This window comes from Henckelia pumila, unplaced genomic scaffold (genome assembly GCF_033568475.1).
Source record: "Henckelia pumila isolate YLH828 unplaced genomic scaffold, ASM3356847v2 CTG_391:::fragment_3, whole genome shotgun sequence".
Taxonomy (NCBI): domain Eukaryota; kingdom Viridiplantae; phylum Streptophyta; class Magnoliopsida; order Lamiales; family Gesneriaceae; genus Henckelia; species Henckelia pumila.
In genome coordinates this window covers 123884-181822 of record NW_027331820.1, presented here as the reverse complement: position 1 = coordinate 181822, position 57939 = coordinate 123884, and the positions used below count along the sequence as shown (strand labels likewise).

The 57939-nt window shown below is 35.8% G+C and overlaps 5 protein-coding genes and 1 pseudogene across 6 annotated transcripts; 3 read left to right on the top strand and 3 right to left on the bottom strand.

Moving 5' to 3' along the window:
• The first annotated feature begins 9303 nt into the window (after positions 1 to 9303).
• Positions 9304 to 13766, top strand: LOC140871129 (protein argonaute 2-like; annotated as a pseudogene).
• Positions 13767 to 15989: 2223 nt separating this feature from the next.
• LOC140871118 (U-box domain-containing protein 30-like) lies at positions 15990 to 18349 on the top strand. The gene is made up of 2 exons (XM_073273559.1): positions 15990 to 16397; positions 16443 to 18349. Exon 2 carries the CDS (start codon positions 16483 to 16485, stop codon positions 17824 to 17826), a length of 1344 nt encoding a protein of 447 aa, XP_073129660.1. The 5' UTR covers positions 15990 to 16397; positions 16443 to 16482; the 3' UTR covers positions 17827 to 18349.
• Positions 18350 to 18478: 129 nt separating this feature from the next.
• LOC140871128 (CBBY-like protein) lies at positions 18479 to 22275 on the bottom strand. Its single transcript, XM_073273573.1, has 9 exons — positions 22199 to 22275; positions 21537 to 21585; positions 21364 to 21432; positions 20620 to 20681; positions 20208 to 20288; positions 19866 to 20020; positions 19706 to 19790; positions 19191 to 19334; positions 18479 to 18780 (listed from the first exon to the last, which is right to left on the bottom strand). Exons 1-9 carry the CDS (start codon positions 22273 to 22275, stop codon positions 18678 to 18680), a joined length of 825 nt encoding a protein of 274 aa, XP_073129674.1. The 3' UTR covers positions 18479 to 18677.
• A 955-nt stretch (positions 22276 to 23230) lies between these two features.
• On the top strand, positions 23231 to 23647 carry LOC140871127 (U-box domain-containing protein 30-like). The gene has a single exon (XM_073273572.1). The coding sequence runs from the start codon at positions 23231 to 23233 to the stop codon at positions 23645 to 23647; it is 417 nt and encodes a 138-aa protein (XP_073129673.1).
• A 652-nt stretch (positions 23648 to 24299) lies between these two features.
• Positions 24300 to 28772, bottom strand: LOC140871119 (CBBY-like protein). 2 transcript variants are annotated; one of them, XM_073273561.1, is made up of 11 exons: positions 28375 to 28772; positions 28173 to 28222; positions 28020 to 28083; positions 27358 to 27406; positions 27185 to 27253; positions 26441 to 26502; positions 26029 to 26109; positions 25687 to 25841; positions 25527 to 25611; positions 24998 to 25155; positions 24300 to 24601 (listed from the first exon to the last, which is right to left on the bottom strand). In XM_073273561.1, exons 1-11 carry the CDS (start codon positions 28611 to 28613, stop codon positions 24534 to 24536), a joined length of 1080 nt encoding a protein of 359 aa, XP_073129662.1. In that variant the 5' UTR covers positions 28614 to 28772; the 3' UTR covers positions 24300 to 24533. The 2 variants fall into 2 exon arrangements, with proteins under 2 accessions (XP_073129662.1, XP_073129661.1); XM_073273560.1 differs by having other exon boundaries at positions 25012 to 25155; positions 28375 to 28760.
• Positions 28773 to 29587: 815 nt separating this feature from the next.
• Positions 29588 to 40705, bottom strand: LOC140871115 (vacuolar sorting protein 3). Its single transcript, XM_073273554.1, has 14 exons — positions 39645 to 40705; positions 39103 to 39378; positions 38410 to 38606; positions 38147 to 38288; positions 37265 to 37522; positions 37040 to 37112; positions 34319 to 34367; positions 33079 to 33370; positions 32875 to 32930; positions 32597 to 32665; positions 32408 to 32519; positions 31296 to 31385; positions 30734 to 30904; positions 29588 to 30050 (listed from the first exon to the last, which is right to left on the bottom strand). The coding sequence occupies exons 1-14, from the start codon at positions 40587 to 40589 to the stop codon at positions 29958 to 29960; spliced, it is 2823 nt and encodes a 940-aa protein (XP_073129655.1). The 5' UTR covers positions 40590 to 40705; the 3' UTR covers positions 29588 to 29957.
• Positions 40706 to 57939: the final 17234 nt, after the last annotated feature.

Here is a 57939-nt window from a genome sequence, read left to right as displayed (position 1 = left end):
ATTTTCTGACACTCCCCCTCAAGATGGGGAATGAATGTCGTTCATTCCAAGCTTGCTTACTAGTCTCTGGAAACCAGCCCCAACCAATCCTTTGGTAAATATGTCTTCAAGTTGCTCTTTCGTAGAAATGAAGGAGATGCAAATCAATCCACTTTCCAGCTTTTCTTTTATAAAGTTCCTGTCCACTTCAACGTGCTTTGTACGGTCATGTTGTACCGGATTATGAGCAATATTAATAGCTGATTTGTTGTCACAATAAAGCTTCATTGGACCTTTCCATTGAACCTTCAAGTCTTCTAAAACAAATTTCAGCCACAATAATTCACATATACCAAGAGCCATTGCTCTAAACTCGGCTTCTGCGCTGGATCTTGCCACAACGTTCTGTTTTTTACTTTTCCAAGTCACGAGATTGCCTCCTAGAAAAGTACAGTAACCTGAGGTAGATCTCCTATCGATTATAGAGCCTGCATAGTCTGCGTCTGTGTATGCTTCAAGAGTCAACTCACCTTTCTTGAATAAGATACCATTTCCCGGTGTGCCCTTCAAGTATTGAAGGATCCGATGTACAGCTCTAAGATGTGGTTCTTTGGGGTTGTGCATGAATTGACTAACCGCATAAGCGATATCAGGTCTTGTGTGAGATAGATATATGAGTCTTCCCACCAGTCTCTGATAAGATCTCTTGTCCACGGTTGGGTCCTCCACACTATCACCAAGCTTGTGGTTGAACTCTATGGGTATCTCTGCTGGTTTGGCACCCAACTTACCAGTTTCCATCAACAAATCAGTGGTGTATTTCTGTTGAGATATGAAGATTCCTTCTTGAGAATACGCTACCTCAATTCCCATAAAATACTTCAGCTTCCAAGCTCTTTTATTTCAAATTCTTTCATCAAACAGTTCTTCAAACTCTCCATTTCCTCCCAATCATCACCTGTGACTATAATGTCATCAACATAGACTAATAATGCAGTCACTCCCCCTGAACTCGAGTGTTTAACAAATAGGGTATGATCACCATGACTCTGTTTGTACCCAACATTGAGCATTGCCTTGGTAAACCTCCCAAACCAAGCTCTTGGTGATTGTTTCAATCCATACAAAGACTTTCTTAATTTGCATACATGTCCTGTATTTGATTCAAACCCCCGGTGGAACGTCCATGTAAACTTCCTCCTCAAGTTCTTCATGTAAAAAAGTATTTTTGACATCAAATTGCTGTAATTTCCATCCCCGAATAACAGCCAAAGATAACAACACTCTCACAGTGTTCATCTTTGCAACAGGCGCAAATGTTTCAAGGTAATCGATGCCATATGTTTGAGTGTAACCTTTGGCGACAAGCCTTGCCTTGTATCTTTCCAATGAACCATCTGAATTATATTTGACTGTGAATATCCATCTACACCCCACTGTTTGCTTTCCCTTTGACAGTTTCACCAAGTCCCAAGTCTTATTTTTTTCAAGTGCTTCCATTTCAGCCTTCATGGCATTCTTCCAATTCTCATCCTTCAATGCCTCGGATACTGTTTTGGGAATTTGGATTGAGTTTAGGCTGGTGAGAAAGGCTTTGTGATTGGGAGACAGATTCTTGTAAGACATGAATAGGTTTAAGGGGTGCTTAGTGCATGATCGGATTCCTTTTCTAATAGCAATTGGAACATCATCATTATTTTGATCATGGACATTCGAAGTATTATCAGTACAAAGTTCAGGGATTACCTCATTAGGGTCACGAACATGGACTGATTTGGGTGATTGGACCTGCACCAGTTTGATAATTGGTCTCTTCCTTCTTGAATAAACCTACAGTGGTTGAGTAGAGTCTTGAACTTTACCTGTAGGAGGTTCTGGATGAGTGCTGAGATCTGGAGGAGCAGTATAATGAGGTGATTTAGGCACTAAAGGTTCAGTGTGTAGCTGGGTAGGTGTTTGAGCTGTAGGTGTGGCAGGAGGATCATGATTGAGGGGGAAAAAGTCATTTTCAATATCATTTTCCTTATCTTCTGTCAGTGAGATCTCCCCCTGAAGATAAGGACTACAAAAATAGAAATCGTCTTCGTTAAAAGTGACATCGGCAGAAACATAGACTTTCCTTGTGGGAGGGTGGTAACACTTGTACCCTTTTTTAATGGAGGAATAACCAAGAAACACACATTTAAGAGCCCGAGGATCAAGCTTTCCTCTGTTATGAGAGTGAATATGGACAAACACAACACTTCCAAATATTTTTGGAGCAAGATTACAAGAAGCATTAAAATCTGGAAAGAATTTCAGCAAGGTATGCATGGGACTTTGAAAATCAAGAACTTTAGTAGGTAATATATTGATGATATGAGCCGATGTTAAGACTGCCTCCCCCCAAAATTGTTTAGGAACATTTTTTTGAAACAAGAAGGCTCGAGTGACTGCCAGAATGTGACCATTCTTGCGCTCCGCCACCCCATTTTGTTGGGGTGTATTAACACAAGAAGATTCATGTATTATGCCTTTTTCTTGGAAGTATGGTGACAGAACTTGATTAAAATAGTTTCTAGCATTGTCAGATCGCAATCTTTTGATGTCCCTATCAAATTGTGTTTTAATCATGTTACAAAAGATGGGAAAAATGGTGCTGACCTCCGATTTGTGTTTCATAAGGAAAATGCAAGTGACACGGGTACAATCATCAATGAAAGAGATAAACCATCGAGCCTCGGATATGTTAGAAATAGTGGACGACCCCCAAACTTCACTGTGAATGAGATTAAATGGAACTGTGGTTCTTTTATTGCTTACTGGGAATGAGACTCGTTTGTGTTTTGCAAAAGATAAAAAATTCTTTTATTGTGGCAAATGTGTTTGCATAGATTTGCATTGCTTTTAAAAGCACTTAATTGAGCCAAAATAAGTGTTTTTTACAAGCTCATATTTATAGCTTGAAAAGCGCTTTTTTTATGACCTAACTTAAAAATAGTTTTTCAACCTATTTTTCCAAAAACAAAATTATTTCAACTTTTACTAAAAAAAAGTACCAACCTGAAAAAACACTTTTTAAAATAAAATGCTTCTGTATCCAAACGAGCATTTTATCTTGCATGGGATTTTTTTGTTTGGATGGGGTATTGCGACGCGAGCTTTTATCTTTTTTTTGTGCGATTTTTAGAGATGTTTCGGCCATAGATGTCTCCGGATATAGCAGTCCAATTTCTCTTTCTTTAAAATAACTTAATTTCCTTAAAAGAAAAAGCCCAAACCAAACCCTAGCCGCCTTACTTCTCTTTTTTTGTTTAATAATTTAATTTCCTTAAAAGAAAAGACCCAAATCAAACCCTAACAGCCCAAAAAAGAGTGTAGACTCAAGAACGACTAAGAAACCAAAGAAGTCAGCAAACAGAAACCTATGAATTTATTAATTATATTTGAGCTTTGGATTGCGACGAGTAAATGGAAGAAGATGAACATGATTTAGATGATTGAGGAATTTTATTCAGAAATCTTTGAATTTATTAATTATGTTTGAGCCGTGGATTGTGATGAGTCAATGGAAAAAGATGAACCTGATTTAGATGATTGAGGAATTTTAATCATGCTACTATGAATTTATTAATTATATTTTGCTTTGCGTGAATTAATTATTTATATTTAGTAGCGTTTGTCATGTGTTGATATATTTGTTTTAAGATAAATATATATTTCTAAAAAATTAACGCGCCTCGCCTTGCGCCTTGGGCTCCAGGGTCCTTGTGCACCTCGGTGCGCCTTGCACCTGTGACAACTATGGTTTCCACCCGATGTTTCTTTGGATATGTATTATTTACTTCTGGTTTGTTTTCTTAGAATACTTCTTGTTAGTATTATTCCAGAATGAAGTTACAGTGTGCTTTTTATGTGTGCCGCATATGGCAATAAGTGTAGAATAAGCAAGTAGAATCGTAAAAATAAAGCGTGAAATGAGTTTTAAAAGCTAACTAAACATTAACTACTATAACCAACACACAACCTTCAAGGTTGGTGTAGATCTCGCACACCAAGCGTGGAGAGTAAAAACCAATGCTGAGGTCGTCTCAGCCCTTTGGTAAATAAATCAGCAAGTTATTGATTTCTGGGAACATGGGCAACTTGATTGCACCATCTCGAATCTTCTCCCGAATCAAGTGACGGCCGATGTCGATGTTCTTGGTTCGTTCATGATACATGGGGTTAGCAGCAATGTGAATCGCTGCCTAATTATCTCAAAAGAGTGTTGCTGGTTTTATCAAGGTAACTCCCATGTCTGCTTATAAACCAGAAATCCAAATGATCTCGCAAGTTGTAGTAGCCATAGTGCAGAAGATCGAGATATTGTATCTTGCTTCTTGTAATGCCAAAAAATCAAAGAATCACCAAGCCAGTGTTCTAAACGTCGGTCGAGGCGGTTGCCTAGGCGGTAGGCGGCCCTCGACCACCCCGCCTTTGTCTAAGGCGGTCTCTACTGGCGGTCCGAGGCCATCCGAGGCGGGTAAGCAGACGGTAGAGGCGGCGGAGGCGGGCGAACAGGCCGAGGCGATCAATGATTTTAAAATTACGGTCAACTATCAAAGTCAAATGATTTTGAAAACCAGTTAAAGTCAACCAATTTGAACAACCATAAATATAATAAAAACACATCTCTCTCTTTTGTATTTATTTTTGGTTTCAAGTTTCCTCTGCCATCAACCGCCACTTGCCTCAAACTGCCTCCATCTGCCCTCCACCGCTGCCGCCATCAGCCACCACCTTAATTATCTTGTTAGTTTGCATTTATATATTTATTTGCACTTTGTCTAGATTGTATTATATTGAATGAAGCTTTTTTGTACATAAACATTATTTAATTACATATGTTACACAAAGTATGACTATTTCTAATTATATTGCATGATTATATATAATTATTTATAAAAAAATTGCTAAAAAAATTCAACCACTTAGGCACCGCCTAGGCGGTAGGTGGTCACTGACCACCCCACCACCGCCTCCTGCCATTTACAACATTGTACCAAGATTTACACAATAGCCAGTTAAAGATCTCCTGGTCATGGGGCATGCCCCCAATCTGAATCACAATAGGCAGTAAGATGCGTAGAGCTTTGGACTGGCACATGATTATTTTTTAGATAACTCACCACTCACACCGCATCATCCATATGAGATTGCTTCGGGAACGCATAAACTGGTGGGGGATTTCTCTTTCAAGGATCCTTATCCTTCTTTATTCGAGTTATCTTCACTTCGCAGTAAATCTATTCCTATTTTGTCCATTTTAGGTGGGATCTTGACAGATGAGAAAGAGAATGAGTTGAGCTTGTTGTTAAAAGTCCTTAGAGAGGGTCAGGTTGGTTGATGGGGTGTCAGAGATTATGATATGGGTGGGAGATCTTCAGGGTTTTCTCGGTCAAATATTTCTTCGAGTCATTCTTTCTAGACAAGGAATTTTTTTCATCTCTTTCATATCATTTTGAAAATGCCCATCCCATTGAAGGCACATGTTTTTTTTTCGTGGATTGCGGTGCAATACAAGTTTCTACATTTGAGACATTGCAAAAACGCTGGCCTACGTGCTTCTTTTGCCCGAGTTGGTGTGTGGTATGTCGGCAAGAGGTGGAGACCCAATACCATATCTTTAGTTATTGTTCTTTTAAGAGATGTGTGGTATAGAGATTTGGAAGAGCTGGGTTTGGTTTGGGTCGCTCCGAGGTCAACGAAGGACTTATTTGTGGGTGATCTAGGGTGAGACCTTGGTAGGAGGGGGATAATTTTTTGGACGGTGGTGGTTCAGTGTATTTGCTAGTCTGTTTGGCTCAGGGCAAATTGAGCATTAAATGGACCCCAAATGTCCGTGTGAACCAAATAGAATGAAATAGAAGAACTTGATGATTTAGAAGTGGGAAAACTCATTCGAGCCTCTTTATATTGAGGGCAGATTGAGCAATGAGACAAAATGATTATTACCATGCGTGAAACAGACATGTGACCTAGTCTTTTATGCAATGTATTACATCAATAGATGTACATGTAATCAAATCATCACTAAAACAAAATTTTTATAGTAAGAAAACGGAGAAGTCACTTGCGCTACAAAGTGTGGATGTGGAGATTGAAATGAAGTAATGTCCATTACAATGTTCTAAAAAGCGTTGGGCGGTAGGCGGACGATCACCCACCGCCAAGGCGGTTTTTTTCTTTTCATGCTAAATATATGATTATTCTAGTCCGATTCATCTTAATATTTCTTCAATAATTCGTCTTTATCGAATTCATCTGCTTAAGTGGTTTTTTTTAGCCTAAATATCTAATTATTCTTCATCTTAACATTTCTCCAATAATTCATCTTTATCGAATTCAAACTTGAAATACATGACATATTTCTCATCTCCATCCGCTACAAATTGTGGGCAAATATGCCAAATAATCTTTTTTTAAAAAAAGTAAAATAAAAAATTTATATATATGTTAATCTAGGCGGCCGCCTAGGTGGATTTTGAGACGTCTAGGCGGCGATTAGGCGGTCTAGATGGTCAATTAATGTAATAACTCCCAGAAGCTTCAACTGTCTAAAAATCGGGGCGGTGGAAAACCGCCTAGGCGCCACCTTTTAGAACACTGGTCCATTATGATAAAGACCATTACTTGCTTTACCAATCCCTATTGTCTTCCCAGTAACTAGGTCTTGGAACAAACAAAACTTTGGATGAAAAATGATAGAGCAACAGTATGACTTGGTGAATTTAGACGCTGATAGCAAATTGAATTGAAAGTTGGAAATATATAAAAAAAATCAGAGAACTTCACTACATCATTCAAAGCTTCCGATGCAATTTTATTGATAACGATTCTTCCACCATTTGGCAATCTTATTGAGCATTTGGAATCGGTTAAGGACCCAATTCTTGCAATAATTAAGCCATCTCAGTCTCTTAAACGACAAAAGCGTGGAAGGAATATATTTATTCATATATTTACAAATCTGATTGAGAAATATAAATAAAAGAAAAGCTAACAACCTAAATATGAGATTCCTACATTTAAGCATCAAGAGTCTCTCACATTACTTAAACTAGATAATATATCTCTTAGTCCTATAGAATTAATGATAAACTTAAAAACTAAAAATAACAATCCTATCTTCAACGATCCCCCCCTCCCCCCCCCCCCCCCCCCCCCCCCCCCCCCCCCCCCCCCCCCCCCCCCCCCCCCCCCCCCCCCCCCCCTCTTAAGCTAGTGAATAGATATTCATCGTTCCTAGCTTGCATATTAACTGTTCGAACACTGCCTTTGACAAACATTTTGTCAATAAATATGCATTTTATGGCACGGGGATGAAGTTTGGATTTTGTTGGATTGTGGTTGTGGACAAACACGGTGCATCCAAATGTTTTTGGAGGTAAAGAAATGACACGGAGTGAGGATTTGCTTGCAAGAAAGTTGATAATGATGAGTGAAGATTGAGAACTTGTGTGGGCTTTCTATTAATTAGATAAATATTTTGGAGTATGAATTGTAAACAGCAAAGCCCTGCCACCTCCAAGAGATGACGATCTTTCTCTCAACAACACCATTTTGTTGAGAGGTATTTGGACAGAGCTATGGTGGATAATATCCTGACTCTGGTCCCAAGGATAGATTGGAAATACTCACGGCCATTATCAATGCAGAGGGTTTGAATGGTGGTTTGAAATTTTGTCTTGGTCACAGCGTTAAATTTTTGAAAGATGGGCCATTTTTTAATTTTTCTTTCAACAAGTAAAACCAACACACCTAGTATGATCATCAATGAACATAAGAAACCATTGAGTCCTAGTATAATTATTCAACCGCGATGGCCCCCAAATGTCACTATGTGCAAATGCAAATGGCTGACTTGATCTATAAGGTTTGGAAGGAAAATTAGAGGTGTGTGCTTGGCTAATTGGCAAACTTCGCAAGAAAGCAAGTTGGGACTGCTATTTTTAAACAAGGATGGAAACATATGTTAATGTGAGGTCCATTATTCTAATCAAGATTAATTAACATGCAATCATAATTCATAACTAATTAATAAACAACGGAAAATGAGTTAAAAATTTGCGTTTGGGCTTATTAAAATTTCGAAATGACCTCTACGTAAATATGACATATCAGAAATATCAAATACTCAATTTAACTCAAAAGCCCTCTACAAACATAATCAAAATAAACGAGTGCCGACTAGACACGATAACAACATAAACAAACCAACATATCATAGGGTTGGCAAAGCTCGGTACTGACATTTAATACAATCCTCAAAACACTCTAAATACGACATAAAATACTCAGGACATTTCTCGGTAAAAGTACAACTCCAAAACATATGCATAGACTATCTGGGAGATGACAACACGACCAAGTACCTAAAACGAGATCATGATATCATGAGTCAAATGATTGATATCAATAATCATACATAACATGCTCGAGCTGATCCATGCCTCAATGGACCGTGTCTGGAGATATGGCTTTACTCTTGAAGCCAGTAACTACCTAAGCTAGACCGAATCGAGGTGTCCAAAAATCTCGACTACACAATATTATATCATATATATAACGGATCTCAACCGAAATATAACTGGATCTCAATAACAGAAAGACTAAATATGATATATCCCGTGGCATTGATGTGATTAACTAAATAAAAACGTGTGTGGACAGAGAAATATTTTATTTTATTTTATTTTGCACATCAATTCCCATTTTCACAATCTGAATTTTCGAAAATTCCTCAAACAAATTCTGAAAATCCATTCGGTGCCTCGAATCCACGCGGTAGTTGTTCCTACATACAAAGATACAACAAATATTTGAATTAATTAAATTCGAACCAAAATCACATAACTCAACCTCAAATTGTAGCTCACCCAAAAACAGCCTTTGAAGTCGTGTTTTGGGCTTGAATCGAAGCTTACGACATGAGGAGTAGAAGCCCTCAATCAATTTCGAGATTCCGGCAGTGTACGGCGGCGGTACGCTACGGCGAAGGGCGGTGGGTTTTGACGGGGTCGTGATATTTCGGGGCAAAAGTGGTATCATTAGAAAGCTTACGTCGAGAGCTTTCGAACTGTATATTTACTTTCTAAAACCGATCACCGATGGCGGATATACGACGGCGACTAGAGATGGCGATGGTGAGAAGAAAAGAAACGGGGAGAGAGAGTACGCGTAGGAAAGAGAAATGGTGATAATGATAGATGAAGATGATAACCTTTTATTTAATATAGTAGTACAGAAGCATAGAATAGAGCTCTGGCTCAAGGAGTATGTGAACTCATTTGGATAAGAGTGATGGAAAAATTGAAAATAGAATTCAAAGGTCTTATGCAGCTCTATTGTGATAATAAATCAACAATCGATATAGCTCATAATCCTGTGCATCACGACAGAACAAAGCATGTTGAGGTCGATCGACACTTCATTAAAGAAAAACTGGAGCAAGGCATGATCAACATGGAAAACGTACCCACATCACACCAACTTGCTGATTTATTGACGAAAGGACTTTCAGAACAAGCTCATGAGTTACTTGGGGCAAGCTTGGTCTTATCAATATCTACACCCAAGCTTGGTGGGGTGTGTAGATTTAGATAAATCTCATCAAATATTCTGTAAATATTTGATATCAATCTGCAGCATAATTTAGGAGATAATTTATCTTTAATTTTTAGTAGGATAATATTTTATGAGACTTAATTTAGGGAATTAATTATAATTCTTGACTATATATATGTGTTTTGTACTCAACAATTTATGAGAAATCAATTTATTTTCTCCCACGTAAATTTTAGTTCTCAACACCAGTAAGTTGATCATCAATCAGATGGCATACCTAGTGTATCTTAAGGATGTATGGATTGAGGATCACTGAAGTTCATATTCGAAGAATTCGCCATGAATGAACACCGATTTTAACAGCAAACTGCTTATGTAATTTGTGAAGATAAATCGATTGCAAATGCAACATCTCTGCTCTGCAATTCAAAATCCGATGAAGCTTGGAGTGGTTTGAAGAAAGCTCAATCCAGCAAGAAAACCTGGAGCTCTGGATACCATGTAAAGTGTTAACTGCCTTGAGCAAAGAAACTCATTCTCTGTTGTATTATTCAAAAATGAAGTTACAGTGTGCTTTTTATATTCCACAGATGGCAATAAGCGTGAAATAGCCGAGCAAAAATCGTAAAAGTAAAAGCGTGAAATGAACTTTTAACACCTAACTAAACATTAACTACTATAACCAACATTTCTAGTGCTTGCATATGATTTATATCAATCTTGGTTGATGGTTAGATATAAACGAAAGCACACGATGGTATTTAAAGGATGTCCCTTTGATTGCACATACAGTAATTATCGGATAGATATAATTTGTTATTTTATAATTATTTGATGGTTAGATGAACACATGTAATAGTTTCCTTCATAGGCTAAGAACCTCGAAAAGTTCGACTGTCGTTACTTATTTTCTCTTAACAACATTAATTATTGTACTGTGCAGACCCTTCCAATATCGGTGTTGAATCACAAAAAATTTCACAAAAAGAGTCGGAGATTCGTCGATAACAAATATAGACCTGTCAAGCGTCCTGAGGGTGGGACAGTTGCATCAAGATCGGTCAGCCTCCTTGCAAATCATTTTCTGGTCAAGTTTAGTCCAAGTGTCATTGTTTTCCATTACAGTCTAGATATAAGGCAAGCCATCTCTCGTGGAAAAAGACCTATCAAAAAGTTCATAAGGAAGGCCGACCTACGCTTGATCAGGGAGAAGTTATTTCGTGATGAACCTTCTCGATTTCCATTCAATCAAACTGCATATGATGGTGAAAAGAACCTTTATAGTGTCATTTCATTGCCTACTGGACAATTTAAGGTAGAGCTATCTGATAATGAAGATTCAATGGCCCACACATATGTTGTTTCAGTCAAGCTAATCAATGAGCTTAAGCTTTCAAAGCTGGAAGAATATTTATGTGGAAAGGTCTCTTATGTGCCTCGTAATATACTACAAGGGATGGATTTGGTGATGAAAGAGAATCCCTCTAAACATAGGATCCCTGTTGATCGATATTTCTACTCTCGCAATTTCAAAGTAGAAGATGATCTTAATCATGGTATTGCAGCTCATAGAGGCTTCCAGTCAAGCCTCAGGCCTACCCTGCAGGGTCTTTCCTTGTGCTTGGACATCTCAGTTTCCGCATTCCGCAAGCCCCTGGTTGTTATAGACTTCCTAAAGCAGTATTTTCCTGATTTTACTGGAGTCTATATTGATTTGAATTTGAGGCAAAAAGTGATGAATGCTTTGAAAGGATTGTTGGTGAGAGTCACTCATCGTCGCACCAAACAGCTGTACATATGCCGGGTTGACTGCTACGAGTACACGAGATCTTTGGTTTGACTTTGTAGATCCCACGGGTAGGGATCCAGCTGTTAAAGTCAGTCTGGTACAATATTTCCGGGAGAAATATGGCAAGGAAATTGAATACCAGGGTATCCCATGCTTGATTCTTGGTAGAAATAACAGGACAAATCATGTCCCAATGGAATTCTGTATCGTGGCTGAGGGACAGAGGTACAGAAAAGAGCTCTTGGATGAAGTTTCATTGCAGAGATTGGAGAAAAAATCTTTGCCTCGGCCACAAGAAAGAAGAGAAACAATCAGTGAAATTATGCAAGCTCATGATGGACCTAGCGGGTGCGTACCTTTTGTTACTCAAACGGCTATTACAATTTACATTAGTGCTCCTTCTAAACATCTTTTGTACAACAACCTATTAACATGCATGCAACACAATGCTACTTGTGCAGTCATAATGTTAATGCCGTAAGAAAAGGCACCTTGAATGGCTTATTACATTAGTGCTCCTTCTCAACATCTCTTGTACAACTTATAAATATGCATGCAACACCACGCTACTTGTGCAGTCGTAATTTTAGTGCCTCAAGCTAAGAACATGATGGCCTCCAATGCATTCTAATATTGTCACAAGTCACAGAACCTTTATTTTTCTACATTTTTCTTGAGTTTTTGTATTGGAACTGACTTGATGGAGTCTTAGCACCAACAAACTGGCAAGAAAGTGCTTTACTGCACAAAGTTTTTTGGCTCTAGCCTTACTTAGCTGAGGAACTATCCCCCTGATTGTTGATGCACATTCTGGACCTTTTCGGTGTCATTTGTCCCATTTTTTTGTTTGGATACAAACATGCACGCATATACAATTTTGCCATTGCCTTCTGTTTGTGTACAAGAGCTTAGGGTACTTTGTGACCCGAATAACAAATGTTGTTAATCTCAACATTACTTTGACAGATATGTGACTCAAAATTTTGGGCTAACTATTGATGAAAACATGACAACTGTTGAAGGTCATACGTCCACCTGATTTGAAGTTAGGTGGTCCAAATGGTACAGTGGATGCAGTAAGAGTTGAAAATGAAGATGTGAGTGGAACCTTGGTGAAAATTCTGTTGTTGAGGGCAAACGAATTGAAAGATGGGCTTTAATAGAGTTCAGCTCTTCAGATTTTCTGAGGCTTCGATCAAAAGACTTCATTGATAATCTTAGACTTCGATCTTCAAGTTTAGGAATCTTCATGGAGGAGCCTTTAATTTGCCATTGTGCTGGCATGCGTGAGTTCTCTTCAGTCAGCAGATTAGAAGAACTCCTCAGAAGAGTCGTCCACGAAACTAGCAGAAAAAGCTGGAATAAATTACAAATTATCATTTGTGTAATGGCAGAAAAGCATCATGGCTACAAATATCTTAAATGGGTGTCTGAAACTAGGATTGGGGTGGTTACCCAGTGTTGTTTGACCATTCATGCGAATAGAGGAGATGGACAATTTATTGGAAACCTTTGTCTCAAGATTAACGCGAAGCTTGGAGGAAGTAATGTGGAGCTTGTTCATGGACTTCCCAACTTCGAGGAGGAAGATCGTGTCATGTTTATTGGAGCTGATGTTAATCATCCAGTGTCCAAGAAATCAACTTCTCCTTCTATCGCGGCTGTTGTTTCTACAATGAATTGGCCAGCAGCAAATCGCTACACCGCAAGAGTTTGCCCTCAAGACCACAGAACTGAAAAGATACTGAAATTTGGGTCCATGTGTTTGGATCTCATCAATACTTATTTTCTACTCAACAAGTCTAAACCCAACAAAATTGTGGTTTTTCGTGATGGCGTCAGTGAAGGGCAATTTGATATGGTGCTCAACGAAGAGTTATCGGACTTGAGGAATGCCGTCTGCAATGATAATTACCAACCGACGATCACTCTTATAGTGGCTCAGAAGAGACATCCTACTCGGCTGTTTCTTCAAAATGCAATGGATGGAGGGGCTACTGGAAATATTCCTCCTGGAACTGTTGTAGATACAAAGATTGTTCATCCATTTGAGTTTGATTTTTATCTCTGCACTCACTATGGACGCATTGGGACCAGCAAGGCAGTTCGCTATGTTGTTCTATGGGATGAGAATTCTTTCACTTCTGACCAGTTACAGAAGCTCATCTATAACCTGTGCTTCACCTTTTCTCGCAGCACAAGACCTGTTTCGCTTGTCCCACCAGTTTATTATGCAGATTTGGTGGCCTATAGGGGACGTGTTTTTCAAGAAGTGGCAAAAGAGTTCCAATCTCTTTGTAAGTCTTCATCTTCTGCAGCTACAACATCATCATCTGTTTCTAGTTCCTCATTTGATCAAAGTTTCTACAACCTTCATCCTGATCTACAGAACATCATGTTTTTTGTTTGAGGACTGAGCCAAATTGCGGTACCACTGCAGTATCAAATGTTAGTAAATTACCCAGTTGTGGACTTGTGGTAAGGGATATTTTCCTCACCAGTAGAGTTTGCGCGTGAATCTAAAGGTTCAGTTCGGTGTCTTGTGTGATAAAACTGAGTTCACTTGGTTCTTTTTTTGAAAAAAATTATTAAAGGTAAGATGCTGAACTGTGTTATGTAAAAAAACGTACAGTTTGATGGTTTGATGACGTTGGGTCCAGTATGTTAAGTACGTACCTTTTGCTTGTAGTCTCTGGTTTGGAGATATGATTCATTGTCTTTACATTCTCATACTATTAGGTATGATCAAACGACCATCAAAAGCATGGTCCTGTGACTGACCATAATGGCAGTTTCTCAAAGAAGTGTTTTGGCATTTCCTTCTTTTCAATATCAGACTTGCAGATTCATTTGTGCCATATGCTGCTGTCCTTGGTGGCATATTGGCATTCAAATTGGTATGTTTGAGCATGACCATAGTCATCGTCACATGTTTTGAAAGAGTCACTCATGAAATCCATTTGTGGGTTTACAAATTGTCATCGTCACATGTTTTGAAAGAGTCACTCATGAAATCCATTTGTGGGTTTACAAATTGAAGTTGCAGTTATCCTTCTGTGACAATATTAAACTAGTGGTAGTTCATAGAGATAATGAAAAACTTGTATGGTTAAATATATATAGAGATTTGAAATGTTCCACACACTGCACTTAGTTTATAAGATTATCTTATGCTCATCCTCCTCATTTCTAGAATACTCGCCAGATGATAATATAAATACAATCTGATTAAACAGTTCAAAATTCATGTTAAACAATTGATAATTTTAACAGAAAAAGAAGAAAGGAACTTCGGGGTTAGCTCGCTGCCACATAAAATGAATACCACAGCGTTGTGTTGTTGGAGTCAGCCAAATGTGAGATCCAATTCGAATATGATCATTTTTGTTGCATTTATTGATCGTTTATTATGTTGGTTGAAATGAATTAATTAGCAACACTATATATCTATGTTTGAACTTTTGAAAATTTAATTCTGCCATTTACACACACACACTTTTATAAAGGTTGAAATCTTAAGTGGTCCGACTTATAAAGGTTGAGATTTAAAGGTTGAGATCCTCATTGATTCGATTTTGTGATACATATTAATTTTTACAAAAATATCTGTGAATTTAGAAAATTATAATTTTTATTTAATAAAAAATCATCTATCATATCTCATTCACTTTCAAAAGTTCAAATATTCACATATTATCTCAACAAATTACATATTTAATATGATTTTAATTTAATTAATAATTAAAATATGTATGTATGGTACGTCATTTAACTTGTATTATTTTTATTTAATATTGAACACGTCGTTTAACTTGTATTATTTTTATTTAATATTGAACTAGCTTTATATATATATTCACGCATTAAATTAATTATTATTTATTATTGAACTAGCTTTATATATATTTACACACATTACATGTTTATACAATTTAAACATTTGTCTGAAAATTATATAAATAAATAAATAAAATATATGAAATTGCACTTATAACCATATATTCATTTTCATTGTATTCATTTCTATTACGAAAATACATCAGTTTTTTTTTTCTAAAATGTCTCATAATAATGTTATTCGAAACAATCATAATATTTTGATGCTGCGATATCCACAAAATTATGAAAACTCATTTAAAAATTATATAGATATAGATGTAGGTGTATTAAAATAGAATATTGTATAATGTAAGATATATAGATGGATATAATATATATTTATAATAAAATATAATATTTTTAATCATGTCAAATTAGAAATCGATCTTGCAAAATTAGTCCACAAGACAGAATATAAAGAATTTTTGTAAAAAATAATAACATAAAATGAGACTATTTCACGTATCAATTTTAAAAAAAAACGTCTCTTTATGTGGATCATTTATGAAAAAATGTTGTTTTTTTATATTAAAAATATTATTTTTTATTATAAATAAGTTAAAAAAATATTCCAATAATAATGAGGTTGGGCGGCAAGCAAAAGCAGTCAAAGCCACACGGGAAAAGGTCGATAGTCAAACCATAAGTGTCACGACGGTCAAACTAGCCTATCCCGGTCCCGGCGCAACCTAACCTTGGAATTATATTATTTTATTTTATTTTATTGCATTGAAGATGCCCTTTCTCTGTCCTCTCCCCACCCACTTCTCTCTTGAATCCCCATCTCCCACAGGTTTTTATTATTTTCATTTATCTGAGTCTTAGTTGTTTTCCTCATTTGTATTTCATTTCGCTCGGTTTTTCTCTTTCCGGAAGGTCTCTGTGAAGTCCAGATTTTGGTCCTTCTTTGTATGATCCATCTTGAAGGAGAATGCACAAAGAATTGATTTTTGGGAAACTATGTTGATCATGAATGTTTTATGATGTGTGGTGTGGTGTGGTGTGGTGATAGTGATGAGTCTTTTGACTGCGAAAAGAAAAATCAGATAAAGAGAAAAGTGAGCATTGTTGCTTGCCTCATGTCAATGATTCTTTGTCTATCCCCTTCTGCGCGCATTTGTATCTGGGACGTGCTTTCTTGAAAGGCCGTGGGTGTGGTGTGGTGTTTATTGACAGTTTGTTTTATTTTTAATTTTTTTTTAACAAGAAACCTCTGTCGAGTAACATTTTTTAACAAGATAGCCAAGATGCCTGTGTATCGGCCTTCAAAAAAAGATGTCGGGTTTGAGGATGGCGGTGATGGGAGAGTGTTAGATCTAGATACCGCAGTCAAAGATGGAGTCTTGGGTGGACTTCCACTTGTTGGTTGCGGCGGTGGGCTTGCGGAGAAATTGGATCTGAAGAAAATGATTGAGGAGCTAAATTTACCTGAAGTTCCATCAGTGTTTATTTGCCCCATTTCACTTGAACCCATGCAAGACCCTGTTACACTTTGCACTGGGCAAACTTATGAGAAATCCAACATCCTCAAATGGTTCAGCCTGGGGCACTACACTTGTCCCACTACTATGCAAGAACTTTGGGACCGTGCTGTTACGCCAAACAAGACCCTTAGCCATTTGATCTATGCTTGGTTTTCTCAGAAGTATGTGCAAATGAAAAAGAGATCTGAAGATGCACAGGGTCAGGCAACAGAGCTTCTCACCACCCTGAAAAAGGTCAAGGGTCAGGCCAGAATCCAATCGTTGAAGGAACTGAGACAAGTACTTGGAAATCATTCTACTGCTAGAAAGACCATTGTGGATGAGGGTGGTGTGGCTCTCCTGTCATCTTTGCTAGGTCCTTTTACTTCCTATGCCGTAGGCTCTGAAGTTATTGCAATTCTTGTGAACTTGACTTTAAGTTACGAATCAAAATCCAATTTGATGCAACCTGCCAAGGTATCATCCATTGTTGATATCTTGAATGAAGGTTCCATTGAAACAAAAATCAATTGTGTCAGATTGATTGAGACTTTGACGGAGGAGAATGATTTTCGAACAGAAATTATAGCAAGCCATAGCTTGTTGGTTGCTCTGATTAGACTGGTGAGGGATAGGAGACACCCGCATGGACATCTACCCGCGCTTGGTTTCCTAAAACTAATTTGCACGCACAAGCAAGTTGGGAGTTTGATGGTGACCATTGGAGCGGTGCCTCCGTTAGTAGAGTTGATTCTTGGCTTGAATCCAGAGGCTACTGATTTAGCCTTGTTCATATTGGATGCTCTATCATCTGTGCCTGAAGGGAGACAAGCCTTGAAGGATTGTTCTAATACTATTTCCATTATGGTTAAATTATTGATGAGAATTTCAGAAAGTTCTACTGTTTATGCGCTTTCGATCTTGTTGTCTGTATGCCAACTGTCCCCAGAAGAATGTTCCTTGGTAGCTGTGGATGCGGGTCTTGCAGCAAAACTACTTCTTGTTATCCAGAGCGGATGCAGTCCTTTACTTAAGCAGCGGGCCGCTGAACTTTTGAAGTTGTGCAGTTTGAATTGTTCTGATACCATTTTCATTTCTAAGTGCAAATTGACCAGAACGATTCAATGACTGCCGAAGATTGACCGTCTGATAAAGAGACCCAAAGGCTTCCAGATTTGAAGGATTATATCTCAAACTAACTGGAAAATTCTAGATTTTGGTGTTGCCATGCAAATTGCCCAACAGTTCCGGGTGTTGATTCTGACTATGTGGAGGCCCATATTGTACGTAAACATGGTTTGTATTTTCCTTAAAACAGTTGGCTCCAGCTGAAGTTCTCAAGCACCAGAAAGAGGAGATTTATTTGCAAATATTTTATGATTTGTAAAGACATAAAAGATACGGTGCAAGTTCTAACATGTTATTTGGTGGAGCTAACTGCTGCAACTGTTCTTCGCCAATCTCATCAATTCTCCTACACTTGGGGATTGACCCATCCTCCGATTTTCCTTTGTAGAAGTTTTGTTCTGGCCTTAAACTAGTGTATATCGAGTGGCAAGTAAAATTTTACTTCATCCATTCCATGTGTACAATTATCACAGTTTTTAGTTTGTTATTATTATTATTAGTGAAGCTGAGCTGCAAGGCTTTATTTTCCCCATGGTATTTTAATTTTTGTTATGGTCCATGTTCTGACACTTTGGGATAAGATTATACGATATGTCCATTTTGGGGATTGCTTGAGCTATCATATGTCCGCAACAAGGATTTCACTGATCAGTATGGTAAAGAACAGCATAAATTTAAATAAACTACCTATTAAACAATTATGGTGAAAAAATGCAGGTCATTCTACAAAACAGCTCATCTCATTGTAGTATAACCTGTCAACGTACGCAGAAAAGATACAACGAGGTGAGCTAAAACTCACAATACACAAGGCCATCAGAAAGGAGATTTATGGTTATCATGTGCTGAACTTAAGATGTCAGTTTTTTGCGAAGTCTTGATATAGTCAAGTCTGCACCACCAAATCCATCTGTGACAGCCATTGCTGTAGGAAATTCAGCTCTTGCCGTCGAACTTCAAGAACCAGCATAACAACCATAGAGAGTAAGATAATAAAATAATTTAGAATTGAACAGCTTAGATCAACAGCACCAGAATTTTTTGTGTGTGTGTTTGGGAGGGTGGGCTGGGGGTTTTATGCATATGCTTTTCAAACCTCATTATCATGGATGGAAACACCTCCAGGACATAAAAATTATACAATTTAAAACTTAAACGGGAGAATAACTTTATGAGACAGCAACCCCACCTTCAGCTAATAAAGATTCAAGACCTAAAGTTTGGCAAATACATACTATCACGACTCACTTCTAAGGGGTCCCTTCATAGTATGTAAAGGAACGTGAAGTCAGACAAAGGGCCACTAAAATGTGTTAGATTAACATAGAAATTCCATCATATATTGCGTACTTGTTTCATAATACCTGCTCCGGAGAACTACACAGGGCATGCCAATTCGCTCAGCTGCAGAAACTCCAGATAGGCTTCCCGCAATCAAAAGGCATTTTTCAACTGGAACTTCCGCATACTCTGCCCCCGCCCTTAGTGCAACAATAACATTTTGAAAGCTGTATAAACAACACCATAATTTCATCACTCTCAACCAGAAGCATCGAATCACCTTCTAGACCAACCAATACATAATACATCATTCTAACTCATGCCAGGTATTACATTTGAGAAACCAACCAAAATAAATGTTCACCAGAAAGCATCAGACAGATAAAGCCAGTTTGGCTGGCAAATTTATTAACTATGAAGTGATACAAAATCTCGCTAAATGACAACTCTGCATACGTGTTTCAGAGAATACACTTGGTCAGATGGTCTATCTGAATTTCGATGCTATCTGAATACTGATGCAATGACTCATACAGTATGAACCATACAAAGATATCTGCGAGCCAAATTTATAGGAGTACGAGAGAATGAGCAAAACCTTTCACTTGAACTAGTATTAAGTTCAACTTTCAGCTTCAGCATAGAAGCAAACTCTTCCGCAATTCTTTGTCTTTCGGCAGAAGCTATTCCAAAATAATAAACCATCTCAAGTTTTACCCTTAAGAATATGATCAGATGAAGAAATTATTTTATATCACCTGCTTTGTACACTTCTTTAGCTATTTGCTCATCCAAACTTGAGGATACTCCTTTCCCAAACACAAGTTGTCCATAAAGACTTTGTTCGACCTCTTCAACTCCAATGGTCTGTATCTTTGATATTCGATCAGCTCCAAGTTTTTCAACAATTGACCTGTAAATAATGATATATCCTATCAATAGGCCATAGCTACCCTACAGAAAACGTGATGCCGTTTCAAGTGTTGATACAAACATGAGATGATTAATCCCTGACATCATTACTCCCGACCTCCAGCCATATCGCTTAAAAACGGATAAGTTTTGAGTGCTCAATTGCACACATGATAAGTAGAACTAACCTTGCAACCTTTTCCCCATGTATACTATATGCTGTCATGATTATCACATGCACACCTTCATTGAATGCATCATCAATGAACCTGTCATGAAGACGACGAAAAAAGAATGACCACCAGGGAAAGAAGAGAAGATATCCGGCGTACAACCAAACAAGTAAGAAACTGTGCTTATAACTAAAAGGTGTCGAGAATAAATGGGAGAAGAAGTGTTGTTAGCTCCAAACAGAAGCTCCAAACAAACTACAAAGTATAAACTCTATCGTACATCCAAGGTACTATCAGGCACGATCAGGAGAAAGACACAATATAGTATCTAAAAATAATGATTATATTCTCTGCGAAAGCAATGGACGTGATAGGAAGTAAATTCCATGCCAGGTTAAATCACATAAAGCAGAATCCGATTTCTTACTCTTTGGCACCAGGTCTTAAAGTAAAAGCTTTTGACATGACCAGACCATCCAGTGCATTCTTCTGCAGACATTAATCAATGATTCAACTACTTTTGGTAGAACTAACCTTTGATTAACTCAACGTGGTTGAGAAAAATTAAGTAACATGACATTGTTGAGATCTAAAGATGCTAATAAGAATATACCACTCCAGTAATAGATTGATAAACAAAATGAAATGGACTAATGTTTAATGACAATCAATATCTTCACTCGTAAAGAAGAAGTATAATTTCCAAATTGATATATCAAACAGCATAGGATTCCTGTATCTACTGGACACTAAATGAACAGCTCAACAATATCCCACACTGTAGCCCAAGATTTATACCACAAGAAAAATACATGAAAATAAATTTTACATCCATTTCATCAATTGTATTTCACAAAACAAACTTAACCTAGCAAACAGGGAAGTAGTAACTTCACATACAAGATTGATCTTTAATTATAAATGGATTCATAGAGGTAATATAAAAGCAAAACGAATTAAGATAATCATTGCATCAAAAGCCTCAAAAGTGAGTTATAGAGTACCAAAACAATGGCAATAAATGCTAAATAATTTAGTTCTATTGCCTACTGACACCACAAACGACTTTCAAAAGTTAAATCCATCTAGAATGACAGTGGGAAAGGTGAGAAAATTAGGCCATAGCATTTTATGAAAATTGGAATAGAGCTCAGTTATTTGTCATCAACACCTTCTCGCGAAGAACATTTTTCATAAAAGTTTCCTTCTCATTGGTGGCAACTGAGGTTGGCCAACCAATCTGCACAAACAGCAAATCATAATCACTTTATTAGGGCTTTTCACAGAAATATAGTAACATCAATCACATGTAGGCTTGCTAACGGGAAACATGCAGGAGCTCACCCTGTTAAAATACAAAACTAACATCCTTTCCTCGTCACCAGCACTTTTCCTGAGCACATACGAATAAGTCTGATTAGATCAATAATGCAGAAAGCATTCAAGTGGGCAGAAGCTGCATAGCATCTTAAAAAGTCAAAACAGTTTATGAAATGGACAAGTGTGCTCATATTCCATCTAGATACTAGCATCTTTCAATACCGCACAATTACTTTGTGTTGCGCCCAAGTTTTACCGATTGGGTAATTTTAGGTATTCAAGCGAAACTATGAACCAATTTTTTTATCTTTTATTTTAACGAGAATGAACAGTGTTCTCACTATACTGATTGAAGACACAGCATCTTTGATTTGAAGACATACGAGCTTAAACCTTTTACTCTCCTCTTCTGTTTGATCTTTAATTACTGAGTCGGGTAATTCGATGGTTCCAAGATATCTTTGACAATTAATCAACAATTCAAAGTGCTTTTATCACACATAATATCTATTTGAAACACACCAGAGCCTCAAACCAACAAAAGGAAATGATAATTTTGATTCACACAAGCATGATGATATATAAAAAAAAGGACTCATAGTTAATTGATTTTCCCTCGTTTGATTTACAAATAGCTGACCTAAAAGAACCATTCTGTTTAAACTTTAAATATTGATGTATCACACCTTGCAAGGTCGGAATAAACTGGTTCGGTCCAATTTGCACAGTCTAGTCCAAGCTTTTTAAATGCTGAAAATATCATTAGACCTTATTGACCTAAAGCCTCAACAAAAATTTTGAAACCATCATTATCAATTGCATGAAAAGGAATTCCAGCTTCATACACCCATCTTGCCAAATATTGATGAACTTGGAGCAATCTCTTTTTAGCAATTGCATCAGTAATATTTTGTTGTCTAATTTTCTTACTTGCACTCATAGAAACATCATCGACGTTAATTAGCTTTGCAAATTGATAAATAGGTCCCATATCAGTCGTTTTTTTCTTACTCCCTCTCTCAATGATAGAAATTTCATCATCTTCCTCCTCACAACTATTCAAAGACGTAACCACATCATTCCTTAACTTAGATTCATTCAATAACTTCTCCCGTTTCTTACACTTATTATCCTCAAGTGCTGAACGACACTTTGCTTTTTGCTCTCCAGTTGCCCTCGCACATGCTTTTACACCTTTTCCTAGAATACCCGAAATGTGGATTTTGTGCCTATAAATTCCGCCTGTAGTAACTTTACCACACAAGGTGCACTTGACAGCTTTATGATTTTTAGGATCTACTAACACGACGGTTTCTCATCCAATATCCCCAGAGTCCCTTTTCAATTCACTATCGATAGAATGAGAATTTGATGTCATTGGAGAATCGTTTGCTTCCATTTTATTGATCCCTACATAATACAAGCTAATAATAAACAATGCAAGCTAATAAAAAGTTTACTGAAGAAACTAATTTTTTTAAACACAATTCATTGTTCAATTTATACGTGGCAACATATTCATTCATATTTAAAAAGATGAATTTTTAACAAATTCATCTTAAACACAAACCATTGCTCATTATCAAAAAATATTAAACAGTAAGAAACCAAGAATATGTGGAGGAAAAAATTAGAGACTTACGAACGAAAATTTGTCAATTTCCAACTCTTTAGTTTAACTAAAACTAATTTGCACGCACAAGCAAGTTGGGAGTTTGATGGTGACCATTGGAGCGGTGCCTCCGTTAGTAGAGTTGATTCTTGGCTTGAATCCAGAGGCTACTGATTTAGCCTTGTTCATATTGGATGCTCTATCATCTGTGCCTGAAGGGAGACAAGCCTTGAAGGATTGTTCTAATACTATTTCCATTATGGTTAAATTATTGATGAGAATTTCAGAAAGTTCTACTGTTTATGCGCTTTCGATCTTGTTGTCTGTATGCCAACTGTCCCCAGAAGAATGTTCCTTGGTAGCTGTGGATGCGGGTCTTGCAGCAAAACTACTTCTTGTTATCCAGAGCGGATGCAGTCCTTTACTTAAGCAGCGGGCCGCTGAACTTTTGAAGTTGTGCAGTTTGAATTGTTCTGATACCATTTTCATTTCTAAGTGCAAATTGACCAGAACGATTCAATGACTGCCGAAGATTGACCGTCTGATAAAGAGACCCAAAGGCTTCCAGATTTGAAGGATTATATCTCAAACTAACTGGAAAATTCTAGATTTTGGTGTTGCCATGCAAATTGCCCAACAGTTCCGGGTGTTGATTCTGACTATGTGGAGGCCCATATTGTACGTAAACATGGTTTGTATTTTCCTTAAAACAGTTGGCTCCAGCTGAAGTTCTCAAGCACCAGAAAGAGGAGATTTATTTGCAAATATTTTATGATTTGTAAAGACATAAAAGATACGGTGCAAGTTCTAACATGTTATTTGGTGGAGCTAACTGCTGCAACTGTTCTTCGCCAATCTCATCAATTCTCCTACACTTGGGGATTGACCCATCCTCCGATTTTCCTTTGTAGAAGTTTTGTTCTGGCCTTAAACTAGTGTATATCGAGTGGCAAGTAAAATTTTACTTCATCCATTCCATGTGTACAATTATCACAGTTTTTAGTTTGTTATTATTATTATTAGTGAAGCTGAGCTGCAAGGCTTTATTTTCCCCATGGTATTTTAATTTTTGTTATGGTCCATGTTCTGACACTTTGGGATAAGATTATACGATATGTCCATTTTGGGGATTGCTTGAGCTATCATATGTCCGCAACAAGGATTTCACTGATCAGTATGGTAAAGAACAGCATAAATTTAAATAAACTACCTATTAAACAATTATGGTGAAAAAATGCAGGTCATTCTACAAAACAGCTCATCTCATTGTAGTATAACCTGTCAACGTACGCAGAAAAGATACAACGAGGTGAGCTAAAACTCACAATACACAAGGCCATCAGAAAGGAGATTTATGGTTATCATGTGCTGAACTTAAGATGTCAGTTTTTTGCGAAGTCTTGATATAGTCAAGTCTGCACCACCAAATCCATCTGTGACAGCCATTGCTGTAGGAAATTCAGCTCTTGCCGTCGAACTTCAAGAACCAGCATAACAACCATAGAGAGTAAGATAATAAAATAATTTAGAATTGAACAGCTTAGATCAACAGCACCAGAATTTTTTGTGTGTGTGTTTGGGAGGGTGGGCTGGGGGTTTTATGCATATGCTTTTCAAACCTCATTATCATGGATGGAAACACCTCCAGGACATAAAAATTATACAATTTAAAACTTAAACGGGAGAATAACTTTATGAGACAGCAACCCCACCTTCAGCTAATAAAGATTCAAAACCTAAAGTTTGGCAAATACATACTATCACGACTCACTTCTAAGGGGTCCCTTCATAGTATGTAAAGGAACGTGAAGTCAGACAAAGGGCCACTAAAATGTGTTAGATTAACATAGAAATTCCATCATATATTGCGTACTTGTTTCATAATACCTGCTCCGGAGAACTACACAGGGCATGCCAATTCGCTCAGCTGCAGAAACTCCAGATAGGCTTCCCGCAATCAAAAGGCATTTTTCAACTGGAACTTCCGCATACTCTGCCCCCGCCCTTAGTGCAACAATAACATTTTGAAAGCTGTATAAACAACACCATAATTTCATCACTCTCAACCAGAAGCATCGAATCACCTTCTAGACCAACCAATACATAATACATCATTCTAACTCATGCCAGGTATTACATTTGAGAAACCAACCAAAATAAATGTTCACCAGAAAGCATCAGACAGATAAAGCCAGTTTGGCTGGCAAATTTATTAACTATGAAGTGATACAAAATCTCGCTAAATGACAACTCTGCATACGTGTTTCAGAGAATACACTTGGTCAGATGGTCTATCTGAATTTCGATGCTATCTGAATACTGATGCAATGACTCATACAGTATGAACCATACAAAGATATCTGCGAGCCAAATTTATAGGAGTACGAGAGAATGAGCAAAACCTTTCACTTGAACTAGTATTAAGTTCAACTTTCAGCTTCAGCATAGAAGCAAACTCTTCCGCAATTCTTTGTCTTTCGGCAGAAGCTATTCCAAAATAATAAACCATCTCAAGTTTTACCCTTAAGAATATGATCAGATGAAGAAATTATTTTATATCACCTGCTTTGTACACTTCTTTAGCTATTTGCTCATCCAAACTTGAGGATACTCCTTTCCCAAACACAAGTTGTCCATAAAGACTTTGTTCGACCTCTTCAACTCCAATGGTCTGTATCTTTGATATTCGATCAGCTCCAAGTTTTTCAACAATTGACCTGTAAATAATGATATATCCTATCAATAGGCCATAGCTACCCTACAGAAAACGTGATGCCGTTTCAAGTGTTGATACAAACATGAGATGATTAATCCCTGACATCATTACTCCCGACCTCCAGCCATATCGCTTAAAAACGGATAAGTTTTGAGTGCTCAATTGCACACATGATAAGTAGAACTAACCTTGCAACCTTTTCCCCATGTATACTATATGCTGTCATGATTATCACATGCACACCTTCATTGAATGCATCATCAATGAACCTGTCATGAAGACGACGAAAAAAGAATGACCACCAGGGAAAGAAGAGAAGATATCCGGCGTACAACCAAACAAGTAAGAAACTGTGCTTATAACTAAAAGGTGTCGAGAATAAATGGGAGAAGAAGTGTTGTTAGCTCCAAACAGAAGCTCCAAACAAACTACAAAGTATAAACTCTATCGTACATCCAAGGTACTATCAGGCACGATCAGGAGAAAGACACAATATAGTATCTAAAAATAATGATTATATTCTCTGCGAAAGCAATGGACGTGATAGGAAGTAAATTCCATGCCAGGTTAAATCACATAAAGCAGAATCCGATTTCTTACTCTTTGGCACCAGGTCTTAAAGTAAAAGCTTTTGACATGACCAGACCATCCAGTGCATTCTTCTGCAGACATTAATCAATGATTCAACTACTTTTGGTAGAACTAACCTTTGATTAACTCAACGTGGTTGAGAAAAATTAAGTAACATGACATTGTTGAGATCTAAAGATGCTAATAAGAATATACCACTCCAGTAATAGATTGATAAACAAAATGAAATGGACTAATGTTTAATGACAATCAATATCTTCACTCGTAAAGAAGAAGTATAATTTCCAAATTGATATATCAAACAGCATAGGATTCCTGTATCTACTGGACACTAAATGAACAGCTCAACAATATCCCACACTGTAGCCCAAGATTTATACCACAAGAAAAATACATGAAAATAAATTTTACATCCATTTCATCAATTGTATTTCACAAAACAAACTTAACCTAGCAAACAGGGAAGTAGTAACTTCACATACAAGATTGATCTTTAATTATAAATGGATTCATAGAGGTAATATAAAAGCAAAACGAATTAAGATAATCATTGCATCAAAAGCCTCAAAAGTGAGTTATAGAGTACCAAAACAATGGCAATAAATGCTAAATAATTTAGTTCTATTGCCTACTGACACCACAAACGACTTTCAAAAGTTAAATCCATCTAGAATGACAGTGGGAAAGGTGAGAAAATTAGGCCATAGCATTTTATGAAAATTGGAATAGAGCTCAGTTATTTGTCATCAACACCTTCTCGCGAAGAACATTTTTCATAAAAGTTTCCTTCTCATTGGTGGCAACTGAGGTTGGCCAACCAATCTGCACAAACAGCAAATCATAATCACTTTATTAGGGCTTTTCACAGAAATATAGTAACATCAATCACATGTAGGCTTGCTAACGGGAAACATGCAGGAGCTCACCCTGTTAAAATACAAAACTAACATCCTTTCCTCGTCACCAGCACTTTTCCTGAGCACATACGAATAAGTCTGATTAGATCAATAATGCAGAAAGCATTCAAGTGGGCAGAAGCTGCATAGCATCTTAAAAAGTCAAAACAGTTTATGAAATGGACAAGTGTGCTCATATTCCATCTAGATACTAGCATCTTTCAATACCGCACAATTACTTTGTGTTGCGCCCAAGTTTTACCGATTGGGTAATTTTAGGTATTCAAGCGAAACTATGAACCAATTTTTTTATCTTTTATTTTAACGAGAATGAACAGTGTTCTCACTATACTGATTGAAGACACAGCATCTTTGATTTGAAGACATACGAGCTTAAACCTTTTACTCTCCTCTTCTGTTTGATCTTTAATTACTGAGTCGGGTAATTCGATGGTTCCAAGATATCTTTGACAATTAATCAACAATTCAAAGTGCTTTTATCACACATAATATCTATTTGAAACACACCAGAGCCTCAAACCAACAAAAGGAAATGATAATTTTGATTCACACAAGCATGATGATATATAAAAAAAAGGACTCATAGTTAATTGATTTTCCCTCGTTTGATTTACAAATAGCTGACCTAAAAGAACCATTCTGTTTAAACTTTAAATATTGATGTATCACACCTTGCAAGGTCGGAATAAACTGGTTCGGTCCAATTTGCACAGTCTAGTCCAAGCTTTTTAAATGCTGAAAATATCATTAGATGCCACAGTAGAATCAAGGTGAAGAAGAAAAACACAAATCGAGATTAGCAGAAATATATGCATAAGTGATACCTGCATTAAAGGCCTGGCGATTGCCTGATCGGTTCACATCGATTAAAACCCTGACGAAATAACTTGTCATATAAATAACTGGGTAGTGCGGGTTATTAATGATAACATATAGTACAATGAAAACTCAAGAAGAGAAAAACATCAGATAAAAACTTTAATATAAAAACAACGACGAGGGAGCTAAAGAAAAAAGCCGACGGACCCTTCAACTTCAAGAAGAATGGCGAGTTTCTGGGAAATGTGATTTTCGAAACTGTTTCTTGAGGAAGCATTTATAATTAAGCGGTGAAAATCCAAGGTCTTGATTTTCCGGCAACAGTGACAATATTTTGAAGAAAAGCGAGAAGAATTACTGCAAAATTTGTTGCCAAAGCTCAGCTTGATTGTACCCCTGCCGCCGAATCGGGGCGCGTTTAGAATCGGATAAGTAGCGGTTTCCATTTACAAGATTTGGAAATTGGGATTCTCAACTATATGTATCACAAACAAACACTATTGTTCCAAATTTTCTTGGACTCGGATGTTCGGGCAACATTTCAAATAAAAATCATTTCAACATTTTCTTTCAATTTAATTTCTTAGATAGATGAAATACCTTTATTTTAATTTAATAGTTGTGATATCACATAAATTCGCGAACATATACACAAAATAAAAATAATAATATTTTAGTGACATTTTCTAGGAATTGGGCTAGCAACGAGACAAATTTAGCCAAACTTCAGATTCACTCCAACAAAAACACTTGGACCCAGAGTTTGTGCCTCCAGCCATACATTCGACTCCACGACCACTTTTTTCCAAACACAAATTTAAGATTCATTTCCGTGAAGGAAAGGAAGACCAAAGATAACTATCCTTGTCAGGGAAGATCTATGCTACCCAAAAGACACTGCCTTGGGGTAACGTGACAGAGTATGATTGATTAAAATAAGTGTGCCCTACGATCACGGGTTATCACGCCAGTCCAGGGGCATTGCCCCTGGGGTGGCATAGAACTTTCCCTTATGGGATTAGCAATGTAATTCACCTAAGTTATCTTTACTGCCCCTGGACTGACATAAAACTTCCCCTTATGGGATTAGCAATGTAATTCACCTAAATTATCTTTGGGAAAGTCTATGTTGCCCTAGAGGCACTGCCCTTGGAGTGGCGTGACAATGCCCTACGAATATCTTAATTGACCTTATCGATGAAAAAAAATTATCTTATGAAAAAAAAATTATTTTTCATTGTAAATATAAATCAAATCAACCGGTAATCAACGAGACCATCTCACAACATACTAACTCGAATTGTTATTATTCCTAAAATAGTAAAATACCATGTCAGTTTTTTCTATAACATTAAGTAATTAATAATACCATATTAGTATTTAATATCTTGCAATTAACCCACAAGATTTATAACTAATACAACCCTAATCATTCACGTCACTGTTCAGCCAAAAAGAAAAGATGTTTTTCACTTTCATTCACTTTCCTCCAGCACAATCATATTTCATTTTTAAAACACTACTACGAATTTCTTAAACCAATAATAACCACTATTTAGTAAACTATAAAATATCATAATAAACAAATCATTTCAACTAAAAATAAAAGTCGTCACGTGTACACCACTTGGCAATATACGTCTTCTCTACTGAAATAGACTGTACACTGCCGCAGTTCAACCCATTCCACAACGGGTTTCCATATTTGCAAAATATTTTGGAGTCATTGCTTTTGTTCAATTCTCATGTCATCATGCCACCTCATCAAGTCAAAACTTCATGATACATGATCATCGTGTTACCAACCAACCAGGCTTAACTAATATATCTTTCTTGAAATCGCGATTTGTGACGGATGTTGACTCACCCTGACGACGATAACACTGCAATAGAAGGAGTTTCAACTTTTAATCAGTTAAGGCGGTAGTTTCAACTTTTAATCAGTTAAGACACCGTCTGGTTCATGGATTGAATGATGATGGATGAATAATATAAAGATGATAAATCAATATCCTTGAATTAAATAACGGTACATTACATTAATCCTTGGAAGAAGTTGAGACGAACATTGGACAAAGCAAAGATAAATAATCAATCAATGTGTTATCCTTCACATCAAGCGGTGCCTAGAGGTATAATATAAACCTCACGCATTATACTAACCAGACTGAGAGGACCTAGGCAATGAAGGGTGGGGGGAAGGGAGGTGTGGTGGTGGCAGATGGTCAACAGCAGCCAAACACCATCATCGAACCAAAACTAGGCTAAGATTTCCGTCTTATAGAGTGTGACGGACCCAGATACGAAAAACCAACCCAACCCAACCCAACCCAACCCAAGTCCAAACCAAGATACAGAGCACAAGGATGTGACTCGTGGAGGATTAAAAAAATAAGCTGAAGGATTCCGTTAACTACTACTATTTTGAGATTGTGAGGTTCTCTCCTAAAATGAGCATCAGTTTTAACCATAAACCCATTAACCGCCCCATTATCCATAACTCGGGATCCTGACAGAGAGGCATAGGATCTAATTTCGAAGAAGAATTCAAAAAGGCATTACATACCTTGTAACAAACAATCGTATCATCTGGGTACATGGCAAAGAGTTTAGTACCAAGACGTGCATGACAAGAATCACAAACACTTTCATCATCAATAAGAACACGACGTGATCTTTCTTCCAATCTTGCCAAGCTCAAATCGACATGCAAAGCATGGGACAGACTATGCACAATCTGGCAAAACTCAAAACAGTTTTCAGCACACAACTAAAATTCCTTGAAAAGTGCCTCGAAGGATAGACAGATACAAAGAGAAAAACCATTCACAATGTGAAAAACAGTTGGAAGATTGAGGGTTTGTTTGGGCACGTACTTTTGAAAAATATTTTTAAAAAGGTGTTCTTCAAGTATAATTTTTACGTAACAACTGAAATGTGTTTTTTAATGTTTTTAGAATTGAAAGCAATGATGGAAAACAAAACATACTACTTTTTAATCGTAAAAACGTTTTTATAGAATAGTTGTTCAAATACATATTTATTCTCAAAACAACTTTTAAAACATTTTCTATAAAAAAATTTTAAAAAACCACTTTTATAAAACAGGATTACATAAAAAAACATACCAGTCCTTGTCGATGATGATGATGCCTAGCTCTAAGCAACCTTAGTATTGTGGCTGAGGCAAGCTGCAGGGGTATATCAGAAGATAGTCTCTGCAGAAAAAACAAAAGCGTGGAACTCAAAACAGTAATTTATGTTGACAAAATTAATACACACAGAAAATTGCAACTTTCTTGAACCATTACATTGCCAGACACCAAAAGATGGCAGACAAAAAGTTTTACCGAGATAATTTGCACTCAAAGCACAACCTAAGGGAAACATCACACAAGAGGTCACAAAGAACACCTTGACCAGAATATTTTTATTTGCTTTTTATTTTTTATATCTTTAACACATTACCAGATAACTGGCAACATAAATAAATTTTTTTCCCATCTTTAGACCTTTTCATCCTGGTGTCACTTTCAATGGCGTACTACAGTATACTAACCAAGTGTTTATTGCATTGACATACAAGAACAGGTAGGTGACAACAGAAACCGTACACATGCCAGAACAATTATGTTAACCAAAGCAAAATACAGAAAATTCTTCCACAAACTTATCTCACAAAGGATATTAGTATGTAATTTTGTATGACATCAACTGGAGACTGGAAATATATATTACTGTCAAAATATCTGAGACAGATAAATTATCAGCCTGGAAAGATAGAATACTGTCAAATATCTGAGACACAGATAAATTACTAGCCTTTTCTCCAACATATATGACCATCTATTATTCAAAAATTACCTGCAAAAGAAAATGGGTTCCAAAAAATAAACAAAAAGGTATAACATTGTGATCTCTTTAACTGTTCGTTCTAAAAAAGGCAAGGAGAACTAAAAGAAAAGTTGAATAACTTATATACACTGAACAAAATTTTTGGTCTATGACTCTCTTATAAAATAAGAAGCAAGATTATTTTGTCTAGCATATAGAAACAATGATCATAGATAAAGTACTTTATTGCAATTAAAGACACAAGACTGTAACCACAAATTAAGTAGATATGCGCTTTGACCATCGACTCATAACTTCTAGAAGCCATCTCCTGATCATGAATCCAGAGCATTTCCAGAATAAAAGATACCGGTTTACAGGAAAAGGGGGATGATAGATTTCATACCTCCAACACTCGCATTGGGTCTAGCAATTCTCCATGATTGTGAAGAAGATGGACAGCCGCTTTAAACATGGGCCCCCTACCATCCTTTGGATCCAAATACATCTCAAGTAACCTACCATGAGAAAAAAACGTGAGGATAGCACCAAGACCAATATTCATGGAGCTATCAAGATATAAAAATAGACTGACTGGATATAAGCCTCTGGTCTACCAATCTCTGCACAATATTGTTCAGCAGCTTCACAATTTTCCAATTTCCTATACAAGGTGAAAAAACAAATCATACAAGTCCGATCATCCTATGTACAGGACGCATTCATCAATCAAGTATGGGAATTGAGTTTTCCAAGCTTAAAAAGGGTAACAAAATGCAAAAAGCATGATGCTAGTAAGATATTGCAGAGATCGTACATAATGAAGATTGAAGCATGACAACGGTTGAACCATCACTTAAACAGTAGACTTACAAGGCCAAAATCTGAAGCACTAGTGTTTCTTGACCAAGCTTCCTGTATAAAATAGCCTGCCAAAAAGAGTAATGCTAGATTAAATATATTGATAAACCAAAAAATGGCACCAGCGACAACTGCACAAACATATCAAATGCTTAATAGCCTAATGGGAATTGCATGTATCATTATGATATGATGACCAGATGAATGCGAGAGGACCTTTTCTAGCCATAGTTCAGACTGTTCAATCATATCAAGGACCTCTTCTGCATCGTACAAGTCCGATGACTGTAAGAAAATCTGGAATCTTTCTCTGACAGTACTTTCAAATATTGTTCTCCTTCCAGCATTAGAAATACTTGTCTCATCGTTCATCATTCCAGCAACAGAATTTTCTGATGGACACTCCATCTCAAAACTTTGAAGTGCTGACTTGGCAAGTAGGAGGGCATATGCAGTATGGAACCGAGAGTCATTAGAGTCTTGATCTTCAATTAGCCATTGCAGATATCTGCATCAATGAGGTGATGAAAATCTTAGTACAGGAGGAAAAAACTGTATTTGTACTGATAATTTTAGTGCTTTTGTACAGGAGTCAGCAATGCAATATCTAGGAATCAATCCACTAACGAAAAATTATTGGTGTAAAATGCAATCAATCAATCTGATCTTATCTTAATTAATTTTGGGTAGAACTATTGAGTGGCAAGTCAAATTGGAGAAGTAAATAGCAAGAGGTATGATTACAATAACCATTTCAGTAAGAGCTAAAAGTAGGGTAACCAAAAAATTTTGGAAGTTTCAGGAAAAAAAATTACAACACAAAATTAGGTTTGTAAGTGTGTTTTAAGATCTTATGAAACATGGGATTGATTAAGGATTGTGTCCAAAGTTCATCTCCAAAACACCATTATTGATTTAAAAAACAGTACACATCTCTTTCCAGAAAAATCAACTCAAAAATAATCCAAAGCCTCACCAAACACCATTGAAGCTCATTCAACTAAGCTAGCATCAGTAAAATTTTCTTTCATACAATCTTGAAAAGTAATTTTTTTTTAACAAAAAATCTTCAATAAGATTGAAAAAAAAAATAGTTGGAAGATCTCTGGATATGAGAATGATTAGGTGACAGAGCGAATAGCTGGTATCCAAAGAAAATGAGGACATGCAACTATCACATTCTTAAAGAGTAGAATAACTGGATGAATAACTTCTAGAGCTTCTGTCGCGGGTGAAAAATGAATGTCCCTCCAAATAAGATAACAATAGTAAACACTAGAGCCATGACTAGACTATAAAGACGAAATATGGACCAGAAACACACATTAAAAAGTTTCCATTTCTTTGTCACTGTCCCAAACACCTAAAAATCAAGTAAATTAAATTGACAACACATCCACAAAAAGGCTATAAGTTCACCCATGCCACAGAAAATGTAAAGAATGCCAGGGCGTACCTTTGAAGAATTTCCACTTTTTTGGGATCAATAGTGGATATTACTTTATCTGTGAAAAAAAAGAGGTAAAAATTCACCATCCCAATAGAAACCACGCACAGAAATTTTGTAGACCAGAAGAAAGATATGAAAAGGATCATTAAAGATAAGGAATGAAAATCATAAACTTTCAGATTTGTTAAAATGTAATTAGTTCTGATTCTCTGGCTCAATTATAGGCATTTTTCCAAAGTTAGACACAAGATAAAGCTATTAGATTTGTGCATATATCTGTATCATTTTTTCAATGAAATACACAGATTTCTTCTTAAATATATTCTGATTTCATTGATCTCATGGCATCAGAGACATGTCTCAATCACACCAAAAGTTCGACCATGGATTCGTCAAAATCCCTTGGACCCATCGTCTCAATTTTGGATATGAATCATTCCCTGCAGATACCCAACACAAACTGAATGGGTTAAATTTCAAAGAATTGTTCGAGTTCATTCTTGTGGTGATTCGAGAAAAAGAAAAGGTGGGTTATTTAACTGGTGAAACACCAATCCCAAAAACCAGTGACCCAACGTACATGGGAACATGAAGCATGGATCAATCTTAGTGACTGAGTGAGTATTACAACCGGCATGCAGCTACAGTGACTGTTTGGTGGAAGCTTCCTCTTTAGCCGATGATATTTACTCTAAATTCTAAACAGTCATTAAATTAATCGACATTATATTTAATTGTGATGCTCTACCGTGCTTACATTCATATCATATTGACACACTGCAATTGCTATAACATTGTTGATTTGTTGTAAATATGTAAATCATGAATGCTTCCTCTATTTTCTCGTTGTTTACTGTAAATTCCAGATTCCAAAGAGACTGAATCTTAAACATACGCTTAAACAGACGATGAAGCCAAAATAAGGATTCAACTACGGTGCCACAAATTTGCAAGCCAAAAGAAAATCGAAGGGGGAATAATTCTGGTGTTCCGTTAACTATCCTAACTCCTAGGAGTGTGGTGTGGTGGTTGGGCCTACCCATAGAGGAAGAAGTTGGTAGCAGACAAGTCATTCAGCATTGAAACTTCCAAAGAAGTAGATTGACCGTTCACAAATCCATATTGAAGAGCGAGCTTAGGTTAGGCCCATCAAAATGGAGACGGGACAGATGGTCATAGGCCGCAACGGGACTACCAATTGGGGATGGGAATGGCTCGGCCTTCTAAGAGTACAAGAGCTAGAACCAGAGGGAAATTCGGAAACAATGAAAACGTTGGCTCTCCAAAACTGCTATAGTATTTTGTCCTCTAGTATTAATTGGTCATATTAAGTCCGTTTCGTTGTATTTTGCTATGAAATAAGATGTATAAAACGTTTTTAATACTGGTATATAAATAATTATAATGTTTTGAGTGCACCGTGTATTACCTGCGATATTTTCGAAAGGGCCAACAATTTTTGCATGAATTGTGGTGCCAGACTAGGTAAAATATTTTAAGTTCCTAGGGTAAAATATTTTAAGTTCCTAGTCGGGTCTCACAGAAAGTGACAATAGAACAGTGAAGATTTGCAGATGCTAATTGGGCCAAATTACTTGGAGATAGCATGTCTACTACGGGCAAATTTCATGTTATTCTTGGGGTAATACCCTAAGGATGCATCTAACAGTGGATATTTCTCCTCAAATGTGGGGTGCACTGAAAAAATGTGAACATGTGAACATCACATGCATTAATAAATACCCACCCTTGGATGCACTCTTGGGACAATAACCTAAAGGTAGAATCTCATCTGCCTCTACTACTGGATGTTGCACCAAAATAAGGGGAGTGTTATTACATGGCGGAGCAAGAAACAAAATGTTGTTTCAAGGAAGAGTACAGAAGCAGGATACCGATGCCATCGTACAAGGTATGTGTAATTTAATTTGGAGACAAAATGGAGTTGTACAGGGAGAGTAAGTCAGTTATGGAGTGGTACACGATCTTATTCAACACAATCGCATAAAACATGTCCTTATTGACAGAAAGTTCATAAAATCCGAGATCGAACATGTAAAGATCCATCATCGCTATGTGCCTTCAGAACACAAGAACCTGACATTCTCACTAAACAGTATCAGAAGAAAATCTCTCTAAGTTGGGAATAACTGGTATCAGATATCTATGCACCAACTTGAAGAATGTTGAATAAAAACTGACATTCTCAATACAACACCGGTGTTAACATATGGGCACCAGAAATCCTAATTTTCTCCACTAACCTACGGAGAACGTAACAACTATTCAAAAATAAAATGATACAAAAAGTTATAATGCATCAATCAATCATATCCATAATAAATAAATTTATCTAGTTCTTTAGTAATCATAAAGTTTAAATGCGTACAAATGATTAATTGTCAGAAGGCACAGTTAAAACCCATAATTTCTGTTAAAAAACATACGATGGGACATATGTGATGAGACTGGCTATACATGAGTACAAGGTATGGTTTGCATTCTTGCTAATTAGTACTTCAGATCGAAGAAAATGGGTGATGCACTGGTTATAAGTATTGTAGTAGCAAAATCAAGGTGTTTTCTTCTGTCAGGAATTAATTAAAAAATTTATAATTCAATGATTCAAAAGTCACTCGTATGATATCATATTACATTAAAAACAGTTAGGTTTGGCATCCGATAAACTTATAAACATAACAACTACATGCTCATTATTAGTCTTGCCTGGTAATAGTAAGTTTGTTCTTTTCTCTGATATCAAAATTTGGACTGCTAGCACCTGATTGATATCTGCAATCTAATGGAAAACAACAAGTAACATCAGCAATTACTATCAAGGAAAAAAGGTAATTTAATTTTTAACTGAAAAGTTCATAGTGCATAAATATGGATAAAGTATTTATTGCCGTCATGAGAAAACAAAAGCTAAAAATATATTTTTTCATGTACCCATCCAAGATGTTGAAGTACAAGATCTTCATCAGAAGACTCCTCAAGAATCCTAGATGCCTCAATTGCAGCCATCTCCGGACTTAAGGGCTTTAGTGAACCAGTTACCTCATATTGACCTTTATGATAGCTGGTTGAATAATTTCTTGCCAATATGCGCCAGATGGTAAGAGCTTCGTCACTCATTCCCTTACCAGCATATAAAAATGCAAGAGCACGTAAATGCCCAGATTCATGGAGCAGTGGTTCAAGCTCCTCCTGTACTGCCCATTGAAAATAGAGTAGTCATCATTTGAAGCCAAAATTTGCATTTAATACAGCTACACAATCTTAAACTTATTAGATTCTATGCTAAAACATTCAATTGATTAAAAATAATTAAGAGGCAAATGAACATGTCACGTGTGCGGGAGCAGGATCATGTTTGGGACGATGAACGATGAAATCCTCGACGATTATGTTTTTATGTTTCTTCGTTTTTCTTCAACTTCTACCTATTTTTCTTGATATAAGGTGTAGAGGCTCAATGGAGGGGACCTCCCAACCTCTTTAACAAGTAATTAGGAGAATAAGATTTAGATAATTCAGATGAATCAAAAGAGAACCAAGTCCTATAAATGCCCTTATCAGCATAGGTTCAATGTTTAAAAATAAAAACCAACCTAACCGGGATTACGCTTAATGGGATAATCATTTATTCAAACCAACAACTACAGAAAAAAATAAATAGATCAATGAAAACAAGCAATTAAGATGCTATCGCTCGGAAATTTGCCATTGGTCTGGCTGCGATAATGATATCTTGGATTGGCCTGGATTCAGGCCCATGACAGAACAATACATGGTTTTTCATCTAACTGAGAAAATTAAAGTGATGCCTACCACTACACAGCTATTCTCAGAAGATGCGAGTTTCTCCATGTCTTCAACACGGTTGAGAGCTCTATATAGGTACATTAAAAGTGTATCAACTCCCTCCTTAACTGACAGGTTCAAATCTTTATCACGGAAAGCTTGCAAATATCTGTAGCAAATGAGCATAGAAAGGAAAGAGTGGATGGAAAGTGGAATGAACATCGTAGAACTAAAACGAAAAAATGAAAATGATGGCTTTCAAATAATTACCAACTAAAAATCATTAACACCTTATCATGTTTTCAATCGCAGAGTCCAACAGATCAGATCTACTGGGTGGAATTAGAAGAAACTCATCGTCGACAGAAGTCTCCAGACCTGCCTTTTTAAAAAATACAGCTCTTTGAATGGCTGTCAATCCGTTATCAATTACATTTTCAAGAGGTGTTGGAGGAGGATGCAAGCCCCAATAGCGGTTCCTTGGAACCTAAAAATTCTCAAACAGTTCACTGAACATTGTGTAGGATTCATTGTGATATGATTAACAGAAGATGAAACAAAGAATGAAATCAAACATTCCACCTCATCAAATACTCAGCCAGCACATTAAACAAAGCCACAAGATAGCTGCATATTCTATTTTCTTTGTCCATCATTGGAAAACCTTCCATGTATATATCTCAAGCACTTCAACATTTTTATTTTTATTTTATATTTTATGATAACACATTGCGTAAATACTAAATTTTATGGAAATGACATACAGAAGTAAGTACTTGCATGAATGATGTTGCATGTTACATCTGAATTCTCAGGTATATTGATCCATATTCAATGTAATACATTTACATCTCCAGAAGCACCAAATAAGAACATGATACAAGTTCTTGAAGGGCATAGCAGATAAATTCAAATGGGCAAAGAAAACCTTTCAAACATGAAGTCAAATACATAGGCGAAACAAATTGGCATTCAGCACGTACCAGCAGGGTCCAGCGATTAGGGTCCCGCATGATGAAAGGAAAAATTTCAGAAGGCTGCATGTTTTCCGAACGCAGGAAGTGATCTACTGCTTCCTTGAAATGCAAGTCAAAGAGCAAGAGGAATCCCACTTGTGCATGAACAAAGGAAAGCATGTCCTTTGTCATTTCACCTTCATTCTCAAGCTCATCAATCAATGAGATGGCTTCTTTGAAGTTCTTTTTTCGCAGGAGATCCTTGATTTGCTTTTCTCCAGAAATTTTCCCATAGCAAACAACCTTGATAGGATATAGCATGTGAATGGTCAGGACCTTTTGTCAGCACCTAACAAACTAATGATCATTTCACTAGTAAAACTCTATGTTTCACACTTATTTTTAAACTTCATAATAGCAGAAAATTGAGATATTCAGACAAGCAGAAACTGATTCATCCAACGTGTTTCTTTCATGCACATCAGTGATACATGCCGGGGAAAAGTTAAATTTTAGCTCAAACTTCAAATAACAGATCCAAGAGAAAGCACATATCAGTTAAAACCTACCTTTGATCTCGTTGCAACAGCAACAAGCTTCCCATTTTCTGCCCCCTCATCTGTCACGACGCATGGGCCAGCACCTAAATCCCCAAGATCCAACCTCTGAGCGCAAAATCCCGTTTTCGTATGGTACAACTCTACCTTCATTTTCCTCGCAGACACCACATAACTACCTATTTCTGCAAAAGAATCTGGAGTCTCCTTAAACACCAAACTCCCTCCTACAGGGTTCCCCTCCATATCTGTGATGATACCAACATTATCTACCATCAACAACACCCTCGCCTCATAGGCCAACAATCTCAGTCTCGGCACACTTGAAGCATCCGGTAGCGAAAAGATTAATTGACATCTGCCATTTAAAATATTATACAAGTAATACCCGATATTGGTACCAACAAATATAGAATCATCTATCCACGAAGAGGTGGTAATAATCCCATCAAAAATCCCCTGAAACTCCTTTAAGATTACCAACGTCCCACTCAAAATCAACTCCGCCAATACCAACTTCTTCCCTATCCCAATAGCGAAAAAGTCGTTACTTTTGGATCTCTGAATAAAACTATCCGAAGGGTTTTTGGTTTGAAATTTAGGAGAAAAAGCGGTGACGCCTTTAATAAGGCTGATTCGTTTAGGAGATTCAAGTAAAGTGTCGTCAATAAGAAACAAGAATCCATCTGCGAAGACAATCAGTTTACCAAGATGGGGGAGGGGAGAGACTGAATTCAGGGGACTGGCACAGACCGAGATTCGTTTAAGGAAAGAGATACAAGAGAGGGAAATCCGAAAGGAGTATAAGAACAAAATGCCTGTTAGAGTGCCAACGTATATAAGGGCTTGGTCTTGGGAGGGTTTGGAGAATGCTACACAGGTGGTAGTGGTACCGGAATCGAGGGCGGATTCTGCTAGGGGTTCAAGAATTGTTCGAGACTTGGGTTTTACGGCCATTTACGATGGAAGAAAGTTGATGTTGATTGCAGTCACCTGAGAGCATCAGCCATGGCCACCACCGGCATCTCTTGCAATCTCACTCTTCATTCATTTGTAATTGAAGACAATATATAGACAGAGTCACATAGAGGTGTCAAACGATTTAATTCATATTTCATTTTTATATATCGCTCGTCTTTTGGTCCTCTCAGTCGTATTTTAACTTATTTTCCGCTAGTTTTATTTTTTTCCTCGTCTATTAAACATAAATTCAGTGATAAATATTTATAAATTTAGTGAACAATCAAAAACATGATTTTAGTAATATTTTATAATATATCCTTCAGTCGCTCTCAATTAGGGCTGTCATATCGTATCGAAATACCGGAATTTTGGCATACCATACCGAAATTTTTTCGATATACATACATTTTTTCAGTATACCGCTTTTTTTTCGGTATCTATACGATATCAATATGGATTTTTTTCGTAGCAAAGTTTCGGAATTTTACTATCGGTATCGGTATGAATTTTTTTCATACCAATATTTGTAGTAAGGTATACCGAAAAACCACCCCTACTCTCAATCACATTTTAGCTCATTTTTTACACTAATTTAAATTTATTTTCTCATCCATACAAAGTATCCAATAATATGGTAAATATTCTAAAACATAAATTTAGCGGTAAATAGTTATAAATTTAGTTAATCATCAAACAATATGATTTAAATCATATTTCATACTATGTACTCCGATCGCTTTCAGTCGTTTTTTAGCTTATTTTACACTAGTTTTAAAAAAAAATCTCGTCCATTAAAATTATAAAATAATAAGCTAAATTATTAAATATTTCAAGAACATAAATTTAGTGAAAAATAGCTATAAATTTAGTGAAAAATCAAACAACATGATTTAAGTCATATTTTATAGTTCATACTATATCATTCAGTCACTCTCAGTCGCATTAATTTAAATCATTTTACACTTATTTAAATTTTCTTCATCCATACAAAGTATACAATAGCATGGATAATATTTTGATAACATGAATTTACTAGTAAATAATTATAAATTTAGTGAATAATCAAACTACACGATTTAAGTCATATTTCATACTATATACTCTGGTCGCTCTCTGTTGCGTATTTTTGTGATCTCAAGTGCACGGTGTCAAGTTTTAATAAAGTGTGAGTAGAGTATCGTTTCCACGAGAAGTAGTATTGATAATTATTAAGTACTTGTAATTAGAATAGTCTAAACTTTATCTAGAAAATTAAATAAGAAATTTTCGGTTGTCAACTTAAAATAAATTTAGAAAATTTTAGCAAAGCGCACACAACTTCAGAAAAAATATCAATGAGAAAAAATGGTCTAGAGGTTCAGATTTCACCTGGCCTCGACAACAACTACTCCTAATTAACTTATTTTCATAAATTCCATTCAATTAATAGTCAAGAACATTTAGGTTATTCTACTTCCCTCTCCCGACTCCCGAGCAACAAATAGATTGTATCAACTACAGTTCAATTCTAATATCCCTATTAAGAATCTAATTGTAGTGATATGTGTCAAAAAATGTGCTTCTAAGCCTCCTTTAACGTTATACACTCTTCCGAGCTATATAAACAATTAACGGTGTAATTTTTATTGGTCCTATTCAAAATCCCCTATCCCGAGTGTCGAATCAAAATAAATATAACAAATCAATTATTGATCAAGTAATTGAAATGACAATCAATACTAGAAAAATAATTAATCTAAGAAAATTCGATTCAATAAAAATTAAGAACTCGTAGAAAAGTCTACACCAGGTTTCGTCGTTCCTCTAGACTAAGAAATTTAGTTCATAATAAAAAATAGATAAACACAATTCACGTTCATAAAACTAGACATCAAATAAATAATATAAATTCAAAAGAAAGAAACAAATCTGTAGTCGGTCTTCCGTGTCCGGTCGACCGATCTTCGTATTTGTTCTTCAAGTTCTTCACGTCTTGCCCAGATTTCTTCTCCAATTCTCACGTTGAAGCTCTCTCAAAATCTACTTTGATATGTGGCGGCTTCCCCTCCAATTATGTGCATCCTAGTCCCTTTTCTATGTGCTTTCAATTCAATAAATAAAAGACCACGAAAGTCCTAAGGTTTCCTTCCCGAAAAATCAAAAAATCTGACTTTCGCGATGACACGGGCGCTCTTGAGGAGAGGGGCGCCCGTGCATGGTTCTCTGACTTCTCCAGGCTCAAAATTTCTCAACGGGAGTGCCCGCGCATAGCTCTCGGGTGTGAAATTCTGCAACGCGCGATAATTTTCAAAAAATCATATCTCACAATCTAATCGTCGGATTGAGTTGAAATTTTGACAGCAACTTCAAAACATCCTAAATTTATTATGAACAGTGGAGATTGTATTTATATGCATCAATAATTCCCAGTAATTTTATGAAGTTGCTGCTCCGTAATTCCTCTTTCCGTTTCTTCTCGTTACTTTTCCTCTAATCCTTGCACGTGTTTCCAACTTCTCCATTAAACATACATTCATAAACGAGATTTAAATACCTAAAAGTACCAAAATATTAAACCAAAATAATAAGTTCATGCATATTAATTTTCAATTTAGGACTACATATTTTTTAACCAAAATCTAAATTTTTTTAAAATCCATTGCAGAATTTGCATTAAATAATAATACACAATATTTATTAAGATCCAATTATAAAATATTTTTTAAACATTTTTAATTTTATTAATTTTTTATTTTAAATTTATAATTCTTAATTAATTTTTTTCTAAAAAAATATTATTACTTTATATCGTTATCATTATTTTATCAACACTTCGTGTTTTCAACTTCTCCATTAAACATGATTAATAAATAAGGATTTAAATATCTAAAAGTACCAAAATATTTAACCAAAATGATAAGTTCATGAATATTACTTTTTCGATTTAGAATCATATAACCATGTTATTTTTATTATTTATTACAAATTGTGCAATGAATCTTCTCGAATTATTTAAATTTTGGTTCAATAATATATAGTCCTAAATCGAAAAAGCAATATGTTTGAACTTATCAATTTAGTTCAATATTTTGGTACTTGAAATTATTTAAATCATTGTTTATGAATGCATGTTTAATGAAGAAGTTGGAAATATGAAGTGAGTTTAATAAAATAATGACATAAAGATAAAGTAATAATATTTTTTTAGAAAATAATTAATTAATGATAATACATTTAAAATAAAAAATAAAATTAATAAAACAAAAAATGTTTGCTAAATATTTATAATTGAATCTTAATAAAAATTGTGTATTATGGGTTGAATAGATTTAAAAATTATATTTAAAGAGTTCAAATATGTATTTTTAATATTTCACAAGGGTATTTGGTGCAAAAAATATCAAAATATTTGTCCAGTCGCATGAGGAGCGCGTGCGCAATAATCACTCATCTGAAGGGGCGAGTGTGCTAATTTTATAAAAAGTCAGGGTTGCAGATGCCTATTAAAATTTCACAGGGAAGAAGTGTGCATTTTCAATATTTCACAGGGGTGTTTGGTGCAAATAACTCCTATATATTTAGACAATATATAATAAAAACAATGATGTAGATTCAAATAATATTCAAAAGTTAATATGGTAAAATATAATATATAATTGTTTTACTCCTAAATATTCCCCTTTGGTTTAATTTATTTGTGTTTATTGAAGAGCTTATATGAAATAAGATTGTCAGATAAGAATATAATATTTATAATATTTTTTTTGTAATTTTTAAAAATATATATGAAATTAATTTAATAAGTTTTGGTTTAAAAAAAAGATTTAATTTAATTAGAAATTATGAGTAATTTTTAAGATGCTAACTCTAATTATGTTAATTAATATATTAAATTATTATTTGTTTCTTGTTCTAATTGTTTTCGATCATCAAAATACGTTGACATATTGTGTGTGAATTTTTAAATTATATAGCATACATAATTTATTAATAACTAATTTTGAGGTAATAATGGATATAAATGAAAAAATTAAATCCATCTCCATTTCTCATGATGCAATAAATCACATCACACTTAGATTTGACTAAAATTTTTAATATCTTTTTCATCCTTATTTTTTGATAGGATCGGTAGAGTGTAGGGGGGTAGGGGTTTGAATACACTTAACAAAAATTTCTCGACTGATAATAGAATTCAATCGGATTAGCGACCGACTTCTTAATTATCTTGATGTCGATGCAAAATGACAAACAAGTATAATGTGCGAAAAAATGTCAATGTGCAGATTCTGAACACCATGCAAAAGAATGTATGCGAAACTGAATAAAGTAAGGTAAACTGAATGAATGACACAACAAATGTTCCTGGATGTTCAGAGATTTCAAAACTCCTACGTCACCCCTTATTCCTTATCGGAATGATAACACTAAAAGACTTTGAATTTTACAAAAATTTGCAAAACTCCACTCCAAGACTAGGACTTATACGCAATTGTCTATCTCAAAACTCCTAGTAAACACGACACAAAATACATTCCTCGACTGAATGTAATACACAACGATTACAACTCGTGCAAGTGCACAAATTGATCCTCCAATGATCGAATAGAATATGAAAGTTTGTGCTTCGAGTTTCTTGATCAGTTTAGCTTGAGATACTTTGAAAGCTTCTTTTGAGAGTGTGATAGCGCAAGAATTCCAGAGAGTTTCCTCAAGTGATCAAGTGCCAATTTATAGGCTTGGGTGCCAACGGTTATAAATTTAAATAATCACTGAAATCTACAAATTTTCCCGTTGCATTGTTTGTATTTGCCACGTCAACATTCTCTGCAAAAAGTACACTCTGGGTATGCAGGGGTCGTTGCAGAACTGTCAGTGTACGGATAACTTTATCCACTGAGGTAAACAGAGAGTTCTTCTGAATATACTCTGAGTGCTGATTGTGCGAACTTCAGTTTCCTGACGATGGCAGTCTAGTGGCGGAGAGGTAAACCGAGAGAAGATGAACTGGGTACTTAGATTCAGTAGGTGAACTGATATATCCAAATAGTTGAGCACGCAATCAATTTACTTAGCCACAACCGATGAAGTGCGCGAACAGTTTACACAACTACAAATTTTGCGATGCTATCAGTTTAGCAATACGAACGTTCAGTTTATCTCCGAGATTGCAACACACCGAAACTCAAAATCTTCAACATCTTTTACCTCAATTTTTCATAATTGTCCATGCATGTTTTTTTATCGATGTACAATTTGAGGGCGAAATGATAAATTCGTAATGAAAAAAACTTTGCCCTCCATTTTCTTGTTTCTATATCACTTGTGTGTAGTATATGCAAATAGATTAATTAAGAGGAAATATAAAATAAATATTATCTTTAGTAATTAGTTTATATATATTTTAAAAGATATTATTTTATATTAATTAATAGTTTATATTATCATCATCGATGATTTAGTCATCTTAAATAAATGTGACAAGATCGGTTAGGGGTTACTTTGCTCGACTGAGAGCACTGTAGCAGTTTACTACCATAAATGCTAATATTAGTTCAGTTGAGGTTGGTCAACTGAATCTTTTTCCTTCTCGCATGTCGATGTTAATTGACCAACTTGATAAGTGCGGAATGAGGTCAACTAACATATTGAACTTATAAATTAATTATATAATCGGAGTGATGAGAGAGTGAGTGATAAACTGAAGGTAAAATATCACAAGGATTGTTTATGGATGTTCGAAGATTTCAAAGACTTCTACGTCACCCCTTCTTTTACCTCGGAAGTATTCACTCTAGAAGACTTTAACTATTACAACTCTTGGCAACAGTCCACTCTAAGACTAGGAGTTACACACTATTGTCTATCTCAAAACTCCTAAAAACACTCAAGATCTCAGTTTACGACTGATTTTTGTTACAACGAGGTTTGCAGCACCTCAACTGATATATCACTACAACAACACTTAGCAATAATTTATCCTCACTAATCTGCTATGCTTGAATGCTCTTGCTTGTGTTCTTTGAATCTCATATTATAAGCTTCAAGATGCTTTCTTCTAGTTTTCTCGAATGAATGGGTAAACTGAAGTTCAGTTTACCTCTGATAACTAGAGTTTGTATGCGAGAATTATTACTGAGTCGGATGTCTTTTCTGATGCCCTTAAATGTCTATTTATATTGGGCGGGCAAGGGCTCTGTTTGAATTCAAATCAATACCGTTAGCTTGTATTTTCCGCAGACATTCTCTGTCATCCATAGTACACTGGCATACTTTGATTATTCGGCATCTTGTCTTGTACGGAAAAATCTATCCGTAAGAGTTGTGTAAATCAGTCTTGCTTGCTTAGTCTCTTTGGATGATCAGTTTCCCGCTTGTTGAAGCAGTTTAACTCTTGAGGAACTCTTTCAGTTTAGCTAAGTAAACTGAGTACATTATGTCTTTAATCTTCGGTTGAGCTCTGGTTAATAGTCAACTCAGTTTATGTTTTTAGTTTAACTACACAACATCAGTTGAGTTCCAAAACTCGTTCAGTTTATGTTCTTTATTCGCAATGCTTGTAACAATCGGTTGACCTATGAATTACGCTTAGTTTTGTCAATCATCAAAACCTCGAAAACTCCAACAAAATGTTTTCTTAATCATTATTATATATAAATGAGAGTTTCACTAAGTATTATTTCACGTTAATTAATGTTTTAATTATTATTTTAATTTTTATTCTAAATTTATCATATTAAATTAGTGTTTTGTTGTCTTTTTTTTTTTACCAATTAAAAATTAACATCAAAAGTACATAATTCAGATGACTTAGAATAACTTTTTACTTATAAATATTTCTTTATTACTCGTACCTCTCTATTTTTTTTAAAATCACGTTTTAGTTATAAAACTTATAATCATAAATTGTACATCCAATTATTAATTAATAATTAGTAATAGTAGTAATAGGAGTAGTAAAAAGTTCAATAAACTAGTACTAATAGTAAAAAAATATATATAATGAAATGCGATAAATCTCAGCAAAATCCGTTGTTAATGTTAATTTTCCTTTTTTATGACAGAAATGATTGAGTTTGATTTGTGATGAAATATTTTATTTTTTGTTCTATTATATTAAAACATTAAAATCATTAATAATAACATTATGGTGATTTTCTATCCACAAATTATCTAAGCACATATTTTATTGAAGTTTTAAAATGGATAAAAATTTCTAAAATATTTAGTTATTTTTATTATGATAGTGCAAAAAATATATGTATTTCATCCTTGGTACACTATTACAATTTATATAACTCATTATGTATTTTAATATGATAATTTCAAACTAAAATAATTGTTACTTTTGTTTTATTTTGTTTTTTTATTAATATCTTGATATTATATTATCATAATCACAAGATTTTTTTTATGTGTCTTAATTTATCTCATGCCTCTACATTAATTTTTGAAACAAAAAATTATTACATTATTACAATTTACATGCAACTCATTATGTGTTTTAATATGATAATTTCAAACTAAAACTAATTATCTTTTTTTATTTAAATTATTTTGTTTTTCTTTATCAGTATCTTAATATTATATTATCATAATCAAAAGAGATTTTTATACATCTTAATTTATCTCATGACTCTACATTTTTCGAAACAAAAAATTATCACCAATAATTCTCATAATAACTAAATATAAGAATTATACATCCATTTAGAGGATTCAACAATCATTTATTGGGAAGTAGATGATAGTAATACTCATCATATTTTACACTCTAAGAACAAAGTTGGGGCAACAATGAAATTTGATGATGCAAAAACTTTGCCCATCATTCATACTTTTATTAGTTTATAGTAGAAATAGATAGACTACTGATGATGTCGATTTTTTACCTCGGATTCGGTCGGGTAGAATGGATCCTCCAACTTCTTTATAAAACAGGTCGGGTCGGGTATCAATGAAATCTGCACAAGCAACAGCTAGGTCAATGGGCGCCGAAGGTGTTTTCGGCGTGAGCCCTTCGATGCCTAAGTCAGTGTCTTGAAAGCAGAGGGTATGATTAATGCGAAAATTGATGATTTCTTTACTTTTTATTTTTTATTTTTGTAAAGGAGCTACTAATTACAAAAAAAAAAACGGATAAGTGATCTGCTGATCTGCACAAAATGATCTAAAGCTCAAATCATATTAGCAATATACAAAATCCAGTCCCTAGCTAAAACAAAAACAAAAATGCAATAAACTCTCTCTCCATGTAGAAGTCCGAATCTTAATCTTCTCCCAACTCTCTTCACCCTCACCCAACAATTTTTTTACTTATGATATGTACTAAAACTAGATTATCCTAAAATAATAGGATCATCCATTGAATTTCTTGCATGCTGATCTGTAATGAATATGATGTATATATTTGATGATCGCATATTAACATCCAGAAATTATAAACTAGAGGATTAAATAAATTTGATAATATAATAGGCAATAAAATTTTAGTATCAACCAAGAGTTTCCTCTGTATTCTTCATATGCTAGCATGTTTTGCTTTCAAGTAATTGATTACATGATTTTGTATTTTTATTTGAAAGTAGACTTTACGATTATTTAAGACGCATGCTTCTGGAACTTCTGAAATGATTAGAGACATGTGTTCTGTTGCGTTATGACATTCTTACCCGACTATCTGAATTGATTGGAAGCATGTTTTGGTATTCTTACCTTGATTATTTATTTAAGATTGAATCAGAACCGATTCTTGATCAGAGGTAAGATGATCAGAGGAGGACTGAGATAGATTTGATGATTATGGTATCCTAACCATGTTGATAATCAAATATGTCTCGACGACAAGGACGACCAGCTACTAGATAGACAGTGGCAGTTCCTCAGCCCGAACAGGCAAATGAAACACAGACATTGCCAGAACAGGTGAATGTAGCCCCGACAGTGCCAGAACAGGTGAATGTAGCCCCGACAGTGCCACAAGCACCAGAAGCACCGAGAATAGAGCAGGGCATTATATCTGATGATTTTATGAATGTTACAGCTTCACATATGGAAATACTGTTGAAACGGTTTCAGTCTTTTAAACCGCCGATGTTGAAGGGGACGGAAAATTCATTAGCTTATGAGAGTTGGCTTGATGATATAGAAATGCTGTTTGATTCTCTTGATTACAGTGATGAACGGAGAGTCAGACTGATAGGCCATCAATTGCATGAAGTTGCAAAGAGTTGGTGGTTTACGACCAAGAGAGCCTTGGTTCATCGAGGTACAGTGGTCACCTGGAAAGTCTTCAAAACTGAGTTTTACCAACGCTTCTTTCCAGTATCTTATCGCAAAGACAAGGGTGCTGAATTTTCCAATCTGAACCAGGGGAATTTAAATGTTGAAGAATATGTTGCAAAGTTTTCTACCTTGCTACGCTTTGCTCCACATGTTGCTGATAGTGATGATGCAATGTCTGATCAGTTCATTAATGGACTGAATTCTGATGTGTTTACTTTGGTGAACACGGGGAGACCGAATACCTTTGCTAATGCGATTGATCGAGCAAAGGGAGCAGAGGCTGGATTACTTAGACAACGGAGAGCATCGATTGTCTCACCGCCACCACTACAGCCACAACAATCAGCTTAGTTTCAATCTCCACCCCCAGATTTGAGAGCGGTGGTAGCAACAATGGGAGGAAAAAGTTTCTGAAAGCTCAAGGAAAACAGTTCAAGAAAACAGAGAGTAGTTTCCCCAGTTCTAGTGGAAGACAGGTGAGTTCCAATTATACCGGTGTGTATTGTAATCGATGCGGAGGAAGACATCAGACTAAGAAATGCCAAGGAGTCTTTGGTAATTGCAACATATGCCGTCAGCCAGGCCATTTCGCAAGAGTGTGTCCCTAGCGAGACTCTCGAAAATCACAAGGTGCGGAGTCTTCAAAATTTGAGACTCAGTCAGAAAGGCAAGCACCAGATAATGTTTAGCAGGTAATTGTTCTATTGCCTATTTTTATATTGCGAGATACAGATGCTTCTCATATGTTCTATTAAAGCACTTTGTCATGTTGCTTGCATTACCTCTGAGCCATGATGTTTTGTAGTGGTGATCTCTTTACCTTGGGGGGGGGGGGGGGAGGTCTTATTTCTGTCAGATTTGTCAGGAAGGGTATACTACAGTTTGAAGGTAATGTGAGAGATAGAGACTGTATTGTGCTTGATTTGTCAGATTATGACTGAATTATCGGTTTAGATATGTTCACCAAGTACAGGGATGTCGCAGATTGATTCAGAAACTTAGGAGATTCAGAATTGAACTGATAGAAGGATGGGAATTCTAAGGTAAGAGTTTGAAATTTCAAATTTCTTTGATATCTATCTATCTATGATTCGATGATTGCAGAAAAGAGCAAGGGAATTCTTTATTATGCAACAGATATGATGAAAGCTAGTCCAAAATTGACTAATCTGTCAATGGTTAGGGAATTACTGATATGTTCCAGATGAAATTCTTGGATTACTTCCAGTCTACGAGATGGACTTCGATATGTAACTGATGTCAGGTATTTTATATATTTCGAAAGTACCTTATAGAATGGCACCAACAGAATTGCAAGAATTGAAAAAAATACAGATCAGTGAGATTTTGGGCTAATGATCAAAAATTGAATAAGGCCACAATGATGACTTGCTATTGTTTGCCTTGACTAGCTGATTGATTTGAGCAGTTACAGAATTTATCGATTCTAACAGATGAGAAATGAATGCAGATGTGATAGAATTCTTGGTTCTAAAGCTAGACTGTCAATTAATTAGACTGAGCGAGATCAATTGAATGTTTTATGAACAGATTTGTAGTTCAGAATCGAAAGAAGATTAAATGTCGTTGAATTTTATTCTGGAACTATCTATATCGGTATGAGATTGTGATATAATATTTGATAGTTCTTACAGATAGCATGATATGTTGTATTTGACGTTATACAATATGATGAAATAGCTAGGAGCTATACAAGAAATGTTATTCCTTGCTATGAAAGATTGCCAAAAGAGTTTGATTCTGGAATTGATATGACTCGATGATGTGGCAGAGATGTTGAAATCTAGTGTGTCAGAGTACTATTTTGAGTTGTATGGTACTGATGTGCTATTAATCGTTATGAGTTTTTGATTTATTTAAGTTGATTTCGACAAATGCAAGAATATGCTATATTGGTTATGCTACAGAGAAGAGAAGATAGCTGTAAAAGAAGTTAATGACATGATGAGATGACAGGAAGTATTAAAATCTATTGTCGAGTTAGAGACTTTAGATTGATTTGATAGACTGTGGCATCGATTGTCAGATATTTTTGAGTAATTGGTTGTATGTGATTCCATTCTACCATCCTCTTATTGATGGATTGTTTGAGTTGACTATCCAAAAGTTGAGGAGATGCTCAGAATTTTTAATACCTGATTTGGTATTAGCTGACTAATATTGCCACTTGGAGATTGTAATTCCTGGAACAGCTATCTAATAGATGTAACAATACTGTTCTGATTTTTTTTAAATGATAAGTAAAACAGAAATGTTCTAAATTGAGACAGTATTTCAGAAGTATCAGCGATCAGTTCTTATATGATTTTTAATGAAGGTAGAGAAAGAGAAGCTCTTTCAGAACAGAATGAAGATAGTTGATGATCGAGAAGCAAAACATACGCAGATCAGACATCGATTTTGTGTTTTGAACAGGGATACTGAGTATGTTTACAGATTCTTTTATTACAGAAGTATTGTTTGAATTGATATGCGACGAATATTATCTCCGAGAATTGTTGAATCTGATGACACTTCTGAAGAAGTAGGCAATCTTGCCTATCGAATAACATTGTCTTTATTGCTTTCTGATATTCGCATTGTATTTATGTTGCGTGCGTATTATAATGAGACTGCTTATGTACTTAAGTAAGATGAGATTGAGTTTGACGAGACATTAATCTATGTCGAGCAAATGATATGACTATTTGATGAGGAAGAAAATCAGCTCAGAAAGAATATTAAACCGCTAGTGACAGTTCAGTGGAGTTGTTCTAGAATTGAAGAAGTTATTGAGAAGATGAATCGAATAGGAGACAGCGTTATTCCGAGTTATTCTCCTGATCTGAGTTCTTATTCCGTATTTCTCTTATTCCTTATCTTATGTGCGTATCGATTGCAAGAGATTTCGAGGACGAAATCCGATCTTAGAAAGGGAGAATTGTAAGGCCCGGGATTATTTGATCTAATCCAAAATTAATTAATTTTAATCCGAGTATATTTAATTATGGAATATTTAGAGTTTTGATTTAAATTCTAATATTCTTAAATTATTTAGGATTGAAATTGAATTAAATTAAAGGCTGAGGACCAAATTGCAATTATTGGAGATTTGAGGGGCCAAAGTGCAAATATGGGAAAATTTACATGGGACACTTGGCTTTTAGGATATGTAAACGTGTATCATGTATGTTTCAGCAGAATATCATCTTCCTCAACCCAAGAAATCGTGAGGCTTCATTTCTTCTTTAGAAGTGATCTTCAATCTTTAATAACTTTTGCTCCGGTTGTCCGAATTCGATTCCGAAAAGTGTTCCGGACTCCTTGAGAGAAGGCCTATCTATTGATGTAAGTATTGATGAGATTCATTATGATTCAAAAACATGTTATGAGGCAGAAATCAGAAGTTATTATGGTTATGAGTTCTTGAGCTTCTATGTTTGATTGTATTGAAGATAGATTGAAGAACGAGCGTCGTTTACTTTCTAGATGAATGTCCAGCCTTTATTTCGAAATTATTACTTGATGAATTACTGATATTTGAGTGGTATAAGCTGGTATGAAGTGTTTATGAAGTTGATTTGAATGTTAGAGTTGATAGAATTTAGTTTCGGTTACCGATTTTGTACCGTTATTCCGCCGGTATAGAATTTGAAACTGATTTGATGGATTATGATGGAACTATGGATGAAGTGAGTTCTTGCTGATATTATGAGTTATTTTTGCTGTGTTTTCAGTTTTGAAAACAGGGGATATCGAACTCGAACCTTCAGCTTCGAACCGGGATTGAATTGGGTCAAGATTTATGAAGTTGAGCCTTGAAAATCAAGTAGTGTTTGAGCAGATTTTTGACACAAGATTATGTTGTATGGCTTGACCAGATTTGGGAGCAGATTTTGATAGCCTTGAAGAGCTTGAAACCAAGACAAGAAAGGTATAAACCAACATCGAACCACGGGATATATAACTCGAGTTAGATTTGACTTGAGTTTCCCCAAATCACATACTTATTTGTTCTTGTTGGAATTGATTTATTTTCAAGTCCATAAATATATGTTCTTGATTGTTTATTGATAGATGAATTTGTATGATATAGATGATGGCATAGATAGATAAGTCTATTGCCTTTCTTTGCTAGATTAGCTTGTCTCTTGTAGGTGGCTTAGATTAATGCTTCTAGAATTGGTTGCATCTTGATAAGCCACTAGATCTTTAAGAGTTGAAGGCGGATGTCCCATGTCTTAGGATGGTTGATGTGCCAAATTACCGAATGTTTGGACTTGTATCGATGTGCTTAGGAGTAGATCGACTCCTATGACCAAAGATCGATATAGTGGACCGAAGTTCGGGAATAAGAATGTACCACCACCTCGAATGGGAGAGTAAGTGTGAGATTTGTTACGTTCTTATTCAAACCGGGATCCCTAGATAAGAGTTGAGAAAATAGTCAAGTCTTGGTCTAGAGTTAAGACTAAGAGTCAAGATCAAGATGTCAATACAAAGAAGGCAGAGTCAAGACTAAGACACTACTTAGATTTGATAAATGACTTTGTATTGATGAATATGTTATGCTTTGATTATAGCATGTTTTTGTGTTATGCTTTGATTTATAGCATGCCTTTGTTTTATGCTTTGAATTATAGCATGTATTGTTGTTCATGAATATTTTATGACTTAATTATGATAGTGATTACACTTGAACTTGATAGAATTCTATATGTTGCTTATACTGGGAAATGTATTTCTCACCAGAGATATCCGGCTGTTGTCGTGTTTGTATGTGTACATGACAACAGGTGGTTCGAGAACAGGGCAGAGATGAGATTGAAGAATAGAGATTGAGAGATTAGAGTGATGATCCGGTGTAGATTTGAAGTTGCTGTTATGTTATGTTAGTTTCAAGTACTATGCTTGTATGGAACTAGACTTGAACTTTAGTCTAGAATGTATGCTCCTTGAACTTGTAATCACACTTGATCTTGTGGTTTTTTCCTTTGCAATGACATGTTGTATTTTATGTTATTGCCTTGTTAATGTTTCTTAGAATTTGATGATGCTTATTGGACTTGATTCAACATGTCTAGAACTTGATCTTTATTTTGTGCATGTTTTATTATCAAAGGATCAAGATGGGAAGCAATTATTCAAAGCAAGAATGAGCTGCAATTCTTGGGCAAGAATCTGCCCAGGGTAGCGCCCGAGCTGCAGAAAACAGCAGCCCGAGTGCAGCCCAGGGCAGAGGGTTCTGTTTGGAATCAAGCAGGGTGCGCCCGAGCGGCGCTTTTCAGCCGCTCGAGCGTGGCCCAATTTTAAAAAATAATAATAATAATCTTTACAGCTTCGGATGCTTGTTGATTGCTTATCTTTAATTCATGATCTTGGATTAATTTTATGATTTGAGAGACTAAGAGCCGGGTCATCACAACAGGTGGTATCAGAGCGAGAAAATTCTGGACTGAGATAGATAGTGAGTGGGGTAGATCGAGTCTTCTTCCTTGCTTACTTATTTTATCATGCTATGACTTATTTACATAATTGAATTATATGCTGTAAATGCTAGCATGTTTTACTTTCAAGTAATTGATTACATGATTTTGTATTTTTATTTGAAAGTAGACTTTACGATTATTTAAGACGCGTGCTTCTGGAACATCTGAAACGATTAGAGGCATGTGTTCTGTTGCGTTATGACATGCTTACCCGACTATCTGAATTGATTGGAAGCATGTTTTGGTATTCTTACCTTGATTATTTATTTAAGATTGAATCAGAACCGATTCTTGATCAGAGGTAAGATGATCAGAGGAGGACTGAGATAGATTTGATGATTATGGTATCCTAACCATGTTGATAATCAAATATGTCTCGACGACAAGGACGACCAGCTACTAGATAGACAGTGGCAGTTCCTCAGCCCGAACAGGCAAATGAAACACAGACATTGCCAGAACAGGTGAATGTAGCCCCGACAGTGCCAGAACAGGTGAATGTAGCCCCGACAGTGCCACAAGCACCAGAAGCACCGAGAATAGAACAGGGCATTATATCTGATGATTTTATGAATGTTACAGCTTCACATATGGAAATACTGTTGAAACGGTTTCAGTCTTTTAAACCGCCGATGTTGAAGGGGACGGAAAATTCATTAGCTTGTGAGAGTTGGCTTGATGATATAGAAATGATGTTTGATTCTCTTGATTACAGTGATGAACGGAGAGTCAGACTGATAGGCCATCAATTGCATGAAGTTGCAAAGAGTTGGTGGTTTACGACCAAAAGAGCCTTGGAGCATCGAGGTACAGTGGTCACCTGGAAAGTCTTCAAAACTGAGTTTTACCAACGCTTCTTTCCAGTATCTTATCGCAAAGACAAGGGTGCTGAATTTGCCAATCTGAACCAGGGGAATTTAAATGTTGAAGAATATGTTGCAAAGTTTTCTACCTTGCTACGCTTTGCTCCACATGTTGCTGATAGTGATGAGGCAATGGCTGATCAGTTCATTAATGGACTGAATTCTGATGTGTTTACTTTGGTGAACATGGGGAGACCGAATACCTTTGCTGATGCGATTGATCGAGCAAAGGGAGCAGAGGCTGGATTACTTAGACAACGGAGAGCATCGATTGTCTCACCGCCACCACTACAGCCACAACAATCAGCTCAGTTTCAATCTCCACCCCCAGATTTGAGAGCGGTGGTAGCAACAATGGGAGGAAAAAGTTTCTGAAAGCTCAAGGAAAATAGTTCAAGAAAACAGAGAGTAGTTTCCCCAGTTCTAGTGGAAGACAGGTGAGTTCCAATTATAACGGTGTGTATTATAATCGATGCGGAGGAAGACATCAGACTAAGCAATGCCAAGGAGTCTTTGGTAATTGAAACATATGCCGTCAGCCAGGCCATTTCGCAAGAGTGTGTCCCTAGCGAGACTCTCGAAAATCACAAGGTGCGGAGTCTTCAAAATTTGAGACTCAGTCAGAAAGGCAAGCACCAGATGATGTTTAGCAGGTAATTGTTCTATTGCCTATTTTTATATTGCGAGATACAGATGCTTCTCATATGTTCTATTTGAGCACTTTGCCATGTTGCTTGCATTACCTCTGAGCCATGATGTTTTGTAGTGGTGATCTCTTTACCTTGGGGGGGGGGGGGGAGGTTTTATTTTTGTTAGATTTGTCAGGAAGGGTATACTACAGTTTGAAGGTAATGTGAGAGATAGAGACTGAATTGTGCTTGATTTGTCAGATTATGACTGAATTATCGGTTTAGATATGTTCACCAAGTACAGGGATGTCGTAGATTGATTCAAAAAGTTAGGAGATTTAGAACTGAACTGATAGAAGGATGGGAATTCTAAGGTAAGAGTTTGAAATTTCAAATTTCTTTGATATCTATCTATCTATGATTCGATGATTGCAGAAAAGAGCAAGGGAATTCTTTATTATGCAATAGATATGATGAAATCTAGTCCAAAATTGACTAATCTGTCAATGGTTAGGGAATTACTGATATGTTCCAGATGAAATTCTTGGATACTTCCAGTCTGCGAGATGGACTTCGATATGTAACTGATGTCAGGTATCTTATATGTAACGCCCCGTTTTTATCTTAAATGAGTTTATTTGAGTTAATCGGAGATTGCAGAGTTCTCGAGCCGGTTTGATTTTGATCAGGGTCCTTTTTGCAAATTTTGGAAATTTCAGGGACTAAAACGCAAATATTGATTTTTATATATTATCTACACTTGGATTTGATTTGGAGAAGCCTTCTCCTCCTTCCTCAAGCACGCCTCCTCCATTGTATACGCCACTTTTGAGCTTTTGAGCTTTGTGATTTCATTCCGGGCTCGATCCGTCCGTTGGAAATTATTTCTGAAGGCAGTTTAGCGATCACTACAGCGAGAGCTTCGTTCTATCGTAAGTTCTTCTTCAATCCGATGTATTATAGTTTTTGGATGTTGTTAGAATCGTTTTAGATTCGAGTATGTTGTTCTCTTCAGTGTTCTAATCGTTTATTATCTATCGATTTTGAAATAGAGCGACGTTCGGAATTGTTATGATTTTTGGAAGCCATTTTCGAAAGT

Bases quoted from the DNA above. Each gene is read 5' to 3' on its own strand.
- LOC140871118 (XM_073273559.1), top strand. From the start codon at position 16,483: ATGCCTGTGTATCGGCCTTCAAAAAAAGATGTCGGGTTTGAGGATGGC.
- LOC140871128 (XM_073273573.1), bottom strand. From the start codon at position 22,275: ATGATATTTTCAGCATTTAAAAAGCTTGGACTAGACTGTGCAAATTGG. The intron at 19,335-19,705 runs GTTTTGCTCATT...TTGTTTATACAG, and splicing joins AATACTAGTTCAAGTGAAAG to CTTTCAAAATGTTATTGTTG. The intron at 18,781-19,190 runs GTATTATGAAAC...TGGTTCTTGAAG, and splicing joins TGTGTAGTTCTCCGGAGCAG to TTCGACGGCAAGAGCTGAAT.
- LOC140871127 (XM_073273572.1), top strand. From the start codon at position 23,231: ATGGTGACCATTGGAGCGGTGCCTCCGTTAGTAGAGTTGATTCTTGGC.
- LOC140871119 (XM_073273560.1), bottom strand. From the start codon at position 28,613: ATGGAAACCGCTACTTATCCGATTCTAAACGCGCCCCGATTCGGCGGC. The intron at 28,084-28,172 runs GTATCACTTATG...TGATATTTTCAG, and splicing joins TCGCCAGGCCTTTAATGCAG to CATTTAAAAAGCTTGGACTA. The intron at 25,156-25,526 runs GTTTTGCTCATT...TTGTTTATACAG, and splicing joins AATACTAGTTCAAGTGAAAG to CTTTCAAAATGTTATTGTTG.
- LOC140871115 (XM_073273554.1), bottom strand. From the start codon at position 40,589: ATGGCCGTAAAACCCAAGTCTCGAACAATTCTTGAACCCCTAGCAGAA. The intron at 38,607-39,102 runs GTACGTGCTGAA...GAGAATTTTTAG, and splicing joins CTAATCGCTGGACCCTGCTG to GTTCCAAGGAACCGCTATTG. The intron at 38,289-38,409 runs GTGTTAATGATT...CATTTGCTACAG, and splicing joins GCGATTGAAAACATGATAAG to ATATTTGCAAGCTTTCCGTG.